Here is a 72,089-nt window from a genome sequence, read left to right on the forward strand (position 1 = left end):
ATGTGTTTACAACACAAAAATGCTACGCAGAATATTTCATATGCATTATAGCATACATCAAAACATGAGGCTTCTAATAGCCATTTGTCACATGAAGAATTTAAGACATTAATAAATTTAATAATATGCCCAAGGGTCATAACATTCAATCTGATTGGAAAAATCTACTATCTCATCTCTATGTATGGTAGAGTGTGAAGGATTTGCTGCTTCCTGTTTGACTTTTATAAATACATCCTCTGTGGTTCAATTTCTCCAGTCAGAATGGTGTTTAAGCTACACTCACAGACCTGTTTTTTTCCCCCTTCTTTAATACAGCATTATAGCAGGTGATTTTGATAGTGGAGAATAGTATCATATGAATAATGATGTAAGACCTCAGGCAAATCACTTAAACCCCCCCTGAACTTCAGTTTCCTCATTTGTAGGATGATGAAATAATAATGCTTGCCTCATAGGACTATTCAACAACCAAATACAGTAATGCAATCAAAGTGCTCTCAATGAATAATGCTGGCCTCGTTCCCTTCTTTACACCACTTTGCTGTGGGCACTGGTATAAGGAAAAGTGGTAAGACCAGGAGCAGATTTGATACTATACAAATTTTTATTTACTAAATTATTAATTTCTCATCCTTGAAAGGATTTGAAGTAGACTCATCAGTCTACTGATCACCAAACGGTGATATCGCTCTCTGCCTTTCTTCTTTTTCTATAACTTCCCCCTTCAGTTAGGCATGCGCCTCACTCAGCTCATTCATACATTCTGAGAGGCATTTGCTCATTTATGACATATTAAGTCTTCTGCTTGCCAGGCATCATTCTGTGTCCTAATCCACTTGACCAACCATCTTCTATCATAGTCCAACTTTCTTGACTCCTGACTTTCTGGTAGGTGTTTCCTGTGTCCTTTAACCTTCCATTCATCTTCCAGTCAATTGTAACACGACTTTTGACAATCATGTTGTGTTGTGGTCTCTTGTTTCTCAGGATCCCTTAAATACTAACCCTGACAGATGGTGAAGACTTTTTAACCTTTGACCTTTGTGGCATTTCACCTTGTTGATCAGTTCTTCCTTAAAAATTTCTGCTGATTTTTTAATAAAATACGCTCTTTATTCCCTTACTTCCTAAAATTTAATTTTGTTGAATCTTTGAATCTACCATATAATGCTTTTATATCAATCTATAGTATTGTGGGTCTAGGTGTTTCAAATCCAAAGCCTCTTCTTTCCTATCTTTGTTGTGCCAAATGTTAGTCATCATCTACATGTTATCTACCCTGAGCACACTTGTCTAGACTAGAATTGTGTAAGACTCAGACAACACACACACACACACACACACACACACACACACACATGAGAGAGTGGAGAGAAGGAGAGAGGGAGAGAGAGAGAGAGAGAGAGAGAGAGAGAGAGAGAGAGAGAGCTGAGTCATTTTACTCATAAAGACATTGATTTTGATTCATAACTTTGATGTCTCAGTTCAAATCAGATGTTTCCATTTGCACCAGGCAAGGAAACATCATGGTGAGATCATGTGGTAGAGAAAACCATTCACACCGGGAAGCAAGGGGGAAAGAGCCTGGGATCTTTGATAACACGTTCCCACCAATGATCTAAGGAACTTTCATAAGGCTCTACTCTCTGAAGACTCTACCACTCCCCATAGTGGCACCCCAAACAAGCCCTTGCTACAGTGCCTTATCATGCTAGTCACCTAAATAATAGCACTAACTAAACAACTCACATACCCCAACTGGGAAATAACTACAGTCGAATTAATTTCCTCCTTGAACTCCAAGTGATCTTTTTTTAATTGTCTAATACCTCCATCTACTTATGGTTCCTGAGCTTAGACTAGAATATATTACTGAATGCTCATTATCCTCAAGCTTACAGTGTCTGTTCCATTACCAAATCTTCTCAAATTGCCTCCCAGAGACTTCATTGTGCCTGTAGTCATTTCATTCTGTAGTATTTCATTCTGACTGGTTCTAGTTACTTGTTCTTCCCTCCGATGTCAATGGTCTTCAAACTCTTTTACTGCCCTCAAGTGCAAAAGTTCACATCCAGCTTCCTATTCATGCTAGATGGATGCTTGACCCCGACATTGTAAACTGTAGATTGTCATCTTTTGCTCAAAGCTTTCAAGTACACTCCATTGTCTATGTAAGTGGAGTTCACAAAGGTCCACTAAAAGCTACAAAATTGTGGGCTATGACTGCGTTCCTGTGCAGAACCCAGAAGCCAAATTTTGAGCTACTTCTGCCTTCCCAGTGCATTCTGTGCTTCTCTGCTTACCCAGAGTAGTTCTGCTTCCGTCTCTTTATATTTAGGTCCACAAAACGTTATTTTCAGTAAAAGGATGTAGCAGAGATGGATATGAGTACTTTTTCAAAGTCCAAAGGTCACAAGTCTTCATGAGTGACAGTAACCTGCCTAAACCCGGACTCAGAATAACTTGGTAGCCTCATCTGTTAAAACTCACTTGCCTTTTAATTTATGCTTTGTCACATTCGTCTAGCCACTTACTCAATCAAAGAAAGATGAGGTTTTACTAAGCCACTGACCTCAGAAGAATATTCATGTAGGATTAGGCTAATTCTATTCATTCCTTTCTGGGCTCATGACTCTGTTTTATGTTACCCAGTTGCTGCATGGAATTGAGATGCAGCGTTCTAATCTTCTCAGTGTGCATGTTCATTTCCAGGATACTGGCTGTTCTCCCTTGCTATTCAAAGTAACCCCATCCTTTTCATCAGGATGCCAGGTGGTCTTATAAAACTACACATCTGCGGGTCTCTCAAAGGGACCCATTGGGAGTGAGCTGAGAGCCACATTTTGACCTGTTTTTGTTTGGGACACTTAAAAATCATCTTTTTGGATGACTTCAAAAAATCAACTTTACAACTCTACCCGCAAACTGCAAGCATTTCCTGGTGAGGAAGTTCAGTTGGACATGAAACTGCATCTGAAAAAGTAGCTTCCATTTGCGTGAGTGCCATTCTCAATATAACATGTGTTTTCAAAGGCATTCATTAATATGCATCTTAAGACTTAATTTAGAAGCAGAGTCTGTCATTGATCACTTCTCTGTTTACATTTTAGCAGTCTGCTGAGAGCACATGGGCAGATTCTTTTATACATTGCTTTCCCTTCTCCCTTCCTTCTTTATTAGTCTCAACACCTTCCTCTGGGATCTTTATTAAGGAGATCACAAGTAGGGGGCTTTAGACTTCATGAATATTACAGCAGTTTGCTGCTCTTTGGAGAGTGGCTGCTTTAGATTGAAATAGCTTCTATGGGGCCAAGAGTGGTTCAAAGTCAACAAACCAGAAAGAGTAAAATGTCAAAAAAAAATTCTCTTCAGTGGGCACATGAGCATATTTGTGAACACACCAAATAAATAAATTTTATTATTATTTAAGTAATCATATTTTTTCATTAAAAGAATGAATTTTGACCCATGCTACAATATCTGGCTTGTCCATCTTCTAATTTCCTGGAGTAATTTTGTTATGAAGCCTTTTAAGAAATCATTCTCACCATCAAATAATCTTTATTGAGGAAATACTCCATTGTGTTAAAGTCTATGTTTTGGAAAAGCTAACTAGTGTTGATTTCCTTAGCTTTCTCAACCTTGAACGTTGCTTTGTATCTTGGAGTCTGTGGTTGGGTGTGTTTTGGAGATTTGGGACAGTAGTTGGGAAAAAGAATGTATATAATAAATGGTTGAAAATACTACAGTGGTAAATATATATATATATATATATATTATGCACACACACACATACACACACAGTTGGAAAGAGAAAGAGAGAGGGAGAGGGAGAGCAAGAAGAATTGTGATTGGAATTCTTCGGAGAATGTTAGAGTTTAAAAATTAGTGTAGGAAGCACAGCTAAATCACTCTGAGTTTTAAATAAGTGTTTTACAAGTAATTGAAGCCAATTTCTTAGTCTTTAGTGTTCACTGTGATGGATAAACTCTGATCATAAATGTGAAGTTTGTAATTGAGACTGAAATAGAAGGGATGGCTGATGGAGACCTGCTCTTCAACTTTTTCTGTGGAATCTTGAATTTTCAGAACTGTCTTTTTGAGAACAACAATAATACAAAGATATTAGTACTCCAATTTAATTCTTCTAGCTCTGATAAGGAAAAATTAAAAATGAATAAAGAAAAGATCTCTTATTTTTCTCATTTTTCCTACTCCAAAGTCTGACCAAATTACACAGAATCCTCTTGAAATCATTAGACCTAAAAGAGTATCTTGTATTATTTATATAACTTGCTTTCTAGAGGTTCAGATCCTCAAGGTTCCTAACAGCTTAGTGAGTGTTGCAGTAGCCACCATCAAATTAAATGAAGAAAAATTCAAAGCAATTCCACTAAAGTCAGGAATGTGACAAGACTGTCCACTCTCCTTGTGCCAATTCGTTATAGCTAAAATGGTAAGACATTGTAAAGAGATCAAGGGGACACAGAGTAGAAAAGAAGAAATGATATGATAGTTTATGTAAGTGATCCTAAAGTCTCCACCAGGTAAGATAAACATTTATCGCAAAATGGGTAGTTACAAGATTAATACTTAAAAAAAATCAAAATCAAAATCAGTAACCCTGCTATACACAAATGACAAATGGATTAAGAAAGAAATAGAGAAATAACACCTTTCACAGTAGCCTCAAGTAATATAAAATATCTTGAATTAACTCTAATCAAGCAAGTAAAAAGCCTGTGTGGCAAAAACTTCAGTTCTTTGAAGAGAAAAGTTGAAGAAGAAATTAAAAGATAGAAAGATCTCCCACATTCTTGGATTGGTAGAATTAACAGTAAAATGGCCATCCTCCCAAAAGCAATCTACAGATTCAATTCAATCCCTACCAAAATTCCAGCACAATTCTTTACAGATTTTGAAAGGACAATTCTCAACTTCATATGCAAACACACACATACAAAAGACACACACACACACACACACACACACACACACACACACACACACACACTAGCTAAAACTATCCTGAACAATAAAAGAACTTAAGGTCTTACCATACCTAATTTTAAGTTGTACTATAGATCTATAGTAATAAAAATTCTCATTGTATAGATAAAAACAGATACATTGATCATTGGAACTGAATTGAAGATCCAGACATAAATCCACACAACAATGGACCCCTGATTTATTTTAATTAAATATTTTTATTTACATTTCAAATGTTATTCCCTTTCCGGGTTTCCCATCCATAAGCCCCCTATTTTATTCTCCTCCCCATTCTTCTATAAGGCTGTTCCCCCTCACCAATCTCCCCGTGCTGACATTCTCCTACACTGGGGGATCCAGCCTTGGCAAGACCAAGGGCTTCTCCTCCCACTGGTGCCCAACAAAGCTATCCTCTGCTACATATGCAGCTGGAGTCATTGGTCTGTCCATGTGTACTCTTTGGGTGGTGGTTTAGTTCCTGGGAGCTCTGGTTAGTTGTTATTGTTGTTCTTATGGGGTTGCAGGCTCCTTTAGCTCCTTCAATCCTTTCCCTAACTCCTCCAATGGGGACTCCTGTTGCTGTAACACCACCTGTTGCTGTAAAATTAAAATAAAAAATGCTGTCTTTTATCTCGCACCAGATCCGGCACCTTGGTGCTGCCCTAAGACATCTGTTAGACATCTTCATCTCAGTCATCAAAGCGACTCACCTGCTTTGTCCCTTCCCATATCACACTGCTGATGGCTACTCTCTGAGCTGGGCAACAATCTCTCTACCCGTCTAGTTCCCAAGGCAGGTTGCCACCATGCCAGACATACATATCCCAATTCTAGGGTGGTTCAATCTCTCCAGCCACTGAACACTCTCTTAAATTCAATTAAATTGCCATATGAAAGAACACGCAACACAATAACCTCTGATCCAATTGATATATATATATAATTGCCCACTTAGATAACTTACAGTTTGCTCATCTAGATATTCAAAATCCTGTATACATCTATTCATTAAGAATATTCATAACAACCTGTAAATGTGCAGAGAGGAATCTTAATATCCACCTCCATGTTCTCTCCGCTGATTTTCCCTCTTTTTCTTTCTCCAGTCTCCTCCTCCTCTCTAAAAACTTTCTTCCCACCCATCTTTCCTTCTCATCCAATGACAGGCCTCGTTTTATCTTGTACCTGCCTTCACCTGCATAATGACATCATCCTACAGACCCCGTTCTTAGTTCAATGGTTTGCTGCTACCATTCACCTCTGTATTTGTCACACTCTGGCTGAGCCTCTCAGGAGACAGCTATATCAGGCTCCTGTCAGCATGCACTTCTTGGCTTCATCAATATTGTCTAGTTTTGATGGTTGTGTATATATATATATATATATATATATATATATATATATATATATATATATATATGGACTGGATCCATGCGTGGGGTGGGCTCTGAATGACTCTTCCTTCAATCTCTGCTCCAAACTTTGTTTCCATATCTCCTCCTGTGAATATTTTTGTTCCCCTTTTTAAGGACTGAAGCATTCGCACTTTGGTCATCCTTCTTTTTGAGCTTCATGTGGTCTGTGGATTGTATCTGGGTAATTCAAGCTTTTGGGCTAATATCAACATATCAGTGAGTGCATACCATGTGTGGAGTTTTTGTGATTGGGTTACCTCACTCAGGATGATATTTCCTAGTTCCATCCATTTCCCCTAAGAATTTCATGAAGTCATTGTTTTTGACAGCCGAGTAGTACTCCATTGTTTAGATGTACCACATTCTCTGTATCCATTCCTCTGTTGAAGGGCATGTAAGTTCTTTCCAGCTTCAGGCTATTATAAATGAGGGTGCCATGAACATAGTGGAGCATGTGTCTTTGTTATATATTGGAGCGTCATTTGGGTATATGCCCAGGTGTGGTATAGCTGGGTCCTCAGGTAGTACAATGTCCAATTTTCTGAGGAACTGCTAGACTGATTTCCAGAATGGTTGTACCAGCTTGCGATCCCACCAACAATGGAGGAGTGTTCCTCTTTTTCTATATTCTCACCAGCATCTGTTGTCACCTTAGTTTTTATCTTAGCTATTCTGATTGGTATGAGGTGGATTCTCAGGGTTGTTTTGACTTGCAGTTCCCTGATGACTAAAGATGTTAAACATTTCTTTAGGTTCTTCTTAGCCATTCAATATTCCTCAGCTCAGAATTCTTGGTTAATCTCTGTACCCCATTTTTAATAGGGTCATTTGGCTCTTTGGAGTCTAATTTCTTGAGTTCTTTGTATATATTTGATATTAGCTCTCTTTGGATGTAGGATTGGTAAAGATCTTTTCCCAATTTGTTGGTTGCTATTTTGTCCTAATGACAGTGTCCTTTGTCTTACAGAAGCTTTGCAATTTTATGAGCTCCCAGTTTTTGATTGTTGATCTTAGAGCATAAGCCTTTGGTGTTTTGTTCAGGAAATTTTCCCCAGTGCCCATGTGTTCAAGGTTTTCATCTATTAGTTTGAGTGTATCTGGTTTGATATGGAGTTCCTCGATCCACTTGGACTTAAGCTTTGTACAGGGTAATAAGAATGATCCGTAATTTTTGATGAAGGATTACACATTGGATAAAGGAAAGCATCTTCAACAAATGCTGCTGTTCAAACTGGATATCTCCATGTAGAGTAATGTAAGTAAATCCATATTTATCAGCCTGCACAAAACTCAAGTGTATCAAATATTTCAACATAAAACTGAACCTGATAGAAAAGAAAGTGTGGATCAGTCTTGAACTCTTTGGCACAGGAGACAATTTTCTAAACAGAATATGCATAGTGCAGGCACTAAAGTCAACAATTAATAAATGGGACCTCACAAAACTGGAAATATTCTGTAAGGCAAGGGACACTACCGTTTGCACAAAACAGCAGCCTATAAAATGGGAAAAGATTTTTTTATCAACTCCACATCTGATATACATATAATAATTAAAGTATATTAGGAACTCAAGAAACTAGGTATCAAAAAACTAAATAATATTATTAAAAAGGGGACACAGATATAAACAATGAATTCTCAATTGGGGGATCTCAAATGGCTAAGAAACAAAGGAATGCAAATTTGTTCAATCACTGTGGTAATCAGTGTGGTGGTTATTCAGAAAATTGGAAAGTGATCTACCTGAAGACCAGCTATACCACTCTTCGGTATACACCCAAAGGATGCCTCATCCTATCACTAGAACACATGTTCAACTATGTTCATTTCAGCATTATTCATAATAGATTTTGTGGGTGAACTTGGGGCAGGTGGGGACTGGAGCCTGAAGGGCCAAGTAGGAGTGGAGGGATGAAGGGAGAGAGTATAGGTGATGACTGAATTGCGAAGCCCTAGGGGAATTATGTGGACACTTAGTGCAGTTGAAACTTCTGGAAATCCATGCGTGTGATTCTAGTAAGGATTCCTACTAATGGAGGATACGGAGTCTTGAATTGGGCATCTTTAGTAGCTAAGTATGGTTTCCAGTGGCAGGACTGTGTTGGAAGTGACTGAGTTGCTGGCTATATTGGTGTCACAGAAATTCTCAAATAACTGAGGCTAATGAGAGGAGAAAACATTGCTGAGGAGTTCATACACTGTGGACAAAGGTAGAACTGGAGACCCAGCAGTGGTGAGGAACAGGTAGATAGGAGGAGGCCATGGTAAGGTTCTGGCCTTAGATATACCCAAGGTCCATGCCTGAGTTCATGGTCCTGCTGCAGCTGGGGTTTGGGTAAATGCCTATGGCCTGGGTGATCACCAAAGGCCAGGTGGGCATCTATGGTCTGGCTGCTACTGGAGACAACTTGTGTATCTGAGGGTTGTGATGTCTGGGGTACATGCTGCCTGAGTGGCCTGCATTGCCACCTGAGGCCATGAGAACATCTAAGCTCATGCTGCTCTTGAGGGCCAGATCTGGGTCCATGGTCCTATTGCAGCCAGGGTCTCTATTGATATACCAGGCCCACCCATGTAACCACCAAAGCATATGCAGATGGTCCTGGTCTGGATTGCCACTTGAGACACAGTGCTGACCTGGTCCTGCCCCTCACCTGGGCAGCCCAGTAGAGTTGACATTGATGGCATGAGCATAAGTGAACTGTCCCTGACCCTCATCTGTATGGGGTGACATGGGCAAGAGAGAGCTGCCTTCCCCTTCTCCTTGCTCCCTGCAGCAGGCAAGAGAGCTGACCCTGAGATCATGAGAGTGGAAGAGCTGGTCCTGTCCCTCACCTGCTCCAGCACTCAGAAAATCAGGCTCTGTACCTTGCCAGGGCAACATAGAACTGACCCTTATGGCCGTGTGTAGGTGAGCAATCTCAGAGGTCATGAGAGCAGGAGAGCTTCCTCTGCCCCTGACAGCTGCTCCATTGGGTGGGCTAGCTGGAGCAGCATAGGAGAGCTCACCCTGGTGGTACAAGTTCAGCAAAGCTGGTGGGCTAACCAAATCAGGTACCTTGAAAACCCAGATACAAGGCTTTGAGTTGGTCCAACCCAACATCTACCCCATTTATGATCTGCTGGAACATGTGAAAGAGCTCGTCCTGCTTTTCTAAAGCTGCAGGATCACCATAACATAGGAAAACAACAAAATATCTGAGAGGAGTCCGCATAAAGGTCCAGTATTGATAGTCTAGCAGAAACCAGAGGTCTTGAAACAGACGAGTGACTCACTGTAATGAACATTTGCAAAATTTCAAGTAAAGATGTATGGATCAATGATAAGATAGCACATCTGTTGGTGCTGCTATTTTTCAGGTCCCATTTAGGCAGCCATATTGTTGAGGTCATAGGATGTCACTTTCCTATCACTTCTAGGAGACAAAAATCTCACAGCTACTTCCTCTGGATTTTATAATCTTCCTGTGATAGTCTTCTATGATGTCCTTTGACACTTAGGCACCATAGTTGTATTGTAGATTTATCTACAGGGGCTGGAAACATTATAATAGGTTGTTCATAGAATTTTAACCAATTACAGTTTTCTATAATGCTTATTGTCTATTGCAAAGAGAAACTTCTTTCCTGAAGGGTAGGGGTTATGGTGTGTATGGGGATAAACGTCTAAAAGGCAGGGTTTATGGTAGTTTAGTCAAGTGGTGGTAGTAGATTTTTTTCTAAAATTTATGACCTCACTATTTCTGAGTAGTTTCTAGATTTCCAGTATCCGGCAAGATTTCCTCCTTTGAGTAGGTCTTACATCGATTTAGATAGATGTTGGTTACTACCAAATATAATAAAATGATCGAATAGTTAAGGATGTCTTGCCATGCTGGTTCATAGTGTCATAGTATCATAAGCAGGACAAGTAGGACACGGAGCGGGTGGGTTCCCTCCCTTGGTAATTTGTATAGTATCTTCTGATACTATGAAAGCTAGTCCTCAGAGACCAGATTTTCAGGTCCGATTCAGCTGAAATGTAAGATTTTTGTTTGCATAAATAGCTATAACTTTTCTATTCTACTTTATGAAATCATGTCTAATATCTCTTAAGTTTCTCTTATTTCCAAGTTGTGATTTTGCTACACAATTGAGCATCTAATCCTAGACTGTTATGTGGATGTAATCCTCATAGATTTTTTTCACCAAAAATATATATCATATATTTTCATCATAACAATTTGTTTCTTTCTGTAAGAAAGAAAGACCTACAAATAAAGTTTTCAGCAATGAATAAACAAAACATTATTCCTTACATAAGTGAGTTTTATTACCGGTCCTTACATACTGATTCAGAGGTGTAGAAATGTTGGTCTTCATGCTCTGCTAGGCCAGAAAAAAAATCCTGTGAGTACTAAGAAGAAAATGCTAGTGGTATAAAACTCTGCTTCTTAAATGATTTGGTCTAGATACAGTTTGCACCACTTTTGAAAGACCACTGACAAGAAAGAGTCACTTGGTCTGCCTAATTTCAAGGGTTTCTGGGAATTTAAGGAGTAATATTTCAAGGGAAGTACATGTTTGCAGATGTGAAAATGTGTATTTCCTTTGGTGCTGCTCTACAACATTGAAAGAGGTTTTATAATGATTACCTTTATTGTAACTATTAGTATATACGATATAATTAAGTACATTTTTAACATCAACCAACTGCACAGTGCAAGATAATTAGATGTTATTTATTTATTGCTTTTTTAATTAATTTATTTTTATTGAAAATGGATTTTTATCTCATATAATACATTCTGACCACATTTTCCTTTCTCCACTTTTTCAGCCCCAACCAGAGGCTCGCCACTCCTACTCCCTCAGATCCACTCCTCCTGCATTTGCTCTTCATTAGAGAGCATATCTCCAAAGATGATAGCCAAATCGAGGAAAACAGGATACAATAACACAGTGCAAAATTAAGTTTAAATTTCATGGCTGTGAGGACTGTGAAATTCCAGAAGACAGAGATACCATAGTGCCTTCATTTGAGGAAAGGGGAGATAGTTGTTTTTCAATAATACTGTCTGGTAAAATACATAGATTCTATATAAAATACAAAAAACACTTGGGATTTTAGTCTTTATTGTTCCTCAGATATTCCTACATATGTTGTGAGCAGCTAAAAATACCCAGTTACCTTTACATAGGGAACTGCTACTGCATTAAGCATTGAGCCATCATTAAGTACCAGTTAGAGGTTTTGATGCCAGACAGGTAAGGGAAGTGTGGAGAGGAGAGAACAGAAGACAACTAGAGACAAGATATGCATCACACATCCCACTTGTATAGAAGGTGCATAAATAATGTTCTGTCAGCTTTCATTTTTATTTGTTTTTTTTTTCTTTTCTTTTTTTTGGAGCTGGGGACTGAACCCAGGGCCTTGTGCTTGCTAGGCAAGCGCTCTACCACTGAGCTAAATCCCCAACCCCTTGTTTTTTATTTTTTATTGTTCTTTAATCTTTTTTCATCGCCTATTTGTAATCCCTCTCCAGTCTACCCTCTGACAGTTCTTCATTACAGTTCTTTCCCTCCATCTCCCACCCCCACCTCCCACCTCCCTAGGGCTTCAGGTATCTCAAGGGTTAGGTGTTTCTTATCTCACTGAGGACAGACCAGATAGTCCTCTGCTGTATATGTTTCGGGGGCCTCATATCTGGTGTATGCTGCCTGGTTGGTAGCTCAGTGTCTGAGAGATCTTGGGTGTCCAGGTTAATTGAGACTGCTGGTCTTCCTATGAGGTCACCCTCCTCCTCAGCTTCTTCCAGCCTTTCCATGATTAAACCACAGGGGTCCCTGGCTTCTGTCCATTGGTTGGGTGCAAGTATATGTACCTGGTTCTTTCAGCTGCTGTTGGGCCTCTCAGAAGGCCATCATGCTAGGCTCCTGTCTGTAATCACAACATAGCATCAGTAATAGTGTCAGGCCTTGGAGCCTCCTCTTGAGATGGATCCCAATTTGGGCCTGTCACTGGACCTCTTTTTCCTCAGGCTCTTCTCCATTTTTGTCCCTGCAGTTCTTTCAGATGGGAACAATTCTGGGTCAGAATTTTTGACTTTGGGATGATCACCCCATCTCTCCACTTGATGCCCTGTCTTTCTTCTGGAGGTGGACTCTACAAGTTCCTTCAGATTTTATTATGGCCTTGAAATGTGTTTATATTCAATGAGGCAGCATTGGTAATTTTGAACAACATAAAAGCAGAAGAATAATTCCCAGAGTGATCGCAAATTCACAATATGGGCTAACAGTCCAAACGTCTCATCCTGAACAAATAAACAAACAAGGGACTGACCACAGGTCTTCTCAGACTATGTACCATGGTTGGTTTTTGTTATGTTTATGCCCTTTGGCGGCACCAAAGCTTTCACCTAAATGGTCAGAACACAGAGAAGATGCAGTCAAGAAACCTCTAGTTCCATGGTCCAGAGTTGTTGAAACCCATGTGATACAGGCAAGATAGGTTTTGAGGTTTCTTCAGTACATCTTTCTGTGACTACCAAGGGGCCAGATTACTAGCTGAACTGAATCCTGTATGTCTGTCCTCTCTGGCAGTGGCAGGAGAGCAATCATAGGCATAGAGAAGGGAGACCTCATGATTGGTAGAAACGCTGGTCTCAAACCAGGTAGCCTGTGTTTAAATATAGACCGTTTTGTAGTTTCGCTCTTAAGTTTGGAGAATTTAATCTTTGTGCAAGGAATTTACAGTCCTAATAAGTCCACATAGAGGACAAACACTTCCAGGTATTTTATTACAAGCCATAAGCCTTAGATTGGTCAGATCTAGGGCTCTACTAACTCATTCCCCAGCTATGAAGTCCCTTGTTGCTTGCTGTTTCTCTTGGCCATGTAGTCTTGCTCCATTGTGACTCCCTCCACCTCCGTCTTCCTTTCCCTTTTTCTCTATCTGCAACTACTTTACTTGAACCTCCAGTCCCATCTTTCTCCCTCCATTCTGCATTCCTAGGCACTAGCCTTTTATTGACAAGTTAAACTGGGGAGAAGTTTCATATAGCATCGCTTCGTACACTTGAGAATCTGCTCGCTGGAAGCAACCATATCTTGAGAAACTGGTATTTATCATTAGAATACAAGCAGCATCAGACCAACCCATTACATTTTTTTTTCTGTAAAATAATCACCACACTGAATACAAATAAACAGAAAATGTGGCTTAGAGAATGAATGCACTGCTAGCCAGTTCAGGCCTCCATTGCCAAGCCTATAAACAGAAGTTTGAACCCTTGGATCCCTAAAGTAGAATGAGAGGACCGATTCTCACAAGTTGTTCACACACACGCACACACACACACACACACACACACACACACACACTCAATGACTATAAAAAAGCTACTTTAATATTGTTCATAAACTTACAAATATATTTTACTTTGAATCAGGAATTTCAAGATTAATAAACAGGCTTCACCTTCTGAGTGCTCCCTAAAAATAGTCTGCTGTGTTTTTAATTTTTTTGCTGTGTTTCAAAATATATTTTCTCATAATCAGGACTCAGTGGAGATGAGAACATCTGGCCCACATCCTGTATTTCATAATATGTCATGTATGTAATAATTATCAACTTACCTAGAAAAGTCTCCCTTTTCTCAGATAAATTGACCTTTCCTCTTGTCTTCCTTCGTAGGTTCTCTTTCATACCACATTAATCGGGGTGGGTGTTGCCACCCACGTTTAATAAGTATCTATCTGATTTTTTTTGTTTTAATTTCAGTGAATTAGATGTAATGGGCTAACCTGATGCAGCTTGTATTCTAATGTTAATTTGGGTCCCCAAATTGAATTGATTGCTTCAAAGACAAGAGTCCATGCTAGCTAACTAGCTAAGTGACCCTGCCCCCAGTTAACTGTGATTGGTAAATAAAGATCCCAACAGCCAATAGCTGGATAGAGGTTATGTAGGTGGGGTTGGGGTTTCCAGGGATTGGGTGGACAAGGAAGAAGAATGGGCAGGAAAGGAGAAAAGAGAGTTGCCATGGGTTAGCTCATGTCTCAAGGATCCACCTAATCAATGTTAAAAGAATACAGTGAGGTCTTGGTGTGAGGTTTTGGGTTAGTCTTGATTTAGTTGACCTTTTAAAATTGCTTTCCGGAGCTGTGTCTTTTTAAAAATCCAACCATTCATTTATTTAATTGTTTAGACTTTGAGTTTCCCTATTAGTTCTTTAAATAGCCTGCCTTTTCTGTCAACTTCAGCTCTAATTCTCTGTTATTATACTTCACTTTCATTACCATGAGGGGAAGGTTTTGAGGGGGAAGTATTTTAATAAAACTGTGTTTCTGGGCTGCCATTTCAATTGTTTCATATATATTTGTATATAGTTGTATATATTTGTGTATATATATTTGTGTGGATATATATATATATTCATATATATATATATCAGAAAAATTAGATGGGGCAGGAAACAGAGACATTTCCTTAACATAGTTAGTTTAAGGGTCTATTCTGCTAATAGTATGACTGTGTATCAAGAATCCCTTGGTTTTATTTTACAATCATTGCTCTCCAACTCCTTTGCAGGAGTCACAGGTAAATCTTGAAATTCACCTTTAAAATTTTGTGATTATTTTAGAAATAAACTTTAAAAATCTGAGATGCCTCTGAAGAATATGGGCCCTCCGTAGTTTTGACTCCCATCTAACCTGCTCGTAGCATTTAAGAATTCATCTAAATAATTATTTAGGGTTGAGAAATCTATGGCTCCCACAGCTTCTCAGACATGCAGACTGCTCCCATTTCTTGGAATTTGGTTTTGACCTGAGACTTGTTTTTTGATTTATCTAGGAAAAGTTGGTTCTTTGTTCATGCACTGGTTCTATAAGAAGATTAACAAATCCCAAGACCTTAACATGGGGGAATTGAGACCAGAACCTATGGCTGGGAATTAATCCTAGGATGTTCAGTTTGTTTGGTTTGTTTGTTTGTTTTTGCTTTGAAAAAATTAATGAGACTTGTTTTCCCAATTAACATATTTTCAAAGAGCATTTTCTTATATTACTAAATTTCTTTCTTTCTAGTTGACTCAGATACATGAATTTCGTGGAACTCAGCATTATTCCATGAAATAAAACAGGGAGTTAGGTATATCTGGGCTGAAGCAAGATTCTGTCTTGTCTTAACATTAAAGCCAGAGTTCTATTTGCAGACTTGAAACAATTCCAGGATCATCTTGTTTTGCTTTCAGGCTACCCTAATAAACATCTCTGACACAGGCGAAGAGTCAAGTACATAAAAGAGCAAGGTGACTGGTTCGATAGAGGGAAATAAGGCACAGGTAGACAAGGCTGGCTATTTAAAAGGGCCATTAAAGGGAGACACAATTTGGCTGAACGACTCCCCAGAGAGCTTGTCAGCAGGGTTTAGGAACTCTGGGAGAAGGGCCAAGTTAGGCCTAATTATGTTTAGATTAACTCTGCAATTCAAGTGTCTAATGCTCTTTCACCTTCTCTTCTTCCTTTCGCTCTCTGTTTTCTGGATGTGCCTTGTTTGCTTCTCAACGCTTTAATTATGAAGTGAGTTAGAAGGTCTAGGATTAAGACTATTTTCCTTATATGCATACTTTGAACCACCATCATTTTTCTATCCTTCCCTGAGAAATAGATTGCAATAGAGCAACTCATCTGTACAAAGAAAAAGATAGTCACAGTAAAACTGTAATAAAACAGTGTGCTGCAACAAATGCACACTGGTCACCATTTCCGCTTACTTGTTGCCTGTGGGATTTAGAAAATTAATAGCTCTTCAAATAAAAGCCAGACAACCTGAGAACAATATAATTTGGCTCATACTGGGAATAATCTTTGTTTTGTGGTGACTATTTTCTTTTTTTTTCTTTTGATTTTTGGTTAGCTAATTGTTTTTTCTGTTTGTTCTTCCAATAATTCTTTCTCATCATAGTTTTTCTTCCTCATAGTGGCAAGTATGAGGGTCTTTGCTTTCCAGTGTAGCCTTACTTTGCTTATTTATGGAATCACTGGTGGAAACACCTTCATAGAAAGGGGAGGGGAGATGGGATAGGGGGGTTTATGGATAGGAAACCAGGAAAGGGGATGACATTTCAAATGTAAATAAAAATATCCAATAAAAAAATTTAAAAGAGAAATCACTGTATACACCGTATCATAATTGTTAACCTTCTCTGGGGTGAATCTGAGGGATCTTGTAGCAAAAAACAAAAAACAAAAAAATAAAACAAAAAGTCCAAACCAAACCAAAATAAACCATACACACATAAAATTTGTAAGAACAGTAATTTCAAAAGGTTTACAAACCCTGAAGACCTCTGAGGCCTCTCGCACTAAAGTAAGATCATGCAACATTTTTTATATCTCTGAAATGTTGATCTCTATTCTATATAGAGCTCTCTATGTTAGACTTGAGTCATTTCACAACAGTACCATTAAACATTCTTTCATTTACACAACAACATGTTAATTCTTATTATCGACTTTATATAACCTTGAGTTAGCTAGGAAGGAGGAACACTGCCTCAGACAAATTGGCTGTGGTCTGGTCTATGATTGGTATTGATGAGGGAACTCACTGTTGGTGGCTCCATCCATAGGCAGTTGGATGGGAGGAATAAAAAAGCTAGCTGAACACAAGCCAGTGACTGACCCATTAAATAGATTCCTTTATGATTTCTGCTTCAGTTTATGCTACAGTTCTTGCCTTCGTTTCCCTAGTGATAGACAGTGAACTTGAACTGTAAGCCAAAAGAAGCCTCCTCCCCCCTAAATTATTTTTGGTCATAGTGTTTACCAAATTAACAAAAAGCAAATTAGAACATGTGGCAATGTTCTTCACATATGGGTTCTATGGGTAAGAAAGTGGGTTTCTCTGCATCCACTATGTTTAATAACTTTACAAAGCTTGCTGCATATATGAATATTCTATGTATATACTATATAAATATTATATATGTATATATATACACACAATATATATACAATGAAGCAAATGATCTAATGTAGTCTACATTTCTAACAAACTATTTATAGCCCTTAATTGATCTGACTGAAGATGAAGTGTGTATGATATCTACATGGACTAGTTACACTTTTGCTTCTGTGATTTATTACTATGTCTTAAATTTCATGTATGTATTTATTGAGAATACAGATTCTGACACCTGGGAACTGATTTTTGAAGATAGCTTTGTTTCTTTCTTTATACTTAGCAATATCATGACTATGGCAGGGTAAGGGTGCAGCCCAGTGGTTCTCAAATTTGAGTTCCTGGTGTTGGTACCTCCGCTATTAAAACTTGCCCTTTAGATCTATAACAAGGCACGCAGACAGAACACATTTTCAGGGGAACTAGAAGAGTGTGTCTCTGTTATTGTGAAAGTGGAGGGCAGCTGAATCATAAGATTATAACAACAAGAGAGTGTTACAGACCTGGAGAGCTAAGATTAAGCTCCTTGAATTTTTGTGACTTGATCCTCTGATTTCATGTATGTGCATTTTTGTAGTTTGTATGTGTGCATAACTATGTCTAGTTAGTTCTATGCAGTTTATGCAAATTAGGCAAAAATTGACAAAAATGGTTTGATGAAGACATCTACAAATTATAAGGGAGATGATAATATTCATGTGATTGACATGAACTAATTAAACCATAATGTCTCAGGTTACTGTTTGCCAGGCAGATATTTAGTGGCATAAGGGAAATGTCAAGTTCTGATGCAAGTAGCTTTCTGATGCAATAGGTTTTCATCAACAGGAAGAAGAGAGGATGTTAAAGTGCCCCTTATATCATCATACCCATTGTGTGAGTCCTTGCTTCAAATAAATGATCTAGCAAATGCACAGTGCTAAGAAAGCAGCATTTGGAATAGAAAATGTAAATTAAAAAGGGAAACTGAAGTTTTATGCCTATCTCCAATTTGCTATGGGGTCTTTATTACCCCAGGATCTAATCCTATGAAGAGGGCTAAAAACAGAACTTTCCCCACTGGCGTGCTGGAGTTAACTGTGAGAACACTCACAGGAAGTGCTCTCATGTATCATAAAGACAAGCTATTGTCTTGGCTGCCATGACCTCATGCAGTTGACCTTTTCCACCTGGGACTACTCACAGGATGGGAATACTTCAGTGAGAATGTGAGGGGCACTTAACCCCTAAGCTTTATAGCCACGTTCAAGGCAAGATCTTTATTTTCTCCCTTGTTTCTATAAACAGACAGACGCACCTATTTTTTGTTCTCTTAGGGAATTTCATTTGGTAGAGTTCTCTCATCCACATCTAGAACAATCTCCACTCTATTAGTAACTCCTGTCTTTGGCTTATTTAATCAGTCTTTGGCTTAGCAAAGAGTATTTCCCCTTGAGCCTTAATTTCTTCTGCCATTCTCCATGCGAAATGGACCAAATATTTAGAGTCCTTGTCAGGATAAGTTGCCGACTACTCATAAGTAATCAGGTGACTCGGTGGCTGTTTCTTGGAATCTGTCTAGGCACTAAATAGAGAATGGCATATTTTTTCACCCTCCTCTTCCCATTTTTCTTTTATAAATCTGTATTTTCCTGAGTATTGATATTTTCTGCATTTTTCTCAATTGTCTCTTAGTTATTTGACAATATAATACAAATAAGTTTTAATTGAATTTGGGACCCAGATTGAGCCCACTTTTAAAGTGCAGATATTAACAATCTGTGGGGATCAAATTTATGCAACGTTAATGAAGTCACCACTGAGGACCAAAATACATACAATTCCATAGCATCTGTTGTATGTGTAGTGCATGCAAGTGAACATGTATGTGCTGGTGCCCATGCCTATATATGTGGAGGCCAGAGCAGAATATTGTTCCTCTATTGATTTCTGCCTTATTGGCCTAAAAGAAAGTATCTTATTAAACCAGAGACTTGCCATTTCAGCTACAGTGGGAATCTCACAAGTTATTAGGATCTGCCTGCTTCTTCCCACAATGCTGAGGCTATAGATACAGATAGCCATGTATAGCCCTTTACATGGGTACTGGCCCTTTGAACACAGATCTTCATTTTTGCAGAACAAATTCTCTCAGCCAACTCATCAGCACACACACTTTTCAGTAAGATCTATTTTAAAAATAAAGAGGTTATTTTTTCCAAACGTATATTGTGTACTGTGCATATGATTGTATATAAGAGGACATGTGTAGAGGTCAGTTAACATCATGTGTCTTTCTTAATTTCTCTCCACTTTGTTTTCTCTCCGTGGGGTTTTTCATTTGTACCGAGAGCTTCCTGATTCAGTTAGTCTGACTACCTCGCCTGATATAGGGAATCCTTGTTCCTGAGTCTGATAGCACTAGAACAACAAGCAGGCAGCCACACTTACCTAGCATTTACATGGGTGCTGGCGATCAGAATCCCAGATTTCATGTTTATTAGGTAAGCATTTTAGCCACTGAGATAACTCCCAAGCTTCGCAAAAGTTCTCAATTGTTCTAGTAGAGATTCATCATATATCATATATATATATGTGTGTGTGTATGTATATATATATGTGTATATATACATACACACACACATATATATATATAATATATTCCATTTTGTTTTGAAATTTCACAATATACACTTTCTGTAACCAATGTTTCATTTTGTCAACTTCAGTTAGTTAAACAGTTTTCTTGACATTTCAACATTGCTATGTTTCATTCCAGATCCCTGTTACCATCACCTGGTTCTTCTTTTTGATTATTTTGTACCACAACCATAAAACTAATTCTTATCATATGAATAAATTTTGTTTTTACATTATCATTTCAGTTTAGCTACTTTTTCTAAGTAAAATGAAATTGTTCTCTGGAGAAATGTAATACTGGATACTCAGTAGTACTCAATATCTTTGGAGCTGCCCTTGAATTTTATTCAACTGCTCAGTGTTTGCCATCTCCAGGGTTCTGCCTTTTTATACACTAACTAATCCTTTTAGTATCCCAGGAAAATATTTCCCTTATTTCACTGGTAAGACAGTTAGGTGTTCCCCCATGGTTTTCTATGTACCATGTATTTCGAGTGCAGATCCTCACTCAGGACTTCTGAGTTGAAAGCCTTTGCTATTTCTACTGTAGAACTCAAACTCAACTTTCAAAAGTGATGTGTATGTTTCTGGAGAATCTAAAACGAAGTGATTGACTCCAGGCATGCACTTCCGTTAAAATCTGCCTTTCTGTTCACCATCACTGGTGCTGGGTGAATGCCTTTTATACATCCAGGCAAATAAAAATGCCATTTCTAAATGATAGTAATGTTAAAAATAACATTTTCAGTGTTGTCATTCTGTGAACTAATCTATGGCCTAGCAGCCATTTTTAGCTTTATGCTTTCTTTGCTTTGAAGAAAAAGTGAAGGCTTTCATATATCATGATGTCTTCTTTATTCATTTCTTTCAACTCTTAGTTTAGACCTTATAAATTACTTATAAAAGATTTGTGAGCGATGCTTTGGTCATCAAATTTGGTAGCATGATCTAGGAGACTGTTGAAATATTTTATGCAATGGTTTATATGAAACAGTAGATGTCTTTCTGTATCTACAAACCTTATACCTGATGCTCTTGGAACACTTCAAAGATGGGACTAATTCTTGTTCAGAGGTTGGGGCTATTGGTGGGTACCACCATGGATGACCCCTGAAAATTTTGTTTACAAACTGTCCCATGGTTCCTTTGTTTTAACACTTTTTATTTATTTTTATTTTTTTTAAATGTGTAGCCCAGGCTGGCCTTGAACTTGTGATCCTCTTGCCTCTGTCTCCTTCAGCAAATCTCACTGGTGTGCGCCACCACAACTGACTACTTTTTATTTTTAATGAAACAAATACAAGAGATTTTGGAGAGAGGTAGCACGTAGGATCACTCAGCCATGACTAATTTTGTTGTCAGGTGAGTTGGGTAGGCTAAAATATGGAAAATCTGAATGACTTAGAAAGTTGAAGGTTGTCAGGTTGTAAGTACTTCTGGCTTGTCAGTATGTTTGCTGGGCCTCTCATAGTTATGAGGTATCCAGGCTACTGGACTCAATGTGGTACTTGCATCAAGGAGAAAACTTTTAATAGTGGATTCTATATAGTGCTTAAAAATTCTACCATCCAGTTTCTTACATGTGGCTAACACATTTTGCTAATTAATATCCTTACCTATAACGTAGGCGAAGGAGAATAATTTGACCTTGAACTTAGGAGAATGGGAGGTAGAATACTTATGAATGATCCTTATAGTCTCTACTGTCAGTGGCTAACAGATATTCAGATATATATCTGTATATATAATATACAGATATTCAGCCCTTCCCCCTTCAAAACAGTGGCTCTCTCCAGCATAAAATGAAGTTTCAGGCTCCTTATATATTTTTGGGTTTGGTATTATTACTTCACTTATTTGAGGCATGGTCTTTTGTTAGGTCCACACTGGTTTTAAACTATAGACCAGCCAGTTTGCCTCATTATTCCAAGAGCTAAAATCATATGTGTCTAGTAGAATCATAAGTTTGTTTCCCTCATCCTGGGCCAAGTAGAAGTTCCATGAGTCTTCTAAAGACATAGCTGTCCTTAAAGCAGGAAGGAGACATCCCAACAACATCCCAACACCTCTTGTTTTATAAGGTTTTCCACCTCAGGAAAGATAAGAACATTCTTCCTTGTCTGACTTCTCCTTATTTGCCAATAGTTGGTGCCCTATCACCTAACAACCTTTAATTGCAAGGATCTGGGAAAGTATTCAAAAAGCAGAGGGAGGAGAGCAAAACTTACTTAGAAGATATCATGAATCTAACATCTTTATTACCAGGTCACTGAGCACATGCCTCTTGATAAAAATGATACCTCTGTCATTGAAAGAAAGAGGAAAATGTCTAAGATAAGAACAACTGAGCACATTTACCAGAGAAAGAATTAGAAAATAGTCCTTCAAATTGAACTTGGAGATAATGATGGCCGGGGTTATTTTCATGTAATGGTGTATATAGTCTTGAATGTTAGAAACCTGGCTAGGAGAAGGGGAGACTCAGTGCGTTGACAGGCTAGTCACAATGGAAATGCATTTGTAAAGATCCTTGAAACTAGATGAAGATCCATGTCAAAAGGGTGCCCCAGAAAGAAAACCCTGAAATAAGGAGCTGCAATGACAAAGAAAGAAGCAAGTGATTGAAGGGGAGTAACATCATGTCATGAAAACTACGTATGAGCTCAGAGTCTTGAAGGAACTTTGGGGCATTGTAGTCTGCTGGTTAGGAACAATGACTTTATATGTAGGTAGGCTACTTCAGTTTTATATTGTTGTGAGGTATCTACCAGAGAAGGCAACTTGGGCATGGGTTTAATCCAATAAAGTTTTTATCAGCTGCCTGGCAACTACAGAGATTCCATTGTAGCCCAGATCCTTTCTCTGGGTGAGCCTTTAAGCAGAAAAACTATATCTTGGGTTGTCATCGTTAACAAGAACAGTTATCCAGAAGTGGAACTCCAGAAGTCTAAAAGCAAGGATAGCACAGTCAGAGAGTTTCCCAGAACTGTGGACTTTGATGAATTAGGTCTTTGTTTTTGTATGGTACTATTCTCACACTGACATTTCATGGCCCTAACAGTACCATCTATGGAGTCAGTTGTGCCTGTTAAAGGAATACCAGTTTTGACATCTCTAATATAATTTCATTGTGTATAATAAGAAGGAATAATAAATCGCATGTATTTATATTAATTAGAGTGTTCTTATCTCTATTATTAAAATAGACAAAAATGTAAATGCTAAACTTAGTTTATTTCTCATTCATCCAATGAGTTAATGGACCAGAGCACTCAACCCAGACCAGGTGAACAAAAGATCTGCCATCCTCAGTATACACTTTGCATTGTCTATTTGCAGTGGTTCTCCCAAATGTCTCAGTGAGTTCCCAGAAGCATCCTGTAACCACTGGGGCTTATCTAAGTCCACCACAGCTCCTGAATAGTGACACAGAGACTTATTTATTAATATATGATTGCTGAGACCTTAAGGTAAGGCTGTTCCCATCTAGATTGAAACTTATCTCGTTTATACTATTCTATGTTCTATCACATGAATGGGTACCTCACATTAGTTTCTTACATCCGAATAAGTCTGGGTGGCATATCTTCCCATGCTTAGCTCTTTCCCTGTGTTCCTATCTCTTTCAGAACTCCAACCTTCTACTTCCTGTCTCTGATAATGGGCCATAGGCTTTTAATTTTATCCAATGATAGGTGCCTTAGACAGGCAAGGAAGGACAGAGAAACATGTCTTACACAGTGCATATAAACATTATTTCCACATCTCCCTCTGTAATCCAATAAAAGACTGTTTCTCTAATATCAATAAACTATATACAATAAGAACAATTATGAAAACTATCAGGTAAGAATTATATTCACAAAGTCTAGTCTATATGTATTTGGCAACCTCGGAGAAAGTATTCTATCTTGATGAGTCCAAAAGTTCTGGACCTAATTCATTTTCTATCATACATTGAATTTATCAACCAAGAAATATCTTCTTAGACCTTAAATTTTTTTTACAGATTAAAATTTTTTTTAATTTATTTAATACTTAATAATAATTCTTTGTTTTCCGGGCAAACATCCCTTCCCCCCTCCCCTTCCTTATGGGTGTTCCCCTCCCAACCCTTCCCCCATTGCCGCCCTCCCCCCAACAGTCTAGTTCACTGGGGGTTCAGTCTTAGCCAGACCCAGGGCTTCCCCTTCCACTGGTGCTCTTACTAGGATATTCATTGCTACCTATGAGGTCAGAGTCCAGGGTCAGTCTTTAGGTAGTGGCTTAGTCCCTGGAAGCTCTGGTTGCTTGGCATTGTTGTACATATAGGGTCTCGAGCCCCTTCAAGCTCTTCCAGTTCTTTCTCTGATTCCTTCAACGGGGGTCCTATTCTCAGTTCAGTGGTTTGCTGCTGGCATTCGCCTCTGTATTTGCTGTATTCTGGCTGTGTCTCCCAGGAGAGATCTACATCCGGTTCCTGTCGGTCTGCACTTCTTTGCTTCATCCATCTTGTCTAATTGGGTGGCTGTATATGTATGGGCCACATGTGGGGCAGGCTCTGAATGGGAGTTCCTTCAGTCTCTGTTTTAATCTTTGCCTTTCTCTTCCCTGCCAAGGGTATTCTTGTTCCCCTTTTAGAGAAGGAGTGAAGCATTCACATTTTGATCATCTGTCTTGAGTTTTATTTGTTCTAGGCATCTAGGGTAATTCAAGCATTTGGGCTAATAGCCACTTATCAGTGAGTGCATACCATGTATGTCTTTCTGTGTTTGGGTTAGCTCACTCAGGATGATATTTTCCAGTTCCAACCATTTGCCTACGAATTTCATAAAGTCGTTGTTTTTGATAGCTGAGTAATATTCCATTGTGTAGATGTACCACATTTTCTGTATCCATTCCTCTGTTGAAGGGCATCTGGGTTCTTTCCAGCTTCTGGCTATTATAAATAAGGCTGCGATGAACATAGTGGAGCACGTGTCTTTTTTATAAGTTGGGGCATCTTTTGGGTATATGCCCAAGAGAGGTATAGCTGGATCCTCAGGCAGTTCAATGTCCAATTTTCTGAGGAACCTCCAGACTGATTTCCAGAATGGTTGTACCAGTCTGCAATCCCACCAACAATGGAGGAGTGTTCCTCTTTCTCCGCATCCTCGCCAGCATCTGCTGTCACCTGAGTTTTTGATCTTAGCCATTCTCACTGGTGTGAGGTGAAATCTCATGGTTGTTTTGATTTGCATTTCCCTTATGACTAAAGATGTTGAGTATTTCTTTAGGTGTTTCTCAGCCATTCGGCATTCCTCAGCTGTGAATTCTTTGTTTAGCTCTGAACCCCATTTTTTAATAGGGTTATTTGTTTCCCTGCGGTCTAACTTCTTGAGTTCTTTGTATATTTTGGATATAAGGCCTCTATCTGTTGTAGGATTGGTAAAGATCTTTTCCCAATCTGTTGGTTGCCGTTTTGTCCTAACCACAGTGTCCTTTGCCTTACAGAAGCTTTGCAGTTTTATGAGATCCCATTTGTCGATTCTTGATCTTAAAGCATAAGCCATTGGTGTTTTGTTCAGGAAATTTTTTCCAGTGCCCATGTGTTCCAGATGCTTCCCTAGTTTTTCTTCTATTAGTTTGAGTGTATCAGGTTTGATGTGGAGGTCCTTGATCCACTTGGACTTAAGCTTTGTACAGGGTGATAAGCATGGATCAATCTGCATTCTTCTACATGTTGCCCTCCAGTTGAACCAGCACCATTTGCTGAAAATGCTATCTTTTTTCCATTGGATGGTTTTGGCTCCTTTGTCAAAAATCAAGTGACCATAGGTGTGTGGGTTCATTTCTGGGTCTTCAATTCTATTCCATTGGTCTATCTGTCTGTCTCTGTACCAATACCATGCAGTTTTTATCACTATTGCTCTGTAATACTGCTTGAGTTCAGGGATAGTGATTCCCCCTGAAGTCCTTTTATTGTTAAGGATAGTTTTAGCTATCCTGGGTTTTTTGTTATTCCAGATGAATTTGCAAATTGTTCTGTCTAACTCTTTGAAGAATTGGATTGGTATTTTGATGGGGATTGCATTGAATCTGTAGATTGCTTTTGGTATAATGGCCATTTTTACTATATTAATCCTGCCAATCCATGAGCATGGGAGATCTTTCCATCTTCTGAGGTCTTCTTCAATTTCTTTCTTCAGTGTCTTGAAGTTCTTATTGTACAGATCTTTTACTTGCTTTGTTAAAGTCACACCGAGGTACTTTATATTATTTGGGACTATTATGAAGGGTGTCATTTCCCTAATTTCTTTCTCAGCTTGTTTCTCTTTTGTGTAGAGGAAGGCTACAGATTTATTTGAGTTAATTTTATACCCAGCCACTTTGCTGAAGTTGTTTATCAGCTTTAGTAGTTCTCTGGTGGAACTTTTGGGATCACTTAAATAAACTACCATATCATCTGCAAATAGTGATATTTTGACTTCTTCTTTTCTGATCTGTATCCCCTTGACCTCCTTTTGTTGTCTGATTGCTCTGGCTAGAACTTCAAGAACTATATTGAATAAGTAGGGAGAGAGTGGGCAGCCTTGTCTAGTCCCCGATTTTAGTGGGATTGCTTCAAGTTTCTCTCCATTTAGTTTAATGTTAGCAACTGGTTTGCTGTAAATGGCTTTTACTATGTTTAGGTATGGGTCTTGAATTCCTATTCTTTCCAGGACTTTTATCATGAAGGGGTGTTGAATTTTGTCAAATGCTTTCTTAGCATCTAATGAAATGATCATGTGGTTTTGTTCTTTCAGTTTGTTTATATAATGGATCACGTTGATGGTTTTCCGTATATTAAACCATCCCTGCATGCCTGGGATGAAGCCTACTTGATCATGGTGGATGATTGTTTTGAGGTGCTCTTGGATTCGGTTTGCCAGAATTTTATTGAGTATTTTTGCGTCGATAGTCATAAGGGAAATTGGTCTGAAGTTCTCTTTCTTTGTTGGGTCTTTGTGTGGTTTAGGTATAAGAGTAATTGTGGCTTCATAGAAGGAATTCGGGAGTGCTCCATCTGTTTCAATTTTGTGGAATATTTTGGATAATATTGGTATGAGGTCTTCTATGAAGGTTTGATAGAATTCTGCACTAAACCCGTCTGGACCTGGGCTCTTTTTGGTTGGGAGACCTTTAATGACTGCTTCTATTTCCTTAGGAGTTATGGGGTTGTTTAACTGGTTTATCTGTTCCTGATTTAACTTCGGTACCTGATATTTGTCTAGGAAATTGTCCATTTCCTGTAGATTTTCAAGTTTTGTTGAATATAGGCTTTTATAGTAAGATCTGATGATTTTTTGAATTTCCTCTGACTCTGTAGTTATGTCTCCCTTTTCATTTCTGATTTTGTTAATTTGGACACACTCTCTGGGTCCTCTCGTTATTCTGGCTAAGGGTTTATCTATCTTGTTGATTTTCTCAAAGAACCAACTTTTGGTTCTGTTGATTCTTTCTATGGTCCTTTTTGTTTCTACTTGGTTGATTTCAGCTCTGAGTTTGATTATTTCCTGCCTTCTACTCCTCCTGGGTGTATTTGCTTCTTTTTGCTCTAGAGCTTTTAGGTGTGCTGTCAAGCTGCTGACATATGCTCTTTCCTGTTTCTTTCTGCAGGCACACAGCGCTATGAGTTTTCCTCTTAGCACAGCTTTCATTGTGTCCCATAAGTTTGGGTATGTTGTACCTTCATTTTCATTAAATTCTAAAAAGTTTTTAATTTCTTTCTTTATTTTCTATTTCTTCCTTGACTAGGTTATCATTGAATAGAGCATTGTTCAATTTCCATGTATATGTGGGCATTTTTCCCTTATTGTTATTGAAGACCAGTTTTAGGCCGTGGTGGTCCGATAGCTCGCATGGGATTATTTCTATCTTTCTGTACCTGTTGAGGCCCGTTTTTTGACCAACTATATGGTCAATTTTGGAGAAAGTACCATGAGGAGCTGAGAAGAAGGTATATCCTTTTGCTTTAGGATAGAATGTTCTATAAATATCTGTTAAGTCCATTTGGCTCATGACTTCTCTTAGTCTGTCTACGTCTCTGTGTAATTTCTGCTTCCATGATCTGTCCATTGATGAGAGTGGGGTGTTTAAATCTCCCACTATTATTGTGTGAGGTGCAATGTGTGTTTTGAGCTTTAGTAAGGTTTCTTTTACGTATGTAGGTGCCCTTGTATTTGGGGCATAGATATTTAGGATTGAGAGTTCATCTTGGTGGATTTTTCCTTTGATGAATATGAAGTGTCCTTCCTTATCTTTTTTGATGACTTTTAATTGAAAATTGATTTTATTTGATATTAGAATGGCTACTCCAGCTTGCTTCTTCTGACCATTTGCTTGGAAAGTTGTTTTCCAGCCTTTCACTCTGAGGTAGTGTCTGTCTTTGTGTCTGAGGTTTGTTTCCTGTAGGCAGCAGAATGCAGGGTCCTCGTTGCGTATCCAGTTTGTTAATCTATGTCTTTTTATTGGGGAGTTGAGGCCATTGATGTTGAGAGATATTAAGGAATAGTGATTATTGCTTCCTGTTATATTCATATTTGGATGTGAGGTTATGTTTGTGTGCCCTTCTTCTCTTTGTTTTGTTGCCAAGATGATTAGTTTCTTGCTTCTTCTAGGGTATAGCTTGCCTCCTTATGTTGGGCTTTACCCTTTATTATCCTTTGTAGTGCTGGATTTGTAGAAAGATATTGTGTAAATTTGGTTTTGTCATGGAATATCTTGGTTTCTCCATCTATGTTAATTTAGAGTTTTACAGGATACAGTAACCTGGGCTGGCATTTGTGTTCTCTTAGGGTCTGTATGACATCTGTCCAGGATTTTCTGGCCTTCATAGTTTCTGGCGAGAAGTCTGGTGTGATTCTGATAGGTCTGCCTTTATATGTTACTTGACCTTTTTTCCCTTACTGCTTTTAATATTCTTTCTTTATTTTGTGCGTTTGGTGTTTTGACTATTATGTGACGGGAGGTGTTTCTTTTCTGGTCCAATCTATTTGGAGTTCTGTAGGCTTCTTGTATGCCTATGGGTATCTCTTCTTTTAGGTTAGGGAAGTTTTCTTCTATGATTTTGTTGAAGATATTTACTGGTCCTTTGAGCTGGGAGTCTTCACTCTCTTCTATACCTATTATCCTTAGGTTTGATCTTCTCACTGAGTCCTGGATTTCCTGTATGTTTTGGACCAGTAGCTTTTTCCGCTTTACATTATCTTTGACAGTTGAGTCAATGATTTCTAGGGAAACTTCTGCTCCCGAGATTCTCTCTTCCATCTCTTGTATTCTATTGGTGAGGCTTCTATCTACAGCTCCTTGTCTCTTCTTTTGATTTTCTATATCCAGGGTTGTTTCCATGTGTTCTTTCTTGATTGCTTCTATTTCCATTTTTAATTCCTTCAACTGTTTGATTGTGTTTTCCTGGAATTCTTTCAGGCATTTTTGCGATTCCTCTCTGTAGGCTTTTACTTGTTCTCTAAGGGAGTTCTTCACGTCTTTCTTGAAGTCCTCCAGCATCATGATCAAATATGATTTTGAAACTAGATCTTGCTTTTCTGGTGTGTTTGGATATTCCATGTTTATTTTGGTGGGAGAATTGGGCTCCGATGATGCCATGTAGTCTTGGTTTCTGTTGCTTGCGTTCCTGCGCTTGCCTCCTGCCATCAGATTATCTCTAGTGTTACTTTGTTCTGCTATTTCTGACAGTGGCTAGACTGTCCTATAAGCCTGTGTGTCAGGAGTGCTGTAGACCTGTTTTCCTGTTTTCTTTCAGCCAATTATTGGGACAGAGTGTTCTGCTTTCGGGCGTGTAGTTTTTCCTCTCTACAGGTCTTCAGCTGTTCCTGTGGGCCTGTGTCTTGAGTTCACCAGGCAGGTCACTTGCAGGGGAAAAGTTGGTCCTACCTGAGGTTCCGAGGCTCAAGTGTGCTCATGGGGTACTGCCTACATCCTCTCCGCGGCGGCAGCAACCGAGGAGATCTGCTCCGCTCTTCCCGGGAGCCTCCGTGCACCAGGGTTCCAGATTGCGTTTGGTGTTTTCCTCTGGCGTCTGGATGTGCGCAGAGTGCAGTCTCTTCTGGTTTCCCAGGCGTGTCTGCCTCTCTGTAGTTTTAGCTCTCCCTCTAGACCTTAAATTTATTGTCTTAAATCATAAGCAACTAAAGCTTAATTATGAGACTATTAACTATTAACTATGTAGCCTTCAACCTCATCAGAGACCTGATATTGTTAAATATTTTCTGACTAAACAGGAAGTGTAGAGCAACCAAGTTCCAAAATCATGGAAACGACAGACATTTGTCTGCCTAGACAGTTACACAATGTTTTTCTGTGTCATTGGAACATCATCTCCAGTCTTCTGGCACAGAATATCTGACAGACTTTTATGTAAAGCAGGAGTATTGAAGAACTTATCTACCTTGTCTTGGCAAAGTTTGGTAAAGTTTCTTGCCCAGTGGCTGACTTGCTACACAAACACAAAATCCAAGCTCACCATCTTCTTTGAAGTGTATATGGGTGCTGCCAGGAGCTGACACATCTCGTTGCCCCCAAAAGCCTTTCATTAATAAAACACCTCTAAATGTCATATTCTGTAGGTCTCTGAGGTTTGTGAAGATCTATCGATAATATATCTGAATATGCAAACATTGCTCATTTCTTTCTGTTTACTACCTATTCAACCTAGAAAACGTATTTCTATACTTAACTGTACTAGTTAGTATCTAACATGACTATAAGTTTGATTGACTTACTAATAATTTGCATTTCTTAATTATCCTAAGTAGTTTGTAATAGCAGCTTTCAAAAGGGCTAGAATTTCACATTGCATGTTTAAATGAATTGCACCCATACGATACCTTATACAAGCGTTGTATCATTTATATAGTGGTTTGTAACAAAAGTAATCTTAAATTTGTATCAATATACAAAATCGATACCAAATATAAATTATTTGGCTTGTTAATGCTCTTTAGTCTACAAGTAGATTCAACAATCTACACTTTTATTCTATCATTCCTATATTCCCCCTTTTCTTTTCATCCCTCTTCCTTCCTCAGCTAGCCCATCACTCAGGCTGCTGGCTGCACCCCGCTCTGAGAAGGTGGCTGCTCTGTGCTGCAGCATGCCACTGCCTGATCAGGCTCTGGGCCACAGCTCTATGAGTAGTGTGACACCTACCCTCATTGCTTCTTGGAAGTGGAAGCTCTTAAGCAGCCGCCATGGATGAGTAACTGATACAAACCTCATCCTCTGAGTTGTCACAGTTATGAGAGGAGGCAGACTTTCCCCACAGGCACAAGCTGGTTTCCATGGTGGGTTTCCAATGATGGGTTTCCAATGGTGGGTTTCCAATGGTGGGTTTCCATGGTGGGTTTCCAATGATGGGTTTCCAATGACCAAAAGGGCTTAGGGACACAGCTGAGTGTTACTCAGTCCTGTTGCCTCACCTGGGAGGCACAAAGGCTCTAGTTTGCTCTCTCTTAAAAGGACCACCTTCTACTGGTCTAGGATACTGCTTGGGAATTGTTTGCCTTTTCATTGAGGGCTTTTTCTTTGGCTGTAAGCTTGGATTTTATGAGCCTTTTTTATTATTTATGTATTTATGTATGTATGTATGTATGTATGTATGTATTTATTTATTTATCTATTTTGGATGTCATTTGTAATGTTTTTGGCCTTTTCTCAGCTTGTCCCAGCTTCTGAATAATGACATGGAATCTTCTTTATTAATAAACAAGTATCAAGGCCTTAAGGTGGGGTTGTTCCCAACCAGCTCATAACTTGTATTATCCATTTCTTCTACTTTATGTTCTGTCACATGGCTGGTTACCTCTCCCCAGTTTCATAATCCGACTTCCTATGAGTCTGGGTGGGTAGCAAATCTTCCTATGCCTGACTCCCTGGTGCCTATCTCTCCTGGCACTCCCACCTTTTACTTCCTACCTTTGGCCTTTTATTTCATCCAATCACAGGGTGGCTTCGGCAGGCAAGGAAAGGCAGAGCCACATCTACACACAGTGCACATGAGTATCCTCACACATTGCATGTAGTAATACCTATTAAGTCACTCATTGTGTCAGTCACTCTCCTTGCTGGCGATTTCATGAAGGACTGCCCAAGAGGATTGGTTGATTTCAGCTCATAGGCATGACGGCAGGACAGTTCCTGTTCTTGGCAGAGGAATATTATCATTTTATCTGGGTGTATTAAAGGCAGAGAAAGCAGGCTGCCAACCCTCATCTATCTGTCTCCCCTCCTCCCCTTTTCTTTATATTTGCTCTATGAATCCACTTTGTGGAATGGGGCCATCCAGGAGGGTATAAATCTGTTCTAATGTTTTCTAGAAACATTCTCAGACACAGAACAGAATAGAGTAATGCTCAAGGTATTGTTCTTTCCTGACATTATAATTTAATTACATTTCTTCCTTCCTTTGCCTCTCTTCAAACCTTTCCATGTACCTCTTCCTGATCTCCTCCAAAATCATGGCCTTTAAAAAAGTAAAAACTAAGTATTGTTCCATTTACATTTATGCAGTCATGGTAGTGAGACTTTATGGGTATAGCTTCTGATATTGATAGGACATACGGGGGGGACCAACTGTCAAGTTATGTATTAATGCAGACTTCAATCAAGTTGCTAACCAAAATTAACCATGGCACAAACATAGATTTAGATACAGAGTAAGCATTAAATAGATATTTACTCGTATTAATGTTAACTGCATATTGCAGCAGGGAGGGCAAATTATTCTTATTAATATTAACTATACTTGTGGCTGAGAGGGCAAATAAATTATTAAGGATTTACAGAATTTTAACAGGCATCTAGCAGACTGAGATGGAAGAATGGGTGTAAATTTGAGGTTAGCTGGTCTCATATAAACCCTGCTTCAAATAAGCAACCAGCCAAACAATTAAAGCAAAAATATAAAATATTATTAAATCAAAAATATAATATTTACCCTGTCTGTGATGGGGTTTGACTGGCTTGATACTGTGTAGGTCCCATGCACATTCTTATAGTTGTTATGAGAGAATGATTATGACAGCCATGTGATATCCAAAGGACAGCATTTCACAAACTCCTCCCAATTCTTCAGCTTCCATATTCTTTCCAGCTCATCTTCTTCCATATTTTCTGAGCCTCCAACCTCACATTGAGGCAGTAGATAGTTGCTCAGGGAGGGAGCATAATTTATTGAACATGTGGCCACTGTTAGGTTTCCCTGTGCCTATTTGTGGAGATATGAACAACACTAAGTGGACTTAGTGAGTTGTCATAAACAAACAAATGAACAAATAAAATCAAAAAATATGACATGAAGTTGGAAGGGGACATTTTGGATGTGGAGAGGTAGAGGTGCAAATTGGGCCAACAGATGTAATCACATTTGAATATATATAGTCATATATATAATTTCACATATATATGAAATTATCCAAAGTAAAGAAAAATTAAAAAGAATATTATATATTAATTTATTTTGATAAGAAATTGGCAAGAATTAGAATTAAGAGATATTGTGGCAAATGAAGTAAGATGGATATATGAAGCCTGTGCTGACAGACACATCAGGGGAGTGGGAGATAATTTTTTGCATTTAGACAGGAAATAATGGTGTCAAAAGAAACTATGGGTGAAGTAGAAGAAGTCAGCTACAATAGAATCTATTATTAAAGCTTATGAGAGCCTCAGAACATTTTTAGTTTTAGACGTGCAAATTCGAATTTACGTTTGGCATTCACATTCATCCCTGGCAAAAATGAAAGGATTTTTTTTATGATCTCAAAACATTTGTATAATAATATGGATTTGCTGGCAGAAAAAAATAGAATGTGAAAATGCTCTAGGAAATCTGTTGGGAATTTGATATGTGAATATGTGTTTAGAATTAAGTTAGAATAATATTGTGCTATTATTCTGGTTTGTTGAGAAATACAGAGGTTTGTTTTTTCACACATACGGTCTTGTGTGCCTTTGTGTACTGGGTTAACTTAGCAGCTTCTTTGGTGTGCTTCGCATTTCCTGTTCTGCTTTTTCTCCTACCTCGAAGCAGCTCTAATCTCTCTGTTTCTCCTATCAAACACAATATGTGAAGCTGTTTATCTGTTGGTGACTTAGGGCTACATAAACAGCTTTATTTATTCTTATACATTGTCAATATTCATAAACATTAAATTAATCCTAGTACTCAGAGACTTGTGTTGAATTCTTAAAAAATGCTGGAGATCTCAAGAGAGACTATCTTTCACAAAACATGTCTTTACCTGTCACAGACCGCATGATCATGCTTACAGTGAGTAGGAATCCTTTGTAGTGTTACCTTTTTGGGACAGTATTCATTATTTGAGGAACGAAGCCACTTTCCTGATGCTAATGCATAACTAATATAATCCTATTGCTGACAGATAGGACATGTCTTTGAAGCTTAGGCTCTGGAGCTCTCTCCAGTTAATGGCCATGTACCCCTCTGCTGAATAAGACAGTATCTGGTCATTTTCTGTAAGCGCTTTGGAGACACCAGATTACATTTGTCGCACTGAGTTGAGACAGGCAGTGACATCACTGACAATTCACATTTCCTTAAAAGAACAAATTCTTCTCATGGCTTTAACAGATCCTTATCAATCTTTATTGTTGGTAGGGCAGAAGAGTGAGTAGGGCTGAGATTCTACATGAGGATAAAATTAACACATGCTCTATAACACAAGCAACAATACAGCATTAATCTGCTGCTTTTCAGGGTCTCCAACTTACATATTACAGACTGATCTGGGCTTTTATTGCTTAATATGGTGTGTGTGTGTGTGTGTGTGTGTGTGTGTGTGTGTGCGCGCGCGCGCGTGTGGTGTTTTTGAATACAGAGTCTCTTTTGCCAAAGAGCAGCATGCATCTAAGCTTTAGTCACCTGTATCATAAACCACAAGCACCATACAGATGAGAGTTAAAGTTTATTTCAAATAGTAAAATGTTTATTTAGGCACATTTCTCTTTTTCCCCTATGATAAAAGGCATCATACATTTGTAAAGCACATGTTCCTGGCTAAGCTTCAGCTGCAGTGCCAGGCTGGCAGGCCTTTTTTATTTCTGATGCTACCCATGTGTTCTAGACAGGGCCGGTGCCAGATAGGGAAGTTCTTGTGCCTTGGGTGCTGGTGTGGGCTTGGCTGCCCTTCCCCGGACTTCCAGCTGCAACAGTCTTTCCTTTGTACTGCATGAATTCAGCATTTCCACAGTTGCAGCTACTGATCTCATACCAGCAACATAGTGGCCAACATACTCAGACAGAGTACACTTGTTTGTAGTTCAAGGGCATCTGTGAGTTCATGGCTCTGTGGTTGCTATGAACCAAGTACCCCGCTGCTGGATTTTAGGTCACTTCCTCAGGTCTCTGCCTTCCCTTTCCTTTTCTTCTTTCTTTTCTCACCAGCCTTGAACATGGCTGTTTCAATGAGATGGGTGTCCAAAGAGATGAAAGAATGAGTTGTTTTGGGGAAGTCTGCTTTTAGTTATCAACATGAACCCCAGTTGGAAAGGAAAGGCAGAGTGAGCTGGGTGCTGTGGAAATGCAATGCACCTAGCGTATCTTCTTGGCCATCCTCCGTAACATGCTTCAGGCTCCCACCCTGGAGAGAACACCCATGGCTTTCAGTCAGCAGGTTTCCTTTCGTTCTGTCTCTGATTGTTCAGCTTTTAAGGTATTGTTCCTGTCCCGCTTATCTGAAAGTACTTTTCTAGATCTGCCTGATGTTCCAAGTAGCTCCTGATGATTCTCTGATTCTGGGTTCTTGACTGAATCTCAAGCTCCCTTCTTTGTGATACTGCATACATTTCTCTAACTTCACTTTTGAACTAGAAGTATTATAATTATTCTTTGTTTCAAAAGAAAGAATTTGATGCTTATCTCAGTGATACCTTATGCTCCCAAGACCTGCTCTTAAAATTCTCAGGGGATCTTATATAAGCAGACAAATTCTGAATCTTTCATCTCTAAAGCAACAAACTCCATAAACTACTTCCGGTTTGAAGGGATTTCATTATTTTGGCTACATTTTTTTTGTCTCGTTTTGTCTGTCATTTGGACAAGTGGTTGTGTAAGTCATACAACGTTGACCTTCAAAATTAAATTTCTTATTTTGTATTATGAAACATTTTCCATCAGAATAGCTTGCTATGTTTGGATAAATAATACTCATTCATACAAAATTGGCACCTTTACAGGACTGAGTTTAATAACCATGAACAATAACTATTTCACCATTTGCTTGTTCACTTTTTCAGCAGCTTCCGAGTTTTTTAAATCAGAATTTGTGGTTGAATGTAATTTTTATCAGTTTTTGTATTTATTAATGAATTATTTTTGTTGCTACCACTTACTGCTACATTTTCAATTTAATACATTAGTATGATTAATATTAGTGTTTTTATGTTGAAATTTTTGTGGAACAAACTGACAAATTCACTCATAAATCCTAATTGCTTCTTTGTATGTAATTTGGGGTTTGTTATAAAACATGTCATCTGCAGATATGTACACACTAATTTTATTCCTTTGAATGCCTTAGTTTCACTGACCCTTTCTACAGACTTTTGCACTGTCTGAATTTCATAGTCAAATACTGAAGCGTGTATAAGAAAGTTATTGTCTCTCTGTTGGTAGCAGAAGTAAATTTTTCAATAATTTATTAGAAATTGAAATTTGCTCCAGATATTGTACATACATATTTTATCATTACAAAGAATGTGTGATTTATAAAGTTTTCTCTGTCCTTTACTTGAAAAGACATTTAGTTTTTATTAAACATTTTCCTTGAGTTTATAAGAGTAACCATATGATTATTCAGCTACTGTTATGATGTTCACTCTTATTTTATACTGACCAACTAACCTTGACTTTCTGAGATATCTCATGACATCGTTACATATTGCTACATTTGGTTTGCTGGGATTTTGTCTAGAAATACTATAATTGTGCCCTGAGGGTATCCAGGACACGGTTTTCCTATCTTGTAATATTTACTTAAGGTTTTCAGAATAAGTAGTGCAATGATTTCATTAGGTGACTGGCCACCAAACTCCCTCTTTCCTCTTCTGCGTTTGCATTGTGTTATCACAGAAGAGATTCCCTTACTGGAGATGCTTTTTAGGGAAGCCTTTACTAACATTTTGAAGAATATTTACTCCTTTGGGCAATTTCCTTAAGTTTGTTTTTCTAATATATTCTTAGCTTATCAATTATTGCCTTTTGAACCACTTCTGACTGCATTTTCTCTTTCTGAAAGCTCTGTGTAATAGTTGATAAAAGTGTCATATTGTTTTTTAAACTTTTATATAAATCTTTAGATGTTATATTAAGCATCACTCCACAAAATTTGACTGACATGCTGTGTATACTTGGATCCTTTAAAAAAACACGTTTTCATTCTAATGGTCCGTTTGATCTTTGGTGATTTAGACATTTAATGATTGCTTTCAATGAATTGGGGATTTCTCCTTTCATATTTTTTCTGTTTAATGATAATTTAATTTCCTGTCAAAAAAGAGACTATTTTTAGTTGTTTTGAACCACAACTTATTTACATTCAAGACAGACATGTACAATATGTAGTTCAGTTACTAATAACTATTTAGTTTTTTATAGATTCTTGTTCTAGTGAAATTTACTTTATTAAAAGTATTAATCATACTTACACTTAATTTTCTGACATCTAAATCACTTTTTTGTTGTTTTTCTCTGGTTTTGGCCATGACTGCCTGTTCTCCTGGCATGACTAGTACTTGCTCTCATTTCCAGGCACTGTTTGGAGACTTTAAGGTGACAGAAGTTCCTGCTTGGTGTTCTCATCCATCCAAGATTCTGACTCTAAGTCTGGAGTGTGTCCATGGATGCTCTTCTAAGGTTGACCCTGAACTGCCCTGTGTCCCTCATCGCTGAGGTTGTGGAAATCTCTTTTATCTTATCCTCAGAGTCATGAGTTTACATCATAGAATTCCCTTCCTGTTCAGTAACTTGGACCCATTCCTGTCTGTTCCAACTTTGTGTCTATTTCACACAGCAGATAACTTACTATAGATTTCCAGTATTTCAGCTACACATCTCTCTGCTCATTCTTTGGCTTTTTGGTTTATATCACTTGCTCTATGTGAGGCACAAAACATTTCTGGTACTAGATTCAGTTCACTCTGCTTCCTATCTTCAGAAAGCAAGGGTGCTTGGGTCCTGTCTGCCTCTAGACAGTCGTGAATTGCTGACCAACTTCTCTCCCTTTTCACTGACCTAGTATCAGAGAGACAATCTGGTCAAAAATGAAATTATTTCCTCAAAATTTCCCTTTAAAAAAAAAGTCCTAATGCCCACATGCCATACCTTGAATATGTAATATCTTTTCCATATTACAAACATCATTGAGTTTGTTAACTTTTTGAGATAATATATTTTATAAATTTTTATTGGTTATTTTATATATTTACAGGTAAAATATTGTCCCTCTTAATATATTTTATTTTAAATCTCTCCCATCATATTTAATGTCACTAATGAGATATTTTTCCGACTATAGTTCATAGTTTTAAAGTAACACTTCCTACTTTGACATTTTAAATAATATATTAGGATTTTCCTTTTGAAAAGAAAGATTGGGGAATTTGTATCATTTATTATATTCGAATTTATTCTATTGAATGAAAGCAGTCAAGTCATGGGAAATGAGAATTTCCTCTTTTGTTTCCCTTTCATTTATTTTTCTCCCTTGAATTAAAATAAAAAGCCTTTTCTCTGATTCTTCTTGTCATTTTTTTTCCCTGCGTAATGAATTTCGCCGTTGAAGCCCACTGCATTCACACTATTTTACAGGATCCGAGAATATCCTCTTTGTGCCCTAAAAATAACTATTTCTCACAGTTTTCCAGATCTGGCATGTTTTAATGAAATTGCTTGCACAGACGTTAGCACAGTACCTTGCTTCATGGCTTCCTGACGAAGCTTTTCTGCTCTATTTCCTAGGTCATATCCTGTGATTAACAGTTTTCTCTTCACTCTATTTATTTTCTACCTTTTCTGAAAATTATTTGAACACTTGCTGAACTGTCTTTTAGTTAGTAACCAATGTGTTACCTTTGAAGTAGAAATAACTTTTTAATTATTTTGCATGGGTGTGTTAGTACATGTGCGTGTGTATGTTCACATGTGTGTGGGTCAACATATGTGTGCCTATGGAAGTCACAGGTCGACATGGATACCTGCTCCTTCGCCTCACCTTACCTTTTGAGACTGGGTCAGACCCTCACTGAGTCTGGAAGATGGAGAATCAGCTAGACAAGCTGCCGAGCAAACCTCCAGCATCCACCTCGTTCCACATTACATCAGTGCTGGACTGATCAGAGTGGGCCATGTACTTGGCTTTTAGGCATATTAGCAGAATTCAACACAAGTCCTCATGTTTGTCACTTTAGCATAGGACTGGGAGGCTGAGACATGAAGACCCCGGAACTCACAGGCTGAAATAACAATCTCTAGAATCAGTGAAGAGAGCCTGAGTCAGAAATAAGGTGGGGAGTGATGGGGAAGGACCCTGTATCATAGTAAGGCATCTATAGGCCCATCCATGGGTTTATAGATTTTCACCCACACATTGCACAGGTGTATACACACATGCATATATGCACACATACCATATTCTATATGAATACATACACAGAGACTATATTCACATAAAATTTGATATCTCTTTATTTTCCTCCCATGCCATGCCCTCTTGTGTCCTCTTCCTCATTATGTCTCATATATGCCATAATAAACACTAATGTTATTTACATTGTATGAAGTAATGCTTACTATAGAGTCCAACTCTTTCTAAAAAAGTGGATTCCCCTTGGAATCAGCATTCTGTCTTGTTCATTTTTATTAATCCTGTAAGCAGTGAATGTTCATGTATGAATTAATTAAAATGAAGAGCTAAGTAGAATGTCTACGAAATTAAAATGAAGCACAGGCTGAACTGCTTTGGTAAACAGAGTAAGTATTGTGTTTATTTCCAGCAGATCATTTAACTGCTGGATCCTTACTGGAGCTGTGCTCACCTTGGCAGGACATCAAAACTGTACACATTGTTTCCAATTTTAACCGAGTCACTCTTATTCCCCTCAAACATCCTCAGTGACATTAAAGGGTGCATGTAAAGATGATGTAAATGTTTTACGTGTCTCTTTGTAGCTCTTACTCCAAGTTACATGTTTTCCCCCATGAATTTTGCTGGCTTATATTCAAGATTCATTTGAATGTTTCTCAAAAGTAGGATGTCTATGAAATTCATCATGAAACACTGACTGGATGGCTTTTGTGTACACAGTAAGTATCGTGTTTCATTATCAGCAGGTCCTTTAAATTCTGGATAGTTACGTTTTAAAAAGCCCACATTCATTCTACAAAACAATGGTTTGTTATGATGTCTTTGTGTATATTTGTCATGATTTTTATTCATATTTTCCTTTACCCTTTCTGTGTTTCCAACTCCTCTCATCAATCCATACCAAGTAGGCAAGTATATTTATTCTTTTGAAGTTTATCTTTTTTTATTTAAAAACAAAATAATTCAACTGGATGGCAACTATATATTATTTGTAGGATTTTCTTTGTCCAAAGTTAGATACTTGGCCATGTCTCTAGATGCATTTGAAACCATTAAAGGGTCCAAGGTCATTCCACTAATGTCCTGCGTTTTTGTTGTTGTTTTATTCTGGTAAGTAAATAGCCATCATATCTAGAAACATTTCATAAATTTATCAATTTATCTTTTTTTCTGGGTTTCAGACATAATTATGACCCTTACAACTTCTTTTTTGGTTTTTTTAATTTTCTCATTCAATATGAAAATAATAAATAAATCAAAGACATATAAGAATGATTATACTAAGCATTTATGTCTGTGATTGACAAAAACATTTTTAAAAAGTAAACATGCAAGTTAAATGAGGCTCAGAAAGACAGATTTTTACATTCCCTCGCCCATGTGTATAAAACATAAAATAAGAGAAGGCAGATAGATGATAAGTTGTCAGGTCAGGCTATGCCTGGATCGAAATTACCCCATGTTGTATAGGCAGTGGCTTGCAGGCTGTGCTTGTCCAGGAGTGATTCCATAGTCTAAAAGTGCAGTTGGCTTGACCTCGAGTACAAATACGGAGCCCGGAATGATGCTATTTTTTGCGTGTGCAAACGAATGCACAGGACCTTTTCAAAGTGAATCATAAAATACAGACTCAAGCTCTATGTCATTCACATAAGTTCAACATTATTGCCCATTGGCTTATAAAAGTAAACCAAGAACATGCAGACATCTAATTGTAACAACACCACACCAGGAAAATCAGGCCTCCCTGATTATGGGACACTTCTGATCTAAACACCCCAGCTGTGACTGGAGGAACTTGAGCAGCTCTGCCTGCTGGGTTTGTAACGCTTGTTAGCTGTTCCTCTCACGTGATGTTTCCTGGCTCTTTTGAACTGTCTATTCTCAGCTTTAGTGCAGTTTCTCTGACCCTTACCTGCAAGTTTTTAAACCCTTGCGTGTGGGGCCAGTGCGACTGAAGGGGAGTGTGCCCGAACAAGAGTGAAGTCTAGACATGTCCAAACCCCGAAAATCCCATCTTGGAATTGGCAGGATTGCTCCCTCCCTGCTCTGTGCTTGATGCCCAGTGTACATACACAACTTTGTAGCCCCTATCTTCTCTACCACTGAGGTTATCAAGTAGCCTGGTAGCCAAATTACAGGCTTAACTTACTCTTTTCCAATAAGGAAATGTCCAGCAAGCACCAGAAGTTCCTCTTCATGTAAATGAAGTGGTCCCAGCACCTCAGTACCAATCAATAATAAACACACACCCTGAAAACACCCTACTACTCCTGTAGGTTTATATAGCCCTTATTACCCCAATAAAGAGAGCTGTTTCATTGAAAACCTTTCTGAGAAGGTTATTTCTCCCTGGCACTCAAGCCAACTGAGATCCTGAGAACCCAATGTCCTGAGAACAGAAGCAGAACCAGGCAGCACTCTTGTAAACACTCCTTTTCCGAGTGTGTATGAACCACTGTGCAGGAATCTGTGGTTTGGACTGAGCCTGGGGACCCCAATGGAAGAGTTAGGGGTAGGGCTGAAGGAGCTGACAGGGATTGCAACTCCATAGAAAAACAACAGAACCAACTAATCGGACCCCTCAGAGCTCCTGGGGTCTAAACCACCAACCAAAGAATATACATGGGCCTGTCCTTGGCTCCTGTCACATATGTAGCAGAGGACTGCCTCATCTGGCATCAGTGGAAGGGGATGCTCTTGGTCCTGTGGAAGCTCTATACCACAGAGAAGGGGAATACTAAACGGCTGAGGTAGGAGTGGGTGGGTGGGTAGGAGAGCACCCTTTTAGAGGCAAAGGGCGGGGGGGAGAGGGTGGGGTGTTCGTGAATGGGAGACTGGGAAGGGGGATAACATTTGAGATGTAAACAAATAAAATGATTAATAATTTAAAAAGAAAATTAATATTAATAATTAAGATTAGAATTTAAAAACATTAACAACCCTCCTGTCAGGGGATGGCCACAGTAATAGATGAAACCTGGATCACTTGGTGATTTACAACGAATGAAAGTAACAGAGCCTGTGTTGCTCTATTTCTATTATTTTTATTCAATAAGTTCTGACATTGTGTAAAGACACAGACTTGTTTCTGGTGTAGTATGCTCCTGACAGGTGTCTGGGAGGGTTGAGAATGGAACCAGTAAAGAGAAGTGGGACAAGTGTGGACATTAGGGTCACAAAAGGATCACAGTACATGCATGTACTATGTACACATAAGTACAATAATGAAGCTCATGAGTCTATATATTTAATACACTGATTAAAAGGGAAATGAGAGGTTAGGCAGCAGGATAGTTCAGTCATTAAGACTGGGCATTGCTCTTGCAGGGTCAATGAGTTCAGTTCACAGCATCCAATGACGCTGCATACCATTGCTTATAACATCAGCTCAAGGACATTCTGAACTCACTGATGGCCTCTGTGGGCTCATATGCACACATAGTCACATACACACTTATGCCTTATTAAAAGATAAGAAACAATTATTAAAAAGAAAAAGACAGAGAGCCCTTGGGCAGCACCCCGCGAGCAAACTTGAGCCTCCGGACCACAGGTAAGACCAACTTGTCTGCTGCAAGAGAGCTGCCTGGTGAGATCGGGACACACAGAGGCAGAGTTCATCTAGGACCGGGCACGTCCTGTGTTTGCTGGAGGTCCCACGCCCGCGGATCCCGGCCCGCAGCAGCTCTCTGCTCCCAGACCCCGTGAGAGAGAGAGACCCAACCGCCTGGTCAGGTGGGCACTCCTGAGGCTGCAGAGCGGAAGAGACCACCAACACTGCCCACCCCTGCCCACATCCCTGGCCCAAGAGGAAACTGTATAAGGCCTCTGGGCTCCCGTGGGGGAGGGCCCAGGAGCGGCAGGATCCCTGCCTGAGACACCGCCGGAACCTGAAGGAAACAGACCAGATAAACAGTTCTCTGTACCCAAATCCCGTGGGAGGGAGAGCTAAACCTTCAGAGAGGCAGACAAGCCTGGGAAACCAGAAGAGACTGCTCTCTGTGCACACATCTCGGACGCCAGAGGAAAACACCAAAGGCCATCTGGAACCCTGGTGCACTGAAGCTCCCGGAAGGGGCGGCACAGGTCTTCCTGGTTGCTGCCGCTGCAGAGAGCCCCTGGGCAGCACCCCACGAGCGAACTTGAGCCTCGGGACCACAGGTAAGACCAACTTTTCTGCTGCAAGAAAGCTGCCTGGTGAACTCAAGACACAGGCCCACAGGAACAGCTGAAGACCTGTAGAGAGGAAAAACTGCACGCCCGGAAGCAGAACACTCTGTCCCCATAACTGACTGAAAGGGAGGAAAACAGGTCTACAGCACTCCTGACACACAGGCTTATAGGACAGTCTAGCCACTGTCAGAAATATCAGAACAAAGTAACACTAGAGATAATCTGATGGCGAGAGGCAAGCGCAGGAACCCAAGCAACAGAAACCAAGACTACATGGCAACATCGGAGCCCAATTCTCCCACCAAAACAAACATGGAATATCCAAACACACCAGAAAAGCAAGATCTAGTTTCAAAATAATATTTGATCATGATGCTGGAGGACTTCAAGAAAGACGTGAAGAACTCCCTTAGAGAACAAGTAGAAGCCTACAGAGAGGAATCGCAAAAATCCCTGAAAGAATTCCAGGAAAACACAATCAAACAGTTGAAGGAATTAAAAAAGGAAATAGAAGCAATCAAGAAAGAACACATGGAAACAACCCTGGATATAGAAAACCAAAAGAAGAGACAAGGAGCTGTAGATAGAAGTTTAACCAACAGAATACAAGAGATGGAAGAGAGAATCTCAGGAGCAGAAGATTCCATAGAAATCATTGACTCAACTGTCAAAGATAATGTAAAGCGGAAAAAGCTACTGGTCCAAAACATACAGGAAATCCAGGACTCAATGAGAAGATCAAACCTAAGGATAATAGGTATAGAAGAGAGTGAAGACTCCCAGCTCAAAGGACCAGTAAATATCTTCAACAAAATCATAGAAGAAAACTTCTTTAACCTAAAAAAAGAGATACCCATAGGCATACAAGAAGCCTACAGAACTCCAAATAGATTGGACCAGAAAAGAAACACCTCCCGTCACATAATAGTCAAAACACCAAACGCACAAAATAAAGAAAGAATATTAAAAGCAGTAAGGGAAAAAGGTCAAGTAACATATAAAGGCAGACCTATCAGAATCACACCAGACTTCTCGCCAGAAACTATGAAGGCCAGAAGATCCTGGACTGATGTCATACAGACCCTAAGAGAACACAAGTGCCAGCCCAGGTTACTGTATCCTGTAAAACTCTAAATTAACATAGATGGAGAAACCAAGATATTCCATGACAAAACCAAATTTACACAATATCTTTCTACAAATCCAGCACTACAAAGGATAATAAAGGGTAAAGCCCAACATAAGGAGGCAAGCTATACCCTAGAAGAAGCAAGAAACTAATCATCTTGGCAACAAAACAAAGAGAAGAAAAGCACACAAACATAACCTCACATCCAAATATGAATATAACGGGAAGCAATAATCACTATTCCTTAATATCTTTCAACATCAATGGCCTCAACTCCCCAATAAAAAGACATAGATTAACAAACTGGATACGCAACGAGGACCCTGCATTCTGCTGCCTACAGGAAACACACCTCAGACACAAAGACAGACACTACCTCAGAGTGAAAGGCTGGAAAACAACTTTCCAAGCAAATGGTCAGAAGAAGCAAGCTGGAGTAGCCATTCTAATATCAAATAAAATCAATTTCCAACTAAAAGTCATCAAAAAAGATAAGGAAGGACACTTCATATTCATCAAAGGAAAAATCCACCAAGATGAATTCTCAATCCTAAATATATATGCCCCAAATACAAGGGCACTTACATATGTAAAAGAAACCTTACTAAAGCTCAAAACACACATTGCACCTCACACAGTAATAGTGGGAATTTTCAACACCCCACTCTCATCAATGGACAGATCATGGAAACAGAAAGTAAACAGAGATGTAGACAGACTAAGAGAAGTCATGAGCCAAATGGACTTAACAGATATTTATAGAACATTCTATCCTAAAGCAAAAGGATATACCTTCTTCTCAGCTCCTCATGGTACTTTCTTCAAAATTGACCATATAATTGGTCAAAAAACGGGCCTCAACAGGTACAGAAAGATAGAAATAATCCCATGCGTGCTATCGGACCACCACGGCCTAAAACTGGTCTTCAATAACAATCAAGGAAGAAAGCCCACATATACTTGGAAATTGAACAATGCTCTACTCAATGATAACCTGGTCAAGGAAGAAATAAAGAAAGAAATTAAAAACTTTTTAGAATTTAATGAAAATGAAGGTACAACATGCCCAAACTTATGGGACACAATGAAAGCTGTGCTAAGAGGAAAACTCATAGCGCTGAGTGGCTGCAGAAAGAAACAGGAAAGAGCATATGTCAGCAGCTTGACAGCACACCTAAAAGCTCTAGAACAAAAAGAAGCAAATACACCCAGGAGGAGTAGAAGGCAGGAAATAATCAAACTCAGAGCGGAAATCAACCAAGTAGAAACAAAAAGGACCATAGAAAGAATCAACAGATCCAAAAGTTGGTTCTTTGAGAAAATCAACAAGATAGATAAACCCTTAGCCAGACTAATGAGAGGACACAGAGAGTGCATCAAATTAACAAAACAGAAATGAAAAGGGAGACATAACAACAGATTCAGAGGAAATTCAAAAAATCAACAGATCTTACTATAAAAACCTATATTCAACAAAACTTGAAAATCTTCAGGAAATGGACAATTTCCTAGACAGATACCAGGTATCGAAGTTAAATCAGGAACAGATAAACCAGTTAAACAACCCCATAACTCCTAAGGAAATAGAAGCAGTCATTAAAGGTCTCCCAACCAAAAAGAGCCCAGGTCCAGACGGGTTTAGTGCAGAATTCTATCAAACCTTCATAGAAGACCTCATACCAATATTATCCAAACTATTCCACAAAATTGAAACAGATGGATCACTACCGAATACCTTCTACGAAGCCACAATTACTCTTATACCTAAACCACACAAAGACACAACAAAGAAAGAGAACTTCAGACCAATTTCCCTTATGAATATCGACGCAAAAACACTCAACAAAATTCTGGCAAACCGAATCCAAGAGCACATCAAAACAATCATCACCATGACCAAGTAGGCTTCATCCCAGGCATGCAGGGATGGTTTAATATACGGAAAACCATCAACGTGATCCATTATATAAACAAACTGAAAGAACAAAACCACATGATCATTTCATTAGACGCTGAGAAAGCATTTGGCAAAATTCAACACCCCTTCATGATAAAAGTCCTGGAAAGAATAGGAATTCAAGGCCCATACCTGAACATAGTAAAAGCCATATACAGCAAACCAGTTGCTAACATTAAACTAAATGGAGAGAAACTTGAAGCAATCCCACTAAAATCAGGGACTAGACAAGGCTGCCCACTCTCTCCCTACTTATTCAATATAGTTCTTGAAGTTCTAGCCAGAGCAATCAGACAACAAAAGGAGGTCAAGGGGATACAGATCGGAAAAGAAGAAGTCAAAATATCACTATTTGCAGATGATATGATAGTATATTTAAGTGATCCCAAAAGTTCCACCAGAGAACTACTAAAGCTGATAAACAACTTCAGCAAAGTGGCTGGGTATAAAATTAACTCAAATAAATCAGTAGCCTTCCTCTACACAAAAGAGAAACAAGCCGAGAATGAAATTAGGGAAACGACATCCTTCATAATAGACCCAAATAATATAAAGTACCTCGGTGTGACTTTAACAAAGCAAGTAAAAGATCTGTACAATAAGAACTTCAAGACACTGAAGAAGGAAATTGAAGAAGACCTCAGAAGATGGAAATATCTCCCATGCTCATGGATTGGCAGGATTAATATAGTAAAAATGGCCATTATACCAAAAGCAATCTACAGATTCAATGCAATCCCCATCAAAATACCAATCCAATTCTTCAAAGAGTTAGACAGAACAATTTGCAAATTCATCTGGAATAACAAAAAACCCAGGATAGCTAAAGCTATCCTCAACAATAAAAGGACTTTAGGGGGAATCACTATCCCTGAACTCAAGAAGTATTACAGAGCAATAGTGATAAAAACTGCATGGTATTGGTACAGAGACAGACAGATAGACCAATGGAATAGAATTGAAGACCCAGAAATGAACCCACACACCTAGGGTCACTTGATTTTTGACAAAGGAGCCAAAACCATCCAATGGAAAAAAGATAGCATTTTCAGCAAATGGTGCTGGTTCAACTGGAGGTCAACATGTAGAAGAATGCAGATCGATCCATGCTTATCACCCTGTACAAAGCTTAAGTCCAAGTGGATCAAGGACCTCCACATCAAACCAGACACACTCAAACTAATAGAAGAAAAACTAGGGAAGCATGTGGAACACATGGGCACTGGAAAAAATTTCCTAAACAAAACACCAATGGCTTACGCTCTAAGATAAAGAATCGACAAATGGGATCTCATAAAACTGCAAAGCTTCTGTAAGGCAAAGGACACTGTGGTTAGGACAAAACGGCAACCAACAGATTGGGAAAAGATCTTTACCAATCCTACAACAGATAGAGGCCTTATATCCAAAATATACAAAGAACTCAAGAAGTTAGACCGCAGGGAAACAAATAACCCTATTAAAAAATGGGGTTCAGAGCTAAACAAAAAATTCACAGCTGAGGAATGCCAAATGGCTGAGAAACACCTAAAGAAATGTTCAACATCTTTAGTCATAAGGGAAATGCAAATCAAAACAACCCTGAGATTTCACCTCACACCAGTGAGAATGGCTATGATCAAAAACTCAGGGGACAACAGATGCTGGCAAGGATGTGGAGAAAGAGGAACACTCCTCCATTGTTGGTGGGATTGCAAACTGGTACAACCATTCTGGAAATCAGTCTGGAGGATCCTCAGAAAATTGGACTTTGAACTGCCTGAGGATCCAGCTATACCTCTCTTGGGCATATACCCAAAAGATGCCCCAACATATAAAAAAGACACGTGCTCCACTATGTTCATTGCAGCCTTATTTATAATAGCCAGAAGCTGGAAAGAACCCAGATGCCCTTCAACAGAGGAATGGATACAGAAAATGTGGTACATCTACACAATGGAATATTACTCAGCTATCAAAAACAACGAGTTTATGAAATTCGTAGGCAAATGGTTGGAACTGGAAAACATCATCCTGAGTGAGCTAACCCAATCACAGAAAGACATACATGGTATGCACTCATTGATAAGTGGCTATTAGCCCAAATGCTTGAATTACCCTAGATACCTAGAACAAACAAAACTCAAGACGGATGATCAAAATGTGAATGCTTCATTCCTTCTTTAAAAGGGGAACAAGAATACCCTTGGCAGGGAAGAGAGAAGCAGAGATTAAAACAGAGACTGAAGGAACACCCATTCAGAGCCTGCCCCACATGTGGCCCATACATATACAGCCACCCAATTAGACAAGATGGATGAAGCAAAGAAGTGCAGACCGACAGGAACCGGATGTAGATCCCTCCTGAGAGACACAGCCAGAATACAGCAAATACAGAGGCGAATGCCAGCAGCAAACCACTGAACTGAGAATAGGACCCCCGTTGAAGGAATCAGAGAAAGAACTGGAATATCTTGAAGGGGCTCGAGACCCCATATATACAACAATGCTAAGCAACCAGAGCTTCCAGGGACTAAGCCACTACCTAAAGACTATACCTGGACTCTGACCTCATAGGTAGCAATGAATATCCTAGTAAGAGCACCAGTGGAAGGAGAAGCCCTGGGTCCTGCTAAGACTGAACCCCCAGTGAACTAGACTGTTGGGGGGAGGGTGGCAATGGGGGGAGGGTTGGGAGGGGAACACCCATAAGGAAGGGGAGGGGGGAGGGGGATGTTTGCCTGGAAACTGGGAAAGGGAATAACACTCGAAATGTATATAAGAAATACTCAAGTTAATAATAATAAAAAATACTCAAGTTAATAAAAAAAAGAAAAAGAAAAAGAAATGAACAATAAAGAAAAATATCCATGACTTCTATACATATTTTTAATATTGAGAACTGAAAGCATATAACTGAGAAGTAGGTAAACTTTCATTTTGTGTATTATATTCTAGTTATGGTGTATATCAATAAAAATAATGAGATTACTAAGAGCAAAGCAGAGAAAAATAACAGAAAAACATCACAGAGATGAAAATATCATTGCTTTACGTCTTATTTAGCTTTGAAAATTTTTAGATGTGTGCCCTAGAGCAAATTGTTTGTTTGAGCTTCTATATCTTAAATTGTTGAACAGAGCTAAACGTAATATTCGTACTTTTTCTTTAGATTTGTTCAATTAAAATAAAGAATTCTCAGTCACATCTTCAATGAAGAGGAACCTCTCCCATAGTCTCAGGTTTTCTTACTGTGTTCCTTCTTAGTTGTTTGTAGTGACATGGAAATTTACTGTCCTCATTACCAGTAAGGTAAGACCGGAATCTGAACTAGAACAGTACCACCAACACCGTAACATCAGTACATCATATATTATGCAAGACATGCAGCATTGGTTTTCTTAAGACTCTAAAATTAGGTCTTGAGTTTTCTTTAAAATGATTAATGATGATGATGATGAGGAGGAGGAGGAGGAGGAGGAAGAGGAAGAGGAAGAAGAAGAAGAAGAAGAAGAAGAAGAAGAAGAAGAAGAAGAAGAAGAAGAAGAAGAAGAAGAAGAAGAGAGCATACTTTCATTCTAAGTACTAAATTGATTGAGAAATACATATGAGTCCGAAAAGATTCATATGTCAATTTTTCAGAGATAAAATAGGCTTAGATAATAACTATAAATGAGTCTCTTAGCATAATATCTCCTCCTTCTATTTGAAATAATGTCCATCTACAGGAAAATAAGGAGCTCAGGAAGAAACCTTGATGCCGTGTGAGAGGATTTCAGTGTCTTCTACAACACTGAGTTCAGAGCCCTCTAAATTCTCAGTGGTAAGAGACTTGAGACTTCTAGAAGAAAATATTTATCCATATACGGGAGCAATAGCATGCTGCAAAATGCTTTACTTCTGTACATACCATGTCAAGGACAGGAAACAAGACTGATAACTTTAGTAACATCACTTCTGGGTAGAAGGCTGTGCTGTGTGCATGATATCATGTGTTTCCTTTCTCTTCTCATGAATGAATCAAGCTCTAAGACTTTTAGGGAAATGTGTGTGCAAACTATAGACACAGAGACGTTAAGTTGATGCCCTAAAACTCCACCACTAAGGAGTGGAACAGTGTCACCTTTTTTAAGCCTAGGAAATGGTATGACTAATCTGTCTTGTATAGTTTTATGTCATCTTGACACAAGCTAAAGTCATTGGAGAAGAGGGGACCTTAGTTTAGAAATTGCCTCTATAATATCAGGCTATAGGCAAGCCTGTAGGGCATTTTCTCAATTGGTGATTGATTGGAAAAGACCCAGCCCATTGTGAGTGGTGCCATCCTTGAGCTGGTGGTCCTGGGTTCTATAAAAGAAGCCATCTGAATACTCCATGAAGAGCAAGCCAGTAAGCAGCACCCCACAGGGCTACTTCATCAGCTCCTTCCTCCAGGTTCCTGCCATTTGAGTTCCTGTCCTGACTTCTTCCAGTGAAGGAAGGATATGGACATGTAAGCCTAATAAACTCGTTCTTTTCCAAGTTGTATTGGTTTCATGGCATCAAGAACTAATAAGCAACTAAGACATCCTCTAATAGAATGTATTGTTTCTCCTAATTTATAGGAGTAAAAACTCTCTCAGGGAGTGAACCATAGTGTGAAAATTTAAATTCAAGAATATTTTGGATAATCAAGAAGGCACATGTGCAACAGATATGAACAGAGCTTGGGCTACGACAGCCACATGGGATCAATAACAACATGCAAATATGTGGCTTTGATGATCATTGTGCAAATTAAATTAGCTAATATATACAAACGTGCTTGGTGAATATAAAGTTTTCAGCAACTTCTGACTGCTGCGACCATTACTATTTCTGTACATCAACTTCCTCCTCTATGAAACACGGCCAAAGATTTTCTTAGATTTTCTACAGCTCCAGATTGCTGTGAGAATTAAATACAATGTTGTACCAGAAGTTCTTTGTAAGATATAAGATACCATACAAATGGAAGTTACCTTTATTGATTTGTGAGTTTACTTTTAGTCGTCAAACACAAGTTACTTAATGCTCTAGCGATGAAATTTTGAACTACAAAATCTGTTAGAAAATGCTGGAGTAAAGTAAACAGAGGTTGAGACCATAATTTTCAAAAAATCGTCAAGAGACTGATTAGACTAATTGAACATGGCCTAGTATTGATTTTGTAGTTTCTATCCACTTTGGTTGGAAATGCAGATGAGCTAAAATGTGTGGACATTAGAAAGCCAAGCTGAAAATCCAATTAATCAACATGAGGGCTCTTCAGCCTCTCAGAAAGGTGATTCTTTGGAATCATTGAGAAGTGTGTAAAATGCAGAATATCAGGTGCCCCCAGGCCTACTCAATCAGAACCTTTGGTTTAATCAGCCTTGGGTATTTATGAGTTTATTTACAAATTAAAAAAAACTAGAAACACTTAACTGCATGTTGTATAATGACTAGTATTTAAAGATAATATGAGGCCCCTAAAATATAGACAGCAGAGGACTGCTGGGTCTGGGTTCATTCAGAGAAGATTCACCTAACCCTCAAGAAACTGGAGGCTCCAGGGAGTGTAGCGGTGTGGTGGGGTGAGGGGGTGGGGACATCCTCCTGGAGAGGAGGTATGGGATGTGGAATGGTTTGTAGATGGACCGGGAGGGGAATTAAATCTGGAGTATAAACAAAAAAGAAAGACAAGAAAAGAAAAAAATTAAAAAATACTATACATCTGTGTTGATTTTAAATCTTTTATGTCATGTTTGTATTTTATTTTTCTTTGTCTATTTATTCCCAGTCACTTTCAATGTCCACTTTGGATTCATTCACTTTTCAATAATCATGTTTTGAATGGTTACAATGTACCCAATACTAGGCTCAATTCTGAGTGTACAGTAGAAATGAGACAGTCTGGTTTCTTTATTTTATGGCCCTATTTAGGTTTCGTAGTATGAAAACAGGAATATATAATGAACAGATAAGAGCAGAGTGAGGGGGTTGAAGGAGAAAGAAGGGCATTAGACAGCTGCTACATAGAAGGCCACTTTCCTTGCCAGGCTGCCATAGCTGAGAGCATTTCTTCTGCTTAGACTAGGAAAGCAGACGTTCAAGGGCACAGTGAGGGTGATGTTAACTAAACTTTAAAGACTAAAAGGGCCTGGAATCTTCTGAGAGCTCACTGAAAGTTACACTGCTTGCAGCTGGATGATGGGGTTAATGGATTGAGTATGCCTAGATCAGGCAGAGTCTTACAAGTGTAGTCTTTTTGTGTGTCACTGAAGTGTAATTGGCAGGCATTAATGTACAATCTGCATATGGCGGAAAGCAAAAGCAGACAACTGCCTCTGAAACACACCCCAATACATTTTGGAAAAAAATTAGTCCATTGTTTCTGCAGACCGTGGGTTGGACAGGACACACTGGAAGCTTGCAAGGGTAACACAGAAGTCTTGGATGAGGATGAGAGATCACTTTTAGGAATGTGTGTTTATATCTGTAGCTGTGCCATCAGGTTCATTGTCACCTTTTCTCTTCTGCCTTCCAGGCCATGTCTCCTCACTGAAGCTGGCTTCTGCTCACAGACACCAGCTGGAGACTGAAGGAAGGCAGGGCATCCCTTGCAGGTGCAGCCTGTCACCCATGGCACCGGCTTGCTCCAGACTGGTTTGTTCTGCTTCCAGATTCTGCCAGATGCCATTAGCCTGTTAAGTCCCCATCACACCACGTCCTTGTTTGGCCTACTGATAATCTTTGTGTTGCCTCCAGCAACTTCCCTTTAGCCCCTCAGTTTTTTCATCACCTGTGTCACCATTTCCCTGCATTAGATTTTCTTGGTTTTAAGCATGTAATGAGTTATCCTTTCCTGCTTAGTCCCTGATGGATATAAATAATAAGAGGTAAGCAACTGGGTGTAGAAAGTGAAGCACACACAGCTTTCAAAGAAGGAAATCTGTAGTTCACTTTTGGAAACACAAGTCTTACATTTAAAAATGCAAAATCTGAAAAAAAAATAAAAAAAAATAAAAAAATGCAAAATCTGGGTGACAGTTAAGCACATGGGCCCATAACTCACAGCTGATCCTGAGTTATTAATTGTCTTTGACCAATAAGATGTGGATGATGCACATGTTCATTACAGTGAAGTAACGAGCAGAGAAAATGACTTTAGACTGAAGGACCTGTCGTAGGACCTAAGGAAGCTTCCATATTTCTGGTCCCATGTTAAAATGACTAGAATGTACGGATCATTTCCATCACTTTTCTACCACGTCGATCACACTGCACTGCCATGTGAAATGGAACATGCTATTGGAACTCAAAATCTATAATCGTAGGCACTGAGAAATTACAGAAAACAAGGCAAGATTAATTTTATTTGAATTATGGAATAAATGGGAACCATTGGCCTGAAACACATTTTGTTTCTGTTCCCTGGGATAAGGCAAGGGCTGTACAGGGCAGTAGTCAGATTCCAGGGAACTGTCCAACCCTGCTCAAGGCCAGAGTGGCCGAAATCTGGTTGTTTTCTAGCTCTACTGAGTGTCTTGGTTCAGAGCTCCTTTTTTGTTAGAGCAAACTTTCTATAAACCCTTACCAATAGGAGCTAGTTTCTCACCTAATGTATGTGTGTTACCTTTCTGTCACTGTAACAAAGTGCCCCAGGCAAATAGGCTTTAAAGCGAGAAAGGTCTGTTTAGGTTTGTAGTTTGGGAAGTTCGTGTTTATGACCACATGGCTCCTTTATTGCTTTTGATCTGAGGTAAGGCAGCACATTATGGTAGGAGTGTGTGGGGGAACAAATCTATTATCTAAAAAGCAAAAACTAGGGAGAGGGGTGAGATAAATGTCTCACACTTACCTAGAGCATACTTTCCACGTCATAAGGACTTCTCACATGGCCTCACCTACCCAACGTTGCCAAACCTCTCAAAAGTACTGCCCTGTGTAGCAAGCACAGCTGGGCCACCTCTATGTAAATGTCTGGGGCTGTGAAGGCACAAAAACATCTCTTACAGAAGGACCTAATTGAGGACTGCCTAGGAGATCAAGGATTGCTGGCACAGACAATGCCAGCTAATCTGGAACTACTGTTTAAAAGATGTTTCTTGAGACCAGTGGGGCATGGGTAGAGAGTATTAAAGGAGCTTGCAGCAGGGCTCAGATGACCTTGCTGCGGCATTTCTCACTTGCTCCTGGAGTCTGTGTCTTTGACTCTGCACTACCTCACCTCCAACCCACAAGGGCAGGTAGCATTGGTCAGCGAAGACTCCAGGACACAGGCAACAACCCTGGAGACAATCATTTAACACATGGGCCTTTAAAGGACAGGGCAGTATGCAAACTGTGCTAATGTGGACAGATGTGTGTACAGCTCTAGAGTAGCTTTGAGAAAGACAGGACCAATGTTGCTGTTTACAAACCTGAATGATAAGCTACACCATTATGGAAACTCTAGGTATGCTGAGCCTATAGGAAGGAGCCTATAAGAAGAAAGTTTCTCAAAGATTTGTTCTTAGACTGCATATAACAGAAACTGTTACAAGAAAGCATATTCTAGGACATTCCATTAAAACCCCAAAATTCTAATCATCAAGAATAGGATCCAGGGCTTCAATTTTCCACAGGCATTTTGAGAGCAGGTTAGTCTTAATGCACATTAAAGGTTGAAAATAACTATTCTAGGGAAATAGGGCTCTGCCCAAAGAGCTCAGACTCCACTTTAAAGGACTGATGATCTCCCTTATGAACATGGAAGGAGAACACAAATGTCTTTGGAATTTAAGTTGAAACTGGACCTGGCAGCAGCTCAGATTACCCCCTCACATGCCTTTGCATTAAAGAGTTGGCACTGTGCTCACGTCCTATGGGACCCCAACTCCAGTCCCTATTGTTTTGACCCTTTATTTGTTTAGTTTTAATTTCCACCATTGACATTGGAATGAGTACCACAGTAGACACCACAAGCCCTGACCTTGTCACCACTACTGACTCTGGGCCTGTCTGAGAGTAGGCAATCAGCATATATTTTCTTACGAATCAACACAGAGAGATAGTCTTCTAATGGACAATTCCGAATTAGAAGATTTGCTTGTCTCCTTTCAAATTTGCTTACGAGATGATTGATCTTAATTATAGAGATGTCTCAAGTGAAGCTCGTTTGGGCATTAAGTCTGAGCATTTTCAGAAGTCATTTATACTGCTTTGATTTTGATTCACAGCTTTTTCTTCATCCCAGTCCACCTTCATGTGTGTGGCCAATGGCCACTCTTCACAGCATTCAGCAGCATAGTCTTCAGAGTTCCTAAAAGTACTTTCTGTTAATAAATTCAGGATCTGGAGCTATAGAAATCTCTCTCTCTCTCTCTCTCTCTCTCTCTCTTTCTCTCTCTCTAATCTAGGAGAATAAATAAGAAGAATGTTCAGGCGTATAATATGATAAATCTTTAAATAGTAAAGAACAATACATGTTCTTTGTTTCACTGTTTTAATTACTGATTTGTAATGAGGACCCTGGAAACCAACATGTTTACTTAGCGTCTCTGACCTGCTTGGTGAGCATACTCCCTGTGCCTTTCTAAAAACCGATGCATGCCTAGAGGGAGGTGAAACAGCCATTAATCCTGGAAGATATTTGTCTTCCTTTCTTTTGACATTTTATTGCCCTTTAACTCATTTGTGAAAGATATCAAAGCACATTCAGGCTGGGGAATACGAGGCCTTTTCATTAAAATGGTAGATCTCTTTGAGATCTCTTTGTCCTTCCCTACAAGAACTCTTTGATCGGTACACAAGGAAAGATTTATGAAGAAAATAATAGGTAATTTTGAATCAATAAATTAAAATACCACAGAAATAACATCCCAGTGTCATTTAGGAAGATAGAATTGTTTCCAAGACAATGTTATAAAATTATTCTTAGTCAAAACATCAGAAACAAAAGGAGGGATGTCCCCAGGAGTGACATGGTCAATCACATCATGTGTAATTCAGGGAAATAGGGTGATTTTTGCTCTGCAGGATAGAGAAAGAAATGATGAGATGCTCTTTGTATCCACCAGGCTTAGGTTATGTAAGAGAGTTGGTGACCATACAAGTAAAAAGAATTCTATTTACAAAGCCATAGTAGAGTTTGTAATGTTCGGTAGCTTTAGACTTGTGTGTATTGGAGGGATAGAGTGGAGGAGGGAAACAGGACTGAAGCCCTGAGGGCCAGCAGAAAGAAGAAAAACAGGCAACCTCAGGAGGTAGGAGTTGGGGGAACCCTATAGAAAAGTACCAGAGACTTGGGAGGTGAGAGACTCTCCTTAAAAATGGGACAAAATGGAGAAGAGCCTGAGGGAAAGGAGGTCCAGCCACAGGCCCAAATTGTGATCCATTTCAAGGGAAGACCCTAAGGCCTGACACTGTTACTAAGTCTGTGGTATGTGTAGCATGGCTCCCTCCGAGAGGCCCAACAAGCAGCTGAAAGAGTCAGATGAAAATACTTATACCCAACCAATAGACAGAAGCTGGGGATTCTGGGGTGGAATTACAGAAAAGCTGGAAAAAGCTGAGGAGGAGGGTGACCCCATAGGAAGACCAGCAGTCTCAACTAACCCGGACCCCTGAGATCTCTCAGACACTGAACCATCAACCAAACAGCCTACACCAGCTGATAAGAGGCCCAGACACATATACAGCAGAGAGCTGCCTGGTCTGGCCACAGTGAGAGGGAGATGTACCTACCCCTCGAGAGACTTGAGGCCCCGGGTTGTAGAGGGAGGTGGACGGGTAGGGATATCCTCTTTGAAGTGGAGGAGGAGGTATGGAATGAGGAACAGGCAGAGGGTGGGTTGGGAGGGGGAGAATGACTGGACTGTAAAACAGACTGAAGTATAAAAAAAAGAAAATTAAACATGATGACTGGCCTAGGACTTTTCTAGCTATTTATCTATTTTTTTTCTTAATTTTTAAAATGACCATGTGTTGATTAGTGTTCACTTATATGACATTTTATTTTCATTTATTTTATGGAATTAGTTCATTTATCTAGAAAAACACAACAAATGTGAAAAGAATGTTAGAGAAGATAAAGTCATGTGTGATCACATAGGCTGGTGGTAGACACTGCCATTTTATCACATTGCTTTATAGTGTCCATTTTCTCTACGTAAACATGCAGCTTGTATATGCGCATATAAGTATATAGTCATACATTTTAAACTCATGTGTAGAAGCCGATGGCTTGAATGTAAAATGAGATTATCTTTAAATGCGCTCTAGATAACAGTCTAGGTGTAGTTTCTATAAAGTAGTATATCAGACTCTCAAGAGCTGGCTGAGGAAAAACCCCTCCCCCTCTGCCCTTAGAGAACTTATCTGGATATGAAACAGTAACTTTCAATGCCACACATTACAATGATGTATGTCCTCAGTTTAGCCTCCACAATGGCCCCATGGTTTTTCCTAAGGAGACTTTGTGTTCAGGTACATGATCACTTCCGTCCTCAGTTCTAGTCTCTTCTTTATCCCACTCTATCCTGGTAAGTAGAGCTACTGGCCTTCATGGCTTCCCAGAGCCAGATCCAGCATGCACTGTCTGGAGACATCCCAGGATCAGATGGGAGCTGACAACTTCTCAGTATTTTCTACCACACTTGAAGGAGGCTGAACACCACTGACCAGCACTGGGGAAAGTGACGATCTGATCCCATTGCTAAGCTGTCGCAGTTCAGACTTACAGTCCATTCTAGGCTGCAAAGCATGTGAGTAACGGAAGCATCGTCTTTATCCAGCAGCTGAGCATTTCACTATTGCAGACATGTCCCCTGGAGGCATTAAACCCAACACTGGTAGTGGCCCTAACATTCCCTTTAAGAACTGAAGATTATATTTCTCTGTCTCTCGTTTTATATGGTAGTTTTCTGGCTGTAAGGTGAGGACTGAAATAACTGCCCAAAAGTCCGTCCCTTATCAGACCTCCTCTTCTGCCATCCTGTCATTTTTTCCCTTGTTTTTCCTGCTGGTAGCCAAAGTGGGTCTTTTTCATGGTAGTATACAATGCTTCAGTGATGACATCAGTTAATATTGGATTCAGAAATGCATGCTATATAGCACAGAAACTGCCTGCAGCTTTTCAGACAGGAACAATTATGGATCAGAGTTTTGACTGTGAATGGCAACCCCATTCCTCACTTTATGCTCTGTCTTTCTGCTGGAGGTGGGCTTTACAAGTTCTCTCCTCCCACTGTAGGGCATTTCATCTAAGGACTCCATTTGAGCTCTAAGAATATTTGACCTCCCAGGTCTCTGGTACCTTCTGGAGGATCCCCCCAACCTCCTACCTCCTGAGGTTGCCTATTGCTACTTTCTTCTGCTGTGCCTCAGGGCTTCAGTCCTTCCCACCACCACCCCCAACCAATACCAGATCATGTTCCCCTCTTCTCCCTCCTCACCCCTTTTCTCTCCCAGATACCTTCCTCCCCCTTTGTGATTGCTCTCTTCTCCCTCCCAAGTGGGATTAAGGTGCCCTCATTTGGGCCTTTCAGCTTGCTGACCTTTTTGAGTTCTGTGGACTGTATCTTGGGTATTCTGTACTGTTTGGGGGGTGGGGTAGGGGAGTAATATTCACTTATTAATGAGTACATACGGTGCATGTCCTTTTGAGTCTGAGTTAACTAACTCAGGATGATATTGTGTAATTCCATCCATTTGCCTGCAAAACTCAGGCTGTCCTCGTTCTTAATAGCTGAATAAATGAACCACATTTTCTGTATCCATTCTTCTATCCTGGGACATCTAGGTTATTTCCAGCTTCTGGCAATCACAAACAAGGCTGTTCTGAACAGAGTGGAACATGTGCCCCTGTGGCATAGTGGGGCATCTTTTGGGTATATTCTCAAGAGTGGTAATGATGGGTCTTTAGGTAGATCTATTTCCCATTTTCTGAGGAACCTGTGGATTGCTTTCCAGAGTGGTTGCACCCAGTTTGCAATCACACAAGTAATGGAGGAGTGTTCCTCTTTCTCCACATCCTCACCAACATGCATTGTCACCTGAGGTTTTGATATTAGCTATTCTGATTCGTGTAAGGTGGAATCTCAGGGTTGTTTTGATGTGCATTTCTCTGATCACTAAGGACTTTGAACATTTCTTTAGGTGCTTCTCAGATATTCAAGATTCCTCTGATGTGAATTATCAGTTTAGTTCTATACCCCATCTTTTTGATTGGGTTTTTGGGTTTTTTTGGTGGTTAGCTTCTTGAGTTCTTTATATATTTTAGATATCAGCCCTTTATCAATGCAGGGTTAGTGAAAATTTTTTTCTGTGGGTTGCTGATTTGTCTTATTGACAATGTCCTTTGACTTAAAGAAGCTTTCCAGTTTCATGAGGTCCCATTTATCAATTCTTGATCTTAGAGTGTGAGCCACTGAAGTTTTGTTTAGGAAATTTCCCTCTGTGCCAATGAGTTTAAGGCTCTTTCCTGCTTTCTCTTCTATTAGATTGAATGTATCTTTTTTTTTTCTTTTTTACTTGAGTATTTCTTATATACATTTCGAGTATTATTCCCTTTCCCGGTTTCCGGGCAAACATTCCCCTCCCCTCTGCCCTTCCTTATGGGTGTTCCCCTCCCAACCCTCCCCCCATTGCTGCCCTCCCCCCAACAGTCTAGTTCACTGGGGGTTCAGTCTTGGCAGAACCCAGGGCTTCCCCTTCCACTGGTGCTCTTACTAGGATATTCATTGCTACCTATGGGGTCAGAGTCCAGGGTCAGTCCATGTATAGTCTTTAGGTAGTGGCTTAGTCCCTGGAAGCTCTGGTTGCTTGGCATTGTTGTTCATATGGGGTCTCGAGCCCCTTCAAGATCTTCCAGTTCTTTCTCTGATTCCTTCAACGGGGGTATCTGGTTTTATGTTGAGGTTCTTGATCCACTTGGATTTGAGTTCCGTGCAAGATGACAAATATGGGTCTATTTTCATTTTTCTACACACATATAGCCAGTTAGACCAGCACCATTTATTAAAGATGCTTTCCTTTTTTTCTATTGTATATTTTTGGCTTCTTTGTCAGAGATCAAGTGTGCACAACTATGTAATTTTATTTCTGGGTCTTCAATTCTATTCCATTGGTCACTGTGTCTATCTCTGTACCAATATCATTCAGATTTTATCACTACTGCTCGGTAGTAGTGAGCTAGAGGTCAGGGATGGTGATTCCCCCAGCCATTCTTTTATTGTTAAGAATTGTTTTCACTCTTCTGAGTTTTGTTTTTGGTTTTTTTTGTGTGTGTGTGTTTCCAGATGAATTTGAGAATTGCTCTTTCCATGTCTTTGAACAATTGTGCTGGGATTTTGATGGGGATTGCATTGAATCTGTAGATTGCCTTTGGCAGGATGGCAATTTTTACAACGTTATTCTGCCAATCCACGAGTACAGGAGGTCTCTCTATTTCCTGAGATCTTTTTTGATTTCTTTCCTGAGAGACTTGAAGTTATTTTCACACAGATATTTCACATGTTCAGTTAGAGTTACCCAAAGATATTTTATATTATCTGTGTCTATTGTGAAAGGAGTTGTTTCCCCAATTTCTTTCTCAGCCTGTTCACCATTTGTAAAAGGAAGGCTACCTATTTGAGTTAATTTTATATCTGACCACTTTGCTGAAGTTGATTATCAGCTGGAGAAGTTTTCTGGTAGAATTTTTGGGGTTACTTATGTATACTATCATATCATCTGCAAATAGCGATACCTTTATTTCTTTGCCAATTTGTATCCCCTAATTTGTTGTCTTATTGTTCTAGCTAGCACTTAAAGTACTATATTGAATATATATGGGGAAAGTGGGCATCCTTGTCTTGTTCCCAATTTTAATGCAATTGTTTCCAGTATCTCTCCATTTAATTTGATACTGGCTGTTCATTTGCAGTAAATTGCTTTTATTATGTTTAGGTATGCACCTTGAATTCATGACATTTCCAATTCTTTTAACATGAAGGGGTGTTGCAAAAAAAAGAGAAGCATTTATCAAATGCTTTTTCAGAACTAAGGAGATGATCAGAATTTTTTCCTTTGAGTTTGATTATATAGTGGATTTTTGTATATTGACCACCCTTGCATCTCTGTGATAAAGCCTACTTGATTATGGTGAATGATGGTTTTGATGTGATGGTTGTGGATTCAGTTTGCAAGAATACTATTGAGTATTTTTGCATCAATATTCATAAGCAAGATTAGTCTGAAGTTCTCTGTTTTGGTTGGGTCCTTGTGTGGTTTAGATATCAGGGTAATTGTGGCTTCATAGAACCAATTAGGTAGTGTTCCTTCTGATTCTATTTTATGGAATAGTTTGAGGAATATTAGTATTAGGTCTTCTTTGAAGGTCTGGTAGAAATCTGCACTAAATCTGTAGCTCTGAGCTTTTGTTGGCTGGGAAGTTTTTAATGATTTCTTCTATTTCCTTGTGGGATATGGGCTTGTTTAGATAATTTCCCTACTTTTGATTTAACTTTGGTATGTGGTATCTGTCTAGAAAACAATCCATTCCATCTAGATTTTTCAGTTTTGTTGAGTATAGGCTTTTGTAGTAGGATCTGATGAGTTTTGGAATTTCCTCCATTTCTGTTGTTATGTCTCCCTTTCCATTTCTAATTTTGTTAATTTGGATACTGACTCTGGACCCTTTAGTTAGTTTGACTATGGGTTTATCTATCTTGTTGATTCTCTCAAAGAACCAGCTTTTAGTTTTGTTGATTCTTTATTCTGTTCTCTTTGTTTCTATTTGGTTGTCCTCGGTCCCAAGTTTGACTATTTTCTGCCTTCTACTGCTCTTGTGTGTACTTGCTTCTTTTTGTTCTAGAGCTCTCATGTGTATGTCATGCATGTCAGCTTTCTGTTGTTTTTGCTGTTATTGAAGACCATCCTTAAGCCTTGGTGATCTGATAATATGCATGGGATTATTTCAATCTTCTTGTATCAGTTGAGGGTTGTTTTGTGACAACCTGGTCGATTTTATAGAAGGTACCTTGAGGTGCTGAGATGCCTATATTCTTTTGTTTTAGGGTGAAATGTGCCATAGATATCTGTTAATTACACTTGGTTCATATAACTTCTATTAGTTTCACTTTGTCTCTGTTTATTTTCAGATTCAATGACCTGTCCATTGATGAGAGTGGGGTGTTGAAGTATTCCACTATTTTTGTGTGTGGTTCAATGTGTATTTTAGTATAATTTCTTTTATGAATGTGGGTGCCCTTGAACTTGGGACATAGATTTTCAGAAATGAGACTTTCTCTTGGTGGATTTTCCATTTGATGAAGTGTCCTTCCCCATCAGGCTTGGTAACTTTTGGTTGCAAGTCTATTTTACTGGATATTAGTATGGCAACTCCAGATTGTTTCTTGGGACCATTTTCTTGGGAGATCTTTTCTATCCTTTTACTCTAAGATAGTATCTGTCTTTATAATTGAAGTGTGTTTCTTGTATGGAGCAAAATGCAGTATCTTGTTTGCATATCCAGTCTGTTAGCTATGTCTTTTTATAGATGAGTTGAGTCTATTAATATTGAGAAATATTAAAGACAGATGACTGTTGGTTCCTGTTATGATTGTTTTCGTAGGTGGCTTTATGTGCTTGTGGCTCTCTCCCTTTGGCTTTGCTGTGAGATGCTTAATATATTGTCTTTTCTTTGGTGTACGTACCTGCCTTATATTGGAGTTTGTCTTCTAGGATCCTTTGTAGGGCTGGATTGATGGATAGATACTGTTCAAATTTGGTTTTGTCTGAGAATATTTTGGTTTCTCTATCTATGTTGAGAGTTTTGCTGTATATAGTAGCCTGGGCTGGCACTTGGGTTCTCTTAGAGTTTGCATGACCTCTGACCAGGCTCTTCTGGAGGAGTGTTCAGGCTTTTAGTGTCTCTGTTGAGAAGTCTTGTGTAATTCAGATAGGCCTACATTTGTATGTTATTTGACTCTTTTCCCTTGCAGTTTTTAATATTCTTTTTTGTTCTCTGCATTTAGTGTTTTGACTATTATGTGACAAGAGGATTTTCTTTTCTGGTCCCATTTGTTTGGTGTTCTGTAGGCTTCCTTACCTTTATGGTCATCTCTTTCTTTAGGGTGGGGAAGTTTACTTATATGATTTTGTTGAAGACGTTTTCAGGTCCTTTGAGCTGGGAATCTTCGTTCTCCTCTATTCCAATTATTCTTAGATTTGGTCTTTTCTTTGTGTCCTGAATTTCCTACATGTTTTGGGTTATGAGTTTTTTATGTTTTGAGTTTTCTTTGACAGTTGTGTCAACCTCTTCAACAGTATCTTCTATACCTGAGATTCTCTCTTCTATCTCTTGTATTCTGTTGGTGATGCTTACATCTGTAATACTTTTTTAAAATTTTTTATTAGATATATTTCTTTATTTATGTTTCAAATGTTATCCCCTTTCCCACCCCCTTCCCCTCCCCCATACCGGTGTTCCCCCATCTGCCCCTCTTACCACCTACCCCAGACATTTCCATGGACTGGAGGTCCAACCTTGGCAGGACCAAGGGCTTCTCCTTCCACTGGTGCCCCAACAAGCCTATTCTCTGCTACATATGCAGTTGGAGTCCTGGGTCAGTCCATGTACACTCTTTTGGTAGTAGTTTAGTCCCTGGAAGCGCTGGTTGGTTGACATTGTTATTCTTATGGAGGTGCAAGTTCCTTCAGCTTTTTCAATCCTTCCTCTAATTCCCTCAAAGGGGGTCCTGTTCTCAGTTCAGTAGTTTGCTGCTAGCATTAACCTCTGTATTGGACATTCTCTGGATGTGTCTCTCAGGAGAGATCTATATGTGGTCCCTCAGCATGCTCTTTTTAGCTTCATCAAACTTATCTAGTTTTGGTGAATATATATATATATCTATCTCACATGGTCCACATGTGGGGCAGGCCCTGAATGGCCATTCCTTCAGTTGCTGCTCTAAACTTTGCTTCCATATTCCCTCCTATGGATATTTTTCCCCTTTTAAGAAGGAGTGGGAGCATCCTCATTTTGGTCATCCTTCTTCTTTTTGAGCTTCCTGTGGACTGTGGATTGCATCTTGGGTGATTCACGCTTTTGGGCTAATATCCACTTATCAATGAGTGCTTAACAAGTGTGTTTTTCTGTGATTGCGTTACCTCACTCGGGATGATATTTTCTACTTCATTCCACTTGCTTATGAATTTCATGAAGTCATTGTTTTTGATAGCTGAGTACTCCATTGTGTAGATGTACCACATTTTTTTAAATCCATTCCTCTGGTGAAGGGCATCTGGGTTCTTTCCAGCTTCTGGCTATTATAAATAGGGCTGCTATGAATATAGTGGAGACTGTGTCTTTGTTAAATGTTGGAACATCTTTTGAGTATATGCCCAGGATAGGTATAGCAGGGTCCTCAGGTAGGGCAATGTCCAATTTTCTGAAGAACCTCCAGACTGATTTCCAGAGTGCTTGTACCAGTTTGTAATCCCAGCAATAATGGAGGAATATTCCTCTTTCTCCACATCTTTGCCAGCATCTGCTGTCACCTGAGCTTTTTATTTTAACCATTCTGAATGATGTGAGGTGGAATCCCAGGGTTGTTTTGATTTGCATTTCCCTGATGACTAAGGATGTTGAACATTTCTTTAGGTGCTCAGCTGAAAATGTTTTGCTTAGCTCTGTACCCCATTTTTAAATAGGGTTATTTGGCTCTCTGGAGTCTAACTTCTTGAGTTCTTTGTATATTTTGGATATTACACCTCTATCAGTTGTAGGATTGATAAAGATCTTTTTCTAAATTTTTTGGTTGCCGTTTTGTCCTAATGATAGTGTCCTTTGCCTTACAGAAGCTTTACAGTTTTATGAGATCCCATTTGTCGATTCTTGGTCTTAAAGCATAAGCCATTGGTGTTTTGTTCAGTAAATTTTCCCCAGTGCCCATGTGTTTGAGATTCTTCCCCACTTGTTCTTCTACTAGTTTGAGTGTATCTGGTTTGATGTGGAGGTCCTTGATCCACTTTGACTTAAGCTTTGTACATGTGATAAGAATGGATTGATTTGCATTCTTCTAATGTTAACCTCCAGTTGAACCAGCACCATTTGTTGAAAATGTTATCTTTCTTCCACTGGATGGTTTTGGCTCCTTTGTCAAATATCAAGTGACCATAGATATTTGGGTTCATTTCTGGGTCTTCAGTTCTGTTCCACTGATCTATCTGCCTGTTTATGTACCAATACCATGCAGTTTTTATGACTATTGCTTTGTAATACTACTTGAAGTCAGGGATGGTGATTCCCCAGAACTTCTTTTTCTGTTGAGTATAGTTTTCTCTATCCTGAGTTTTTTGTTATTGCAAATGAATTTGCAAATTGCTCTTTCTATCTCTATAAAGAATGATTAGGAATTTTGATGGGGATTGCATTGAATCTGTAGATTGCTTTTGGCAAAATGGCCATCTTTCCTATATTAATCCTGCCAATCCATGAGCATGGGATTTCTTTCCATCTTCTGAGATCTTACTCAATTTCTTTTTTTGGAGACTTGAAGTTCTTGTCATTTAACTCTTTCACTTGCTTGGATAAAGTCACACCAAGATATTTAAATCATTTGGGACTATTGTGAAGGGTGACATTTCCCTAATTTCTTTCTCAGCCTGTTTATCCTTTGAGTAGAGTAAAGCTACTCATTTGTTTGAGTTAATTTTATACCCTGACACTTTGCTGAAGTTGTTTATCAGGTTAAATAATTCTCTGGTGGAACTTTTGGGGTCGCTTATATACACTATCATATCATCTGCAAATGGTGATATTTTGATTTCTTCCCTTCCAATTTGTATCCCTTTGACCTCCCTTTGTTGTCTGATTACTCTAGCTAGGACTTCGAGAACTATATTGAATAAGTAGGGAGGGAGTGGGCAGCCTTATCTTGTCCCTGATTTTAGTGGGATTGCTTCAAGTTTCTTTCCATTTAGTTTGATGTTAGCTACTTGTTTGCTGTATATTGCTTTTACTGTGTTTAGATATGAGCCTTGAATTCCTGATCTTTCCAGGACTTTTATCATGAAGGGGTATTAAATTTTGTCAAACCAGATTTGCCTCCATGTGTGTTTTCTTTATTGTTTCTACTTCCAGTTTTAAGTCTTGGACTGCTTTATTCAATTCTTTTACCTATTTGATTGTGTCTCCTTATATTTCTTTAAGGGATTTATTTGTTTCCTTTTTAAGGGCTTCTACCTGTTTACACTTTTGTTTTCTTGTATTTCATTCAGTAAGTTATTTATATCCTCCTTAAAGGTCTCTATTATCTTCATTAGCTAGAATTTTAGGTCCGCTTCTTGATTTTCAGGTGTGTTGACTTGCTGTGGTGGGAGAACTGGATTCTGATGATGCCCATGTATATTGGCTTCTGTTACTTATGGTCTTGTGCTTGCCTCTCACCATCTGGTTATAGCTGGTGTTTAGTGGTCTGGGTGACTCTGTCGGGAGTCTGCCTCTTTTGTCCCTGGGTTACTTCAGCTCTCCTTGTAGGCCTATAGCCCTGGCTGTAGCAGGCCTCCTGTGGGGCCGTCCAACTGAGGGGAAGGTCTTCAGAGGGGCAGAGAAGCTGCTGATCTGTTGTCCTGGGTGTAGTAGATCTCCTGGGAGGCTTCAGACTGTTGGATCTTCAGAGGAGCAGTCTAACTGTTGTCCTTTGTGAAGCTATTCTCCAGGGGGACCTATGAATGGTTTCTGTGTCCTTGTGTGCAGTAGAACTCCAGAAAGTCTTTCAGTTTATTCAGTCATCTGAACATTTCCAAAAGAAATTAGGAGAAGGAAATCGATATTGAAAATAATATACTTACAGTTTGGACAAACCACAGAGAAAAAGAAGTTAATTTTTCTCTACTGTGCTTATGAAATTTTTATATTTATAGAAAAATATGAGATGATAGTGGGAATATATGCAGATTTATCTGTAAATCAAATGATAGTCATGTCCCAAGGGTGCATTGCCTGGGCCTCAGGCTGCCTACCCTTTCATTTTTCTCAGAACATTGCCTCTTTCTCAGCAAACAGGATATATGATATTTTGGGAAGTTTTATTGTTACAATCCTATATCTGCACATCCTTTTTCTCATTGTCCATTCTAAGCTTCTCACGAGGTACTGTTCAAACAAGTCTATGTGCATGCATATGGCATGTATGCTCATGGGAGTTTGAACACACACACACACACACATTTATCTAGGAGAATAAAAGAATAAGCAGAATGTTCAGGCATAGAATATGCTACATCTTTAAATAGTAAAGAACAATTTTACCATAGGGAAAAATAGGGACAAAACTGGTAAAAATGTGCATAATTTATATTTTGTTCACATTATAAATTTTAGCATTCAGTAGTCAGGTAAATATTAGCTTCATGCATTTCTCTAACATAATGTTTTGGAGACCTGTACATGCATACTACTGAGTTCCCACAGTCGTTTTTCACATTTTCAAAAAATTAAAGTTTTTATTACATTTGTTTTATAAAATTAATGGTATTCCTTTGTTGAATTCTGTATAATGAAATTCAATTTTATTTTATATATCTTCCTGTTATCAACCATGTTCAAAATGTCTCATTCAGAAGCTCCATCCTTATTGTAAACATTTCATCACATTTCTTTTGTTTGAAAATTGTTTCCTTCATTTCCATTTCAAAGCTTTGAAGTCATCCACATACAGCAGGATTTCCCTGCTTCTTGCTTTTCCTTGCTCTTAGCATGTTCTCATGAGTAGAAATGCTACATCATAGGATGTTAAGTTTGATTTTTACAAAATACAACTGGAAACATTTAACTCTGAATAACTATGTCTCAACTTCATACTTTTAGAAGGATGTAGGTTTAATTTTTCAAATCTACTTTTAATGATGGTTCTTAAATGTTTTAACCTTCCTTTTGGCCCACCACCCACTGGAAGTAGTAGGAAAGAAAGGATACAGGGGAAGTATACCTGTTTAGAATTGGTTCTTTGGAGCAATTCCCATCTGCATTGTCAGGAAACCAGCAGTTCAGATCATAGGAGTCAGTAGCAGCAGCTTGATCTATTCACAAACACTTTATGGATATGCCAGCACTTCTGTTTGGTAGAATTGGGATAGCAAAGAAGAATCAACAGCAGTAATACTACCTAGCAGAGACATCCAGGCCTCAACCTCAGCACTAGTCAGCAGGAGAGACCAGGAGGAATGCCAGAAAAAGTTCTCAGCTGTGCATCTCTCAGTGAAGCAAAGATCAGCAAAGATGAGAGACCAACAAGCCTTGTACAGCTAGCTCTATAAACAAGCCACACTCAGCCTCCATCACTGTCCGTTGAGTTCTATTTATACTCCCTCCAAACATCATTTTTCTGCCATGAATCTTACCTCAGCATCTGTTTAACCTTAGCATGTGTGTCTGTCTCGGCTGGCAATACTCTGCCAAATCAGCCTGCATCCACAGAAGTGACAAAAAACCATAACGCAGCACCAGAAGTTTCTTAGTATGTTTCTTTCTATGGAGTCCCAACAAATGCAGCTCAGCTACACATAATGTAAGGTGGACCAATACATGGGTGTCATTAGCAAAGAATTCTTCATCACGTAGCCTTTCACCTGCTTGCTTTATCAGAACATCCTTTCACCTGTGTCTGCTTTAGCCTCCATCTTGGGCAGCAAAGATGGAATATAGATTTTCTTAAGTAATAACTCCGGAGTATCAAGGGGAGGTATTAGCAATGTGGAAGTTTGGCACTGGACCAACCATTGAGCTGTTTAAGGCATATTAAAATAGAAGGCTGTGTGTATGTGTGTGTGTGTGTGTGTGTGTGTGTGTGTGTATGTGTGTGTGTATGTGTATATATGTGTGTGTGTGTGTGTGTGTGTGTGTGTGTGTGTGTGTGCGTGTGTGTTTCATTCAGGAACTCAGAACAAATGGGGTGGGTGGCAAGGAACACAGGCCACCACCACTCTGCAATTTGACCAGGATTAATCATGTTCTGTAACCTTTGGTGTCAGTAAATTTCATCTGTCTATAATCAAACTGATGGCTTTTCTGATGTTTCATTCATATTTTAATTTCTCTAAATTGTTTTCCAAGTTTCTACTATGTTTGCCCTTTCCAATTTCTTGAAGTTTTGGTGTAGTAAGTAAATATTCAGAGATTCACACAATTCTGTAGTCTCTATCTATCATCAGTGACATTGTGCATTGACTGGTGCATTTTCATGTCACCCTTGCATGATTTCTCTTGCATTCAATCAGATGAAGTGATTTGGAGAGAAATCTTTTATATTTGGTGAGTATATAATTGTGAGCACTCTCATTTTCTGCAAACATAGCAATATGGTGTACAATCATTTATGTGGTGAGCTCTGTAATCTGATGTATCTCATTTTAAATTTGTCAAGATCAAAGAGTGTCATGTTCTTAAAAGATACCACTGGGATAAAACACTGCTCTTTGAAACTATATAACTAATTTATTAATTCATTGAGAATTTCATATATACTTGTAATACATTTTGATTATATTCTCCCCATACAATCATCCAATCCCAAGCACATGTCCTCCTTATACATGTACATAGCTCATTAAGTCCAGTTTGTGCTATATATATGCTTATAGGTGGGGGGCTATCTCCTGGAGCATAGTTAACCTATGAGGCATCACATCCTTTAAAAATACAGACTCTTCCTTCCCCAAGAGTCCTCAACTCTCAGTAGCCCTGCAGCTAGGTGTAGGGACTCATGAGCACCTCTCCCCTCTTTGCTGGAATGTTAAATGACTTGAACTTGTGTAGAAAACAGAGTTGCTTTTATTTGTGAGTACAGAAGTCCTGTCATATCCAGAAGATACTGTTTTGCTCTGGTCTTTGCTCCTGACCTCTGCCTCTTACAGTCTTTCTGCCTCTTCTGTAACTTACAGTGTGGGAATGATTTATATCATATCATATATATCCCATTTGTAGCTGAGCGTTCTACAGACAATTATTCTCTACACTGTGACCAGTGTGAGCTTTTGTGTGAGCCATTGTCCAGTGCACTAAGAAACTTCTCTAATACAGTCTGAGAGGTACATTCATCTATTGGGGTACATGTATGGATTTAGAGAGCCCTTGATACTATATCAATTTAAGAAAATGACAACTGTTTGTTCATTTCAGGACCTATGTAATTCTCAGTCATGGGTTCTTGACCAGATTTACAGTACCAGTCATGATTTTTCCTCCTGTAGAGTACAAAAACAAATCTAAACAGAAAGCATCCAGTTATCTCCCATAACAAATGAAAATCCATGGATTTAAATGACAGCTGAGTGGTTACATTTGTTGATTGATTGTGTGTGTGTGTGTGTGTGTGTGTGTGTGTGTGTGTGTGTACCATGAAACACATGTATATACCATTCCACACATATGCAGGGGTCAGATGACAATCTGGAAGGGCTGCTTCTATCCTCCCACCATGTGGATCCCAGGGATTGAACTTAAGCAGTCAGGCTAGTCAGCAAATGTTTTTACCTGCTGAGCCATCTTACTTATCCACAGTTGATTATTTTAATTAAAGCAATTATTTTTAATGGTCTTTTCTAAGATACAAATTTTAAAATCTATTTTTATGTCATCAGCATTATCTAATAGTCTAATGTTAGCAATAATAAAGCATCTTACTCCCTTGGAGTGCTACAGTCTTTTCAGAAATAATTAGTTGACTATGATCCCTTTCAAAAAATTATAGCATTTTCAGGTTTTTCCCCTTGGCTATCCTATGAGAGAATCCACCCAGTAGCTGACTCAAGCAGATGCAGAGACCCACAGCCAAACAGTAGATGGATATTGGGAACTCTAATGGAGGAGCAGGAGGAAGGATTGCAGCTCCTAAGGGAATTAGGAACTCCACAGGAAGACCAGGAAAGTCAGCTAATTGGACCCTTGTGGCTCTCAGAAACTGAACCACTAACCAAAGAACATATACTAGCTGGACCTAGGCCTTCTCACACATATGTAGCAGATGTGCAGCTTGACCTTAATGTACATCCCGAATAACTGGAGCAGGGGCTATCCAAAAAGCTGTTGCCTGTGTGTAGAATATGTTATTCTAGCTGGACTGCCTTGTCTGGCCTCAGTGGGGAGGAGGAGTCTAGCCTCGCAGAGACTTAATATGCCAGGGTGGGAGAGTATTCAGTGGGACCTCACTCACTCAGAGGAGAAGAGAAGAGGGAACGGGAGAAAGGATTGTGGGTAGGGGTGATCAGGACAGGG

This window comes from Rattus norvegicus, chromosome 9, assembly GCF_036323735.1.
Source record: "Rattus norvegicus strain BN/NHsdMcwi chromosome 9, GRCr8, whole genome shotgun sequence".
Classification (NCBI taxonomy): domain Eukaryota; kingdom Metazoa; phylum Chordata; class Mammalia; order Rodentia; family Muridae; genus Rattus; species Rattus norvegicus.